The sequence below is a fragment of the Rhinolophus sinicus genome, chromosome 14 (assembly GCF_057876585.1).
Source record: "Rhinolophus sinicus isolate RSI-liver-muscle chromosome 14, RSI-T2T, whole genome shotgun sequence".
NCBI lineage: Eukaryota > Metazoa > Chordata > Mammalia > Chiroptera > Rhinolophidae > Rhinolophus > Rhinolophus sinicus.
In genome coordinates this window covers 93102211-93174299 of record NC_142514.1, presented here as the reverse complement: position 1 = coordinate 93174299, position 72089 = coordinate 93102211, and the positions used below count along the sequence as shown (strand labels likewise).

At 39.6% G+C, this 72089-nt stretch overlaps 1 long non-coding RNA gene across 1 annotated transcript; it reads right to left on the bottom strand.

Moving 5' to 3' along the window:
* Positions 1-25081: 25081 nt before the first annotated feature.
* LOC109458584 (uncharacterized) lies at positions 25082-30573 on the bottom strand. Its single transcript, XR_002139247.3, has 3 exons — positions 30268-30573; positions 26218-26346; positions 25082-25803 (listed from the first exon to the last, which is right to left on the bottom strand). It is a non-coding gene; the product is annotated as an uncharacterized LOC109458584 (long non-coding RNA).
* Positions 30574-72089: the final 41516 nt, after the last annotated feature.

Below are 72089 nucleotides of genomic sequence, written 5' to 3'. Positions count from 1 at the left end.
TCTAGTCCTTTGCAAAGACCAAAAGAATGGATGATTCAGAATCTAAAATAATTTTATAAAATATATAGAATAAAAGAAAGGAAATGATAATCCATATAGAAATATTGAAAATACTATCAAGAACTACAATGCAAGTTTGTCTGAAAACCTGAAGGAAAGTATGATTGCTAGGAAAATGTAAACAAAGTAGCCTCAAGAAGAAGTGAAAACACAGAATTAGCCTATATTCATTAAGATTATATTCAGTTGCATGTAATAAAACCCAGCTAAGGAGGCTTGACCAAAGGGGGATTAATTTGTACCTTCCTTTCTCATGAAAGCATAGTATATGGTCAGGAATTGGTGATCTAATTGCATGTAACATGGGGCTGAGGAAGTCAGTTGCTTTCACTGGAAACCCATTGGCAACTTATGGCCATCATGAAAGAAGGCTGCTCAAGCCTCTACAGTGAAGGAGTTTTGTGGGTGGGTGTGTGGCACTAGAGAGAGTGCAAATATTGCAAATTGGACAGAGTATAAAGACTTTTGTTGTTGGTAGTCTCATTTAAGGTGGGTTGATTTGTGAATAACAGCATAAATGGGTTTAGGTAAAATTTGTAAATGAGGAGTATGTTGCCTCCAAATCCAGAAAGAACTAAATAGGCTTGTTTTAATGTGGGTGTTGAAAGAGTCAATATAGGTTTTTCTTGACAGTGTCAGGGATGCAGTGACAATCGGCTTATCAAGTAATTCTCATGAATTTAACCAAGATGGTGGTGCCTTATACTGTGTGTGAGGCAGTGGTCCATGCCCTTTTTGTGTGCTCCTTTGTGAGTATTTGTATGTTTTGAATAGCCTGTCAATGAATCTCCTTGGAGGACGGTGTCACAAATGTAAGTTATATCTATCTTGGAGAAAGTTGGATGTACTTAAGATCTTGCCTGCAAAGACTGTGTGTTTTAAACTCTGCTTAAATCTCTGGCTAATCCCTGAATCATATATATGCATTATGTATATGTGGGGCACACTCTAAACAATTTCAACAGCTAAGACTAAAAGAATTAAACTGAGATTTGAACTACCACTAAGGCAACCAATTTGTCTCAGTTTGTCTAGGACTTTCCTAATTTAGAACTGAAAGTCCCATATTCCAGGAACCCCAATCAGTTCCAGGCAAACTGGGATGCTTGGTCACTCTAGCTGCTTCCCAAAAGACTGGGCTTATAGTTTTAATCCAGTGACATTAACTGTATACTAAAACAAACAAACAAACAAACAAACTTTAGAAAGAATATAATAAAATCCTGTGTTTTCACAACATACCAATCACAATGTTCAAGATGAAACCCAAAATTACTAGACAGGTGAAGAAATGGAAAAATGTGACCCATTTTCAAGAGAAAGACCATTGCTGGAGACTGACACCAATATGACCAAATTGTTGGATTCAATAGGCAAAGATTTTAAAACATATATTAACCACATTTAGTTATATTAAAAAAAATGGTCATAATAAATGAAAAAATGGGAAATCTCAGAAGGGAAATGAAAACTATAAATAAGAACTGGATCAAATATAGGGTGATGGAAGGAGAACTGACTCTGGGTGGTGAACACAACAATGTGATCCATAGATGATGTATTATAGAATTGTACCCTTGAAACCTACACAACTTTACCAACCATAGTCACACGAATAAACTTTAATAAAAAAAATTAAAAATTAAAATAATTTAAAAAAAGAACTGAAAAGAAATTATCTCCTGCATAACACAGAAAAAAAAGATTGAAAAAATAATGAACAATCTCGTGGGCCTCTGGTAATACTCAGACATTATGTAAATAAAGCCCTAAATGGAAGAGAGAGAGAAAATGAGCTCCCAGCCTCAAAATTCTCAAGTTTGATTACTGAAAGTAGATGAGTGAGTGCTACGGAACTACTATGCTATCACAAGAAAAGAATCTATTAAAAGGCCCATATTTGCCTGGTTATTCTTGGTAGTTTTACTAAAACTATGTGAGGAAAATTGATAGTTATTAAAAACTTATGGTAATTATGCCAACACATTATTTGTATATTCTCCAAATATATTATTTGCTTGAGTTAACAGTTCACTAACTTATATGTAATTTATGCTATCATTTAGTTTCAATTTGTCTCAATTAGTCCATTAAAGTGGACAACCTATGGATTGGATCACTGTCCAGGCACCTGTAGAGGGAACATAGACTAGAATGCTATAATCATACAGTACTGGTGCTGGAAAGAGCCTATTTCTGATTGAATGTGCCACCCACATATTCACTGATTGGAGTATTTGGATCCCTGAGGAGGCAAAATTTGCCTCAGCTTATTTATTTATTTATTTATTTATTTATTTATTTATTTAGTTTCAGGTGCACAAGACAAAGTAATACTTAGACGTTTATCTTTTATATCCCTCACAATGTGTGAAGCCCCCTCCCCTCATCCACTATCTCTCTGACATCGCACAGAGCCATTACATTTCCACTGTCTCTATTCCTAATGCTGTACTCTGCTTCTTGTAAGTACATACAAATACACATATATACATATATGTACATACATATACATACAAACTTGTAGTTGACATTCATTATTGTTCAGCTTCACCTTCAGGTGTACAGTGCAGTGATCAGGCATCTACATCTTCCCTGAGGTGGTCTCCCTAACGAGACAAGAGTCCATTGGATACCCTACAAAATCTTTACAACATTATTGATTACATTCCCCAAATTAACTTTCGTAACCCCGTGGCAATCTTGTGGTTACTGACTGTTTTCTAAACCCCTCACCTTCCCCCTTATCCCACCCCCCCCATCTAGCAACCCTCAGTTTTTCCTCTATGTCTCCGAAACTGTTTCTGACTAGTTCATTCATGTATTCTTTTCTTTAGATTCCACATCTAAGTGAGATCATATGGTATTTGTCTTTCTCTGTCTGACTTATTTCACTTAACTTAATGTTCTCTAGGTCCATCCATGTTGTTGCAAATGGTAAGATTTCTTTCTTCTTTATGACTGTGTAATATTCCATTTTATAAATGTACCACAGTTTCTTAATCCAGTCATCTACCGATGGGCATTTTGGTTGTTTCCATGTCTTGGCTATTGTGTATAGTGCTGCAATAACCATAGGAGTGCATAAAGTTTTTTGAATTAGAGTTTTGAATTCCTCCAGATAGATACCTAGGAGTGGAACTGCTGGATCATAAGGTAGTTCCATTTTCAGATTTTTGAGATACCTCCATACTGTTTTCCATAGTGGCTGCACCAATCTGCAATCCCACCAACAGTGCACAAGCGTTCCCTTTTCTCCACATCCTCGCCAGCACTTGTTGTTTGTTGATTTACTGATGATAGCCATTTTGACTGGGATGAGGTGGTATCTCATTGTGGTTTTTATTTGCTTTTCTCTGATGGTTAGTGAGGTTTAGCATTTCTTCATATGTCTGTTTGCCATCTGTACGTCCTTTTCAGAAAAATGTCTCTTCCTGTCCTCTGCCCATTTTTTAATTGGGTTGTTTGTTTTTTTGGAGTTGAGTTGAGTGAGTTTTTTATAAATTTGTGATATTAACCCTTTATCGGATATATCATTGGCAAATATCTTTTCCCATTCAGTAGGATCCCTTTTTGTTTTATTGATGGTTTCCTTTGCTGTGAAAAAACTTTTTAGTTTGATGTAATCCCATATGTTTAGTTTTTTCTCTTACTTCCCTTGCACGAGGGGATATATCAGTAAAATCTTACTCCTGGTAATGTCTGTAAAGTTTCTTCCTATATTTTCTTCTAGGAATTTTATGGTTTCAGATCTTACATTTAAATCTTTAAGACATTTTGAATTTATTTTTGTATATGGTATAAGGAGGTGGTCCAGCTGCAGTTTTTTTGCATGTGTCTGTCCAGGTTTCCCAGCACCATTTATTGAATAGACTGTCTTTACCTCACCGTAAATTCTTGCTTCCGTTGTCGTAGATTAAATGGCCATATAGGCATGGATTTATTTCTGGACTCTCTATTCTGTTCCATTGATCTATGTGTCTGTTTTTATGCCAGTACCATGCTGTTTTGATTACTATAGCCTTGTAGTATAATTTGATGTCAGGTATCGTTATACCTCCCACTTTGTTCTTATTTCTCAAGCTTGCTGAGGCTATCTGGGGTCTTTTATGGTCCCATATAAGTTTTAGGATAATATGTTCTATTTCTCTGAAAAACATCATTGGTAGTTTGATAGGAATTGCATGGAATATGTATATTGTCTTAGGCAGTATGGACATTTTAACTATATTAATTCTTCCTACCCATGAACATGGTATGTGTTTCCATCTATTTGTATCTTCTTTCATTTCTTTCTTCAGTATCTTATAATTTTCTGAGTACAGATCTTTTACTTCTTTGGTTAAATTTATTCCCAGGTATTTTATAGGCTTTAAAGAAGTTGTAAATGGGATTTTTTTTTAATTTCCCCTTCTGACGTTTTATTATTGGTATATACAATTGCAACTGATTTCTGAATATTAATTTAGTATCCTGCTACTTTACTAAATTTATCTATCAGCTCTAATAGTTTCTTGGTGGAGTCTTTCGGGTTCTCTATATATAGTATCATGTCATCTGCATGTAATGTCAATTTTGCTTCCTCCTTACCAATTTGGATGCCTTTTATTTCTTTTTCTTATCTGATTGCTGTGGCTAGAACTTCCAGAACTATGTTGAATAGAAGCGGAGAAAGTGGGCAACCTTGTCTTGTTCCTGATCTTAAGGGGAGTGGTTTTAGCTTTTCCCCATTGAGTATGATGTTAGCTGTGGGTTTATCATATATGGCCTTTATTATGTTGAGATATGATCCTTCTATTCCCACTTTCTTAAGGGTTTTTATCATAAATGGCTGCTGGATTTTATCAAATGCTTTTTCTGCATCTATTGATATGATCATGTGATTTTTATTTTTCATTTTGTTAATGTGGTGTATCACATTAATTGATTTGTGGATGTTGAACCACCGTTGCATACCAGGGATGAATCCCACTTGATCATGGTGTATGGTCTTTTTAATGTATTGCTGAATTCTGTTCGCTAATATTTTGTTGAGGATTTTTGCATCTTATATTCATTAGAGATGTCGGCCTGTAGTTTTCTTTTTTTGTGGTGTCTTTGTCTGATTTTGGGATCAGGGTGATAGTAGCTTTGTAAAAAGTGTTTGGGAGTCTTCCCTCCTTCTGGATTTTTTGGAAGAGCTTGAGGAGAATAGGTGATAATTTTTCTTTTTTTTTTTTTTAACGTTTTGTAAAATTCACCTGTAAAGCCATCTGGTCCAGGGCTTTTGTTTGTTGGGAGATTGTTGATTACTGATTCAATTTCCTTGTTGGTAATCACTCTATTCAGTTTTTCCGTTTCTTCTTGAGTTAGCCTTGGAAGGTTGTACACCTCTAGAAAATTGTCCATTTCTTCCAGATTGTCAAATTTGTTGGCATATAGTTGCTCATAGTAATTTCTTAAATTTTTTTGTATTTCTGCGGTGTCTGTTGTCTTCTTCTCTTTCATTTCTGATTTTATTAATTTGGGTCCTCTCTCTCTTGTTTTTAATGAGTCTGGCTAAAGGTTTGTCAATTTTGTTTATCTTCTCTGAAAACCAACTCTGGGATTCAATGATCTTTTGTATTGGTTTTCGGTTTTTATTTCATTTATTTCTGCTCTGATCTTTATTATCTCCTTCCTTGTACTCCCTTTGGGCTTATTTTGCTGTTCTTTTTCCAGATCCCTTAAGTGTGAAGATAAACTGTTGATTAGTGATTTTTTTTTATTTCTTTAGGCCTGCAGTGCTATGAATTTCCCTCTTAGGACTGCTTTCATGTCATCCCATAGATTTTGGGTCTTCGTGTTTTCATTTTCGTTTGTCTCGAGGTATCTTTTGATTTCTTCCTTGAGCTCATGGTTGACCCATTCATTATTTAGTAACATATTATTCAGCCTCCATGAATTTGTGTGTCTTCCAGTTTTTTTCCTGTAGTTCATTTCTAATTTCATAGCACTGTGGTCAGAGAAGACAATTGGTATGATTTCTTATATTTATTTAATTTTCTTATATTTATCAAGACTTGTTTTGTGGCCTAACATGTGATCTATCTTGGAAAATATTCCATATGCGCTTGAGAAGAATGTGTATTCTGCAGCTCTGGGGTGAAATGCTCTGAAAATACTGATTAAATCCAAGTGCTCCAATGTGTCCTTTAAGGCCATTTATTTCCATATTGATTTTATTTCTGAAGACCTGTCCCTTGTTGTCAGAGGTGTGTTGAAGTCCCCTACTATGATAGTGTTACTGCTGATCTCTGTCTTTATGTCTGTCAATATCTGTTTATATATTTAGGTGCTCCTACGTTGGGTGCATAGATGTTTACTAGGGTTATGTCTTCTTGTTGGATCGATCCCTTTATTATTATATAGTGCCCGTCTTTGTCTTTTAATATGTTCTTCATTTTAAAGTCTATTTTGTCAGATATAAGTATTGCAACTCCAGTTTTTTTCTCATTTCCATTTGCATGAAATATCTTACTCCAACCCTTCATTTTCAGCCTGTGTGTGTCTTTTGATTTGAGGTGAGTCTCTTGTGTACAGCATATACAAGGGCTTTGCCTTTTTATCCACTCAGTGACCCTGTGTCTCTTGATTGGAGCATTTAATCCGTTTACATTTAAAGTGAGTATTGATAGGTACATAGTTATTGCCATTTTTTAAATTTGTAGTTAGATTGTTTTCATCTTTCTTCTGTTTACAGAAGTCCTTTTAATATTTCCTGCAATGCTGGCTTGGTGGTAATAAATTCCTTTAGCTTATTCTTTTCTGGGAAGCTCTTTGTCTCTCCTTCAATTGATAGCCTTGCTGAATAAAGCAATCTAGGTTGTAGGCCTTTGTTTTCATCACTTTAAGTATCTCCTGCCACTCCCTCCCGGCCTTCAATGTTTCTGTAGAAAAGTCATTTGATAGTCTTATGGGAGTTCCCTTGTATGTAACCCTGTTTTTCTCTTGCTGCTTTTAGGATTCTCTCTTTGTCTTTAACTTTTGCCATTTTAACTATAACGTGTCTTGGTGTGGACCTGTTTGTGTTTATCCTGGTTGGAACTCTCTGCACTTCCTGGGCTTGTATGTTGGTTTCCTTCACCAGATTAGGGAAGTTTTCGGACATTATTACTTCAAATATGTTCTCAATCCCTTGCTTCCTCTCTTCCTTCTGGTATTCCTATGATGCGCATGTTGTTGTGCTTGATGTTATCCCAGAGGCCTCTTAAACCATCTTCATTGTTTTTTATTCTTTTTTCTTTTTGTGTTCTGTTTGGGTGATCTCTGCTAACTTGTTTTCTAAGTCGCTGATTCGATCCTCTGCTTCATCTAACCTGCTGGTAATTCCTTCAAGTGAGTTCTTTATTTCAGTAATTGTATTCCTTAATTCTAACTGGTTAGTCATTACAATTTCTCTATCCTTCTTTATGTTGTCACTAAGCTCCTTAAACATTCTTATCATCAGTGTTCTGAACTCTGTCTCTGATAGGTTGGTTACCTCTATTTCATTTGGTTGCAATTCTGTAGGTTTTTTTTCTGTTCTTTTATTTGGGATATGTTTCTTTGTTTCCCCATTCTGGCTGACTCTGTGTTTGCTTTGATGTATTAGGTAGATCCCCTAGGGTTCTTAGTTCTTGCTGGGTTATCTTATGTAGTGTGTGTCCTTTATATTTGACCTGCACCACTTCCTTCTTCTCCTCTGCGTGTGCTCCAAAGGTGACTCTTGTGTTTTGTATATTGTCCTGTTAAAGTTGATCTTTAATTGCTTTTAGCTTGTGAGTAGGTGGGGTTGACTCCTAGGCTGACTAGTTGTGAGACTTGGCTCTGCCCACCACAGGGTGTTCTGCTATGTGAGGGTTGACCACTTTAATGAGGTTTGGCCTCTATGGGCTCTTGTGCCTGTAGAGAATCCCCTCTGGGTGTGTCACTTGTAGGTGAAACCTGGTAGTACTCTGGTTTTGTCTGGAGTTGGCCTGTGAGTGTGTTGAATCTTGTGCCTCTTAAGCTGGGCCCTGGTGTAGGGCAATTTCAAAACAAAGCAAATCACTAAGCACAATAACAACAACAACAAAGAAAACACCAAATACATTCACATGTAAAAACAACTGATAACCCACACTCAACACAGGCAAAGGTATCATAGATATAAAAACAAAACAAAACAAAGCAGCGCCAGTCTTGGCTTAAGCCCACCAAGTAATCTCCAGGTTGTCCTCTGCTGCTTGAAAGAGTCCTCTGTGTATTGTGCAGGCAGAGCCAAGAGTGACCAGAGTGACCTTGGGACTGCAGATTTAGATGAGTGGGGCTGAGGGGTCTGGATGGTAGTTTCTACAAAGTCAGTGCAGTTTCTGCTCTTGCCTGCACATATGCGCACTGAGAGTAGCACCACCAGTCCTGTGCCCAGTTCTCCTGAGTCTTACGGCACTTCTTCCGTGTGTGTGTGTGTGTGTGTGTGTGTGTGTGTGTGTGGCGGGCAGGAGATTTCTGAGCTGCTAAAAGCCCAGAGCTGAGTCTGCTGCCTACTGCTGATCCCTGGGAGTTCCTCCGCAGTTGTAATTGCCCTGCCCTAGGCAGGCCAGAAAGGGTGGGGGCTGGAGATGGAGGGGTCTTCTCTCTCCCAGCCCAGCCATATCACACTCTTCCCGCAGGCCAGAAAAGGTGGTGGCTGGGGGTGGAGGAGTCTCTTCTCTCCTAACCCAGCAAAAATCACACTCTTCCCAGCCTCTTACCTGGGTCAGAGCTGCACACCAGTCTTCCCAGAGCCTGAGGACTAAGGCCCCTCTGTAATCTGACACTATTCCTCAGTTCAGGGGCCAGTTTAAGTCTCTGGAAGGGCGGGGGTAGGATTGGGAGAGTGGGGGGAGGGGCCCAGGTATGGAGTTTGTGTCCTTTGTCCGACCTAGGGCCCAGCTGGGGGTCTCAGCTGAGGTTACTGCCTCAAATGCTGGCTACGCTGCCTCCTTGGCAGGAGAGATCAGCTGTGGGATGCAGAGAAAGAGCCCACCTCTTGGCTTTTGTGTTCTCTGTTCTGTCCTGGGATCCCCTGCATCTCTGCAGCCACAGATACAGGCCGCGTTTCCACAGCCACAGATGCATCTGCGTCTCCACTCCACTCCTTTCCTTCTTCCCCTGCTCACCCAATTAACCCACATTCAATTAATCCTTGCATGAGTCTCTTAGCTGTTCTGTGTGATTTGCAGAGTCCTTTGATGGGTTATAGATGTCCCGTTTGTGATAAGATCTGGAGGAGAACTCAAAAAGTCGGCCTAGCTGCTGCCATTTCCATGATGTCACTCAAAGCAATTTTTTTTAAGAAGAAGAAGAGAAAAGATAAAAAATATGAACACTAAAATGGCAATTACTATATACGTATCAATAATCACTTTAAATATAAATGGATTAAATGCTCCAATCAAAAGATAAGGTGGCTGAATGGATAAGAAAACAAGAACCAAGTGTCTATGAATAGACAATTGGATATAGAAGTCATTGTACATATATACAGTGGAATATTACTCTGCCATAAAAAGGAATGAAATTTTACCATTTGCAACAACATGGATGAACCTAGAGGGTATTATGCTCAGTGAAATAAGCCAGACAGAGAAAGACGAATATATGATTTCACTCTTATATGTAGAACCTAAAAGACAAAATAAATGAACAAACAAAACAGAGAGAAACTCATAGATATAGAGAAAAAACTGATGGTTACTAAGTGGGAGAGAGGAGAGATTGGGGGGTTGGGTGAAAAAGGTGAAGAAATTAACAAGTACAAATTGGCAATTACAAAATAGTGACAGTGATATAATGTACAGTATAGGGAATACAGTGAATAATATTGTAATAACTATATATGGTGTCAAGAGGTACTAGACTTATTGGGGTGATCACTTTGTAAGTAATACAAATGTTTCATCACTATACTGTATACCTGAAACTATTATAATATAAATGTCAACTCTAATTGAAAAATAAAAAATTTAAAATATAATAAAACAGTGGTATAATTTACTGAACTGTGTTTGTCTAAGAAAATGTTAAGCTCTGCACTACTTTTTATAACTGCTAATCTTCTGTTTGGAGAAGAACAGTTACCCTATATTTCACTCTCAACTGACAAATATTTATTGAGAGGAAACAAAGCTGAATAAACTTAAATTTGCTTTGAGTTCTTAAGAATGCATTAGAGGGGTCTGACATATAAATGGCTACCATGAGATGAGTGCTGTATAGTCAGCTTTGGAACACAAATAAGGGGAGTACTTATTTAGTATTCCCTCGTAGGGTTGTACCCTCACTTATTTATCCTGTGCCCTGATGATGGATATTTTGGTTGATTTTAATCTTTTCTTTTTTCTATCAAAACTATGTTGTCATATGTAGCCTTGTACAGAGCTCATTTCATCCATGTAGGACAAATTTCCAGGAGCAGAATTGCTGGTTGAAGGTTCTGTGTTGACAGAATGAACATACCAATGGAAAATGGCCTGACCATTGTCATATAAAACTAGAGCTCTGAGCAACAACCTGCAGCAACCAGCCCAGAAAACCAAACAATAACGTTTGTCACTGTTGGCAAAAAATGGTCAGGACTTGGTTCATAACTGACAGCTTTCCTATTTTTGTCCCTGCTTACACTTTAGGACCAATCAGAGAAATTCAAATATGCACCTCAAATCCATCACATGGGATGCCCCACTCCTAGGTAGTTCGCCTCCAGCTTCTCCAGGCCAACAATTTCCAATCAGGGCACACCTGAAGCTTCCCTTTATTCCACTATGAAGTTATCCTGTTCCTCTGACTGCCTTTGAGTCTCCGCCAAATGTAAGTGATGGTGGCTGACTCCCTTGCTAGAGCAAGCTCTGAATAAACAAGTTTGCTTTTCTCATTTAGTTGGTCTTAGTTTATTTTCACAGTTATAGGGAAGGTGCCCTGAGATATGGTCTGCACTGGCTGTTGCTGTGGGTCAAGCCTTCAGCCTGGTTTGGAACCCACAGAGGCCCTTTGTGCCCTGCAGCACAGTGATGGCATGGCCTGTTAGCACTGGGTCTAAACTTTGCTCTCTCTGTGTTGAGTTCCTTGGCTGTTCATTCTCCATTTGGTACTCAGGTTTTGCTATTAGTTCCCATTTTTTGCACATCCTTAGTGTAGTCAGGCCATTCTTTTTCATCACTTTTTGCTGTCTTTTGTGTTACTCTTTTGTGTTGTATTGTCATAAGAAGGAGAATCACAGTATAGAACACAGGAATAAGCCCTATGAGCCTGTTGTGTGAGCCAACCTCACAGACTGGTGTTTTTGCAGTTCTCTACAGGCCAACATCCCTTTGGAAAAACTTTGCTTTGAGTCACCAATAAAACTGAATGGGGTTCTCTTTTTGTCTTGATTTTGTGTTCTGAGAGCTTAGCTTTGATTCAAAGAGAGAGTTCTCACTGTTTTCTACCTTCTGAGGGCACAGAGTGTAGGGGTCAGCATTTGGAGGCAGCTAACCATCAGGCAGGGGTTCTGAGACATGGGGTGCACAAGCATTATGTTCCTACTGATCATTGCCAACTCTCATGGGGTCGTCTAAGTGTAAATCTTCTCCTCTGCCTGGTAAAACTCCAACTTCTTGTATATACTCTCTTTACAATGTTAATTCTTGTGCCTATCTTTCTACATAGCATAACTTCACTAAGGATGATTTGGGCCTTCAGTGGCCACTCTGGGGAATATTTGATTTGAATATCATGATTCATTTGAGGAGAAGAAAAGGAAATAATATTTCTCAGACCCAGCGGGCAACATTTTATGGTTGGTATGCAGAGACCTCCAAATAAAATTCTGAGTCAAAAATGGCTTCACTAAAAATTCTTGGACCAAAGCTAAAAAGCAATTAGGCAAACTTAAGCAAGAACAAACTAGACTCATTTTGCTATCAGCTCCCCCTCTCCCTGATTATCCTTCTGATTCCCCTTCTTTTATGCCTCCTTCAACGCCTCCCTTCTCTTCCCCTTGTCCAGACCCTTTACCTTTTCCAAATAAATCTCCTAACACCCAAAATTCCAGTTGCCTCTAAATCTCTATTCATCCCATGAATCACATAAGCAGACAACTGCAGAATTTAAAACTTGGACCTGAGCTGAATTAAGAACTATGATGAAAGATTTCCGGAAACCCAAACAAGACTAGCAAATATTTCCAGAAGAATTTATAATTCTTTTGGGGGCATATGACCTGGATTACCTGACCTATATCAGTTTGTACACGTTGGTCAGAATCTCAGATGCTGATCCTTGGACTAGCTGGATCCAAAGGATAAAAGCTGATTGGACTAACCTGGAAATGAATCTACAGGATTCCTTTTTCTTTTCCTCAATAAACCTGAGAATCAAGAAAAGGCCAAAAATGTATCTTAAAGTCGCCTAAAACTCATACCTGAAACATTTCCATCAAAAATCTATTGGACCATAATTGAATTATACAAACAAACAAAAGAACAAGATGAAACTATAGGAGATTTTTAGGATAGATTAAAAAATACCTTTGGACTGTATTCCGGAATTAAACAAGATGCTGATGGAATGGCAGCACCTTCATCTCATTTTATCAAATGGAGTTGAGACTGAAATTGGAGATCTAATCTGTAAACAGAAATTGGATTGGGAAACAGACATTTAGCTGGACTACAACATCTGACAGAATATTTTGAAAGGGCTTTAGATAAAATATGAGACAGGATCCAAAGTAAACTTGCCTGGCAGATCACATAGCTAGTTAGCCCAACCAACAACTACTGACAAGGACAATTGCAGATCTTGTAAACTGTAAAAAAATGCCATCTTACCCTTACAAACACACACACACACACACACACACAGACACACACACACACAGACACACACACACACAGACACACACACACACACACACACACACACACACACACACACACGGAGACAAAAATCCCTCAATTCAGATAAATGAGGGTGCTCCAAGGAAGGAAAAATGGCCCAAATAGCCTTAAACACTGAAGGTGAATTATCCATAATTATAGATGACCATTTTTATCAATTGCTGGTAGTTACATTTTCTACCAGATACCTTTGGTCAATCTCTTCTTCAGAGTAAACAGACCACACAGGTGGTCGACATTTCAAATATAAGTGAAATCACATTACATCTGTTTTTCTCTGTCTGACACTCCACTTTGCACAATACCCCCAGGTCCACCCATGCTGGTACAGATGGCAAGAATACATTCCCTTCCATGGCCAAGCAATATTCCATTGTATGTATGTACCACCTCCTCTTTCTCCATTCTGCCATTGATGGTCACCAGGCTGCCATTGTAAATAATGCTGCAATTGAACCTATGGATTTACATGTGCCCTCAAACTAGTGTTTTGGTTTTCTTCAGATAAATACCTAGAAGTGGGATTACTGGGTCCTTCTTTGTCTCTTGGTATAACTTTTGTTTTAAAGTCTATTTTGTCTCGTATAAGTATTGCCACTCCATCTTTCTTTGTTTCTGTTTTTTTCTTTCCATTTTCATGAAATATCTTTTTCCATCCCTTCACTTTCTGTCTGTGTGTGCCTTTAAATCTGAAGTGAGTCTCTTGTAGGCAGCATATGTAAGGGTTTTGTTTTCTTATCCATTCAGCCACCTTATGTTTTTTTTTTTATCAAAGCATTTAATCCATTTACATTGAAAGTAATTGTTGATAGATAGGTAGCTATTACCGTTTTGTTATTTATAATTTTGATCTTTTTTTTTTTTTTAATCATGAAAAAGTCCCTCTAACATTCCTTGTAATACTGGTTTGGTAATGATAAACTCCTTTAGCTTTTTTTGTGTGTGTCTGGGAAGCTCTTTATCTGTCCTTTGATTTTAAATGATAGTCTTGCTGGAGAGAGTAATCTTGGTTGTAGGTCCTTGCTTTTCATCACATTGACTATTTTGTGCCAATCCCTCTGGCCTGCAAAGTGTCTGTTGAGAAATCACCTGACAGTCTTAAGGGAGCTCCCTTAGAAGTTACTAGTTGCCTTTCTCTTGCTACTTCTGGAATTCTCTCTTTGTTTTTAAACTTTGCCATTCTAATTATAATGTGTCTTGGTGTGGGCCTGTTTGGGTTCATCTTCTTTGGGACTCTGTGCTTTCTAAACTTGTATGTCTATTTCCTTCACCATGTTAGCAAAGTTTTCAGTTATTGTTTCTTCAAATAAGTTCTCAATCACTTGCTTTCTCTGTTCTCCTTTTGGTACCCCTATGATGCTAATATTGTTATGCTTGATGTTGTCCCAGAGGTCTCTTAAACTATCCTCATTTTTAAAAATTCCTTTTTCCCTTTGCTGGTTTGATTGGGTATGTTCTGCTACCTTGTCTTCCAGATCGCTGATTTGATCCTCTACTTCATCTTGTCTGCTGGTGATTCCTTCCAGTGCATTCTTTATTTCAGTTATTGTATTTTTCACTTCTAACTGGTTCCTTTTTTATGGTTTCTATGTCCTATTTTATGCTTGTTATCTCTTGTTGAAGTTTCCACTAAGTTCTTTGAGCATCCTAATAACAATTGTTTTCAACTCTGTCTCTGGTTGCTTGCATCTACTTTATTTAGTTCTTTTTCTGGAGTTTTCTCCTGTTCTTTCATTTGGGACGTATTTCTTCTTTTCCTCATTTTGGCTGTCTCTCTGCATTTGTTTCTATGTACTAGGTACATCTGCTATGTCCCCCAGTCTTGGCCAGCTAGCCTTATATAATAGTTTCCCCTGGGGCTCTGGTTCATTCTCCCTGGTCACCTGCTCTGGGTGCTCCAGGAGTGTCCCTTGGGTAGATTGTGTGTGCTCTCCTGTTATATTGAACCTTGATTGCTATTGGCACATAAGTGGGTGGGATTGGCCCTTAGTCTTATTGGCTGTGGGGTTTGATCACATTTACAAACACCTTACAGGCTGCTGTGTGGGGGGCTTACCCCAATGAGTGGAATTTTCCCAGTGGCTCTGTTGCATATTGAGACCACCCTTTGTGTGTGCCGCTTGTAGGGCTAATTGGGTGGTTGTCTGCTGTGGTTTGATGCCCACCTCTAAGTATGTTGTTCTGGAACCTCTTGGGAGGGGCTCTGGTGCAGGCCCAGGTCACCACTGCCTGTGACTGTCCAGGAACTACCTGGTAGGAGCTACAAAGCAATCCACAGTTGTTCGATGCCTGTGTTAAATCTGGAGGCATGTAAAAGAGGGCACACTGCAAACTGAGGATGGCTGCCACCAGTACCAGGCCTGGGGTAGCTTTGCAAAAAGCCAGGACACCCCAGACCTGCTGCCACCTGTGGGCTCCATTGAGGTTCAGCCACTGATAAAGCCTCATGTGGTATGTGAGTTGGGTGAGGCAGGGTCTCAGGGAGTCACTAGAGTGGGAAGAACTATGGTCACCAGGTTAGTGTAGACTCATTAGGTGCCTGTGCTAAGCCTGGAGCTACTGGGCAAAAGTCTCAGAGCACACTGAGGCCAGTCACCACCCATCTGGGGCCCACAGACTACAATAGTTTTCTAAGAAAGAGTGCAATGTGTGCAGGACTGGTTGCTCATGAGAAAGTGCCTCTGGTATTGGGGGAGTTGGGTAGGGCAGGTTCCCAGTGAGTCAGTAGTGTGGATTCCCAGTGAGTCAGCAGGGTGGAGCAGAGGAGCCTACCAGGCCAGTGAGATTCAGATTTGGCCTGTGGGGGAGGGCTTAACACAGGAAAGATGGTGCCTGCCTGCCTGCCAGCTGCACAGAAGAAGGACCCCACATGGGAAAATGGTGACCATCTTCCAGCCGTGCCCCAAAGGAACACATTTCAGTTTGCCCCCATATACCTCTGACACCTCCCAAGTCACTGTCCCTCCACTGGAGTCCAGGGTGAGTGTCTGGGGGTGAGAGAGTCTGTGCATGGGCCCTTTAAGAGGATGCCTGGATTTCCTACTGCCTTCCATCCCACCCAAATTGTTGGAATGCCAACTGTTTTTCACAGCCAGATGTTGTGGGGCTTCCTCTTCCCAGCACCAGTACTCTGGACTGGGGAGGCTGGTGTGGGGCTGGAGTTTCTCTCGGGTTGGGAGGCCACAATATCCCTCCCATTTCTCAATCACCACAGGGAGGTTTGGGGCCAGCCTATTTCATGTCACCACCCCTCTTGCCAGTCTCAATGTGGCTTCTTTATATCCTTAGCTATAAAACTTCTGTTCATCCAGGCTTTAGGTGGTTCTCCAGGTTGATTTTTCTATAATTTAGTTGTAATTTTAATGTGTTTATGGAAAGAAGCAGGCACAGTGTTTATCTGCTCTACCATCTTGGATCTCTCCAGAGTCCAGGTTTTAATGTTGGCAACTGATTCATTGAAACAAGCACTGAGCAGAATAAACAGTATGTGGGCAAGCAATGTTCAGCCCACAGTCCTCTAGTGTATTACCTCTGCACACAGGGCCATGGTATTTTTCAGGCTTCATTTAAAGCTTTTGGAGACCATGGAAATCTTCCCAATTGCACATTTCTTTTTCTTCCCTGTTGCAGTTCATGGACGTTTTGTGCTTATTGTTCATATCATGTAAGTTAGCACTCTCTAGGTAAACCATATTTTCTGTGGTTAGTCTTGGCTCTGCACTTGCTCTGTACCCTCTGGATCTGCTCTCCCGTCCTCCCCCCATAACAGCTCTCAGTTCACAGCACCACCCTCTCCTCAATCACTTGGGGAGACTTTGCAATGCTCTTCATCTCATCCGTGTTCTTCTTCATACCGTTAGTCACCATAAAATGGGTAACATTTCATAGCCAAAATTCTTTTTTAAATCAACCATCTCAGCATTCTCTTAAACTGGTCTTCCCTTGTCTGCTCTTGTCCCTTACACATCTATCCTCCACTCAGCCACCATAATGGTATAACTGACACATACACCTGACCAATATCTCCCCCATGTAAAGCCTCCAAAATTCCAACAGGAGCAAATTCATTATAGAATCCCTACGTTTCTCAGGCAGCCTTACCTCCTGACATCTTTCTTTTCCTAAATTACATGTTCATGGGGTGACTGCCTTGTGTACCTATGCAAAGTGTGTCATATTCTCTACCTGAAACACCATTTCCACCCCTTTGCCAATCTCACCTTTAAGGCTTCTTTGTGGGTCCTGATGGGTAAACGGTCCTGCCCTAGGCTCCCACTGCATGTTGAACACTGATTACTTGTTGTGTTACGTTGAATTTATCTATATGCTGGCTGATTTTTCCTTTGTCAGAAATCTCCTTAAGGGCAGGGCATTAAGTTTATCCATTTTTCAATTCCTGGTTCTAGCACAGGTCCTGGTATACAGCAAAGAATTGATGAATGTTTGTTGAACTAAAATGTCCAACAATGCTTGATCTGATCTCTGTGCCTCCTGCCCCTACAACTGCTGTGCTTCTGAAGGAGTCCTTCACTCACATAGGGAATGAATGTTTATGTTCCTCCAAAATTCATATATTTATGACTCAACTCCCAGTGTGACTGTATGTGGAGGGAGGGCCTTTCTGGAGGTAATTCTGGTTAAATGAGAACATAAGGGTAGAACCCTGATCCAATGGGATCAGTGTCCTCCTAAGAAGAGGCATCAGAGGGCTCCCAGTGCACCCCACCCATCTCTCTTTTCCTGCCATAGGAAGACTCAGTAGGGAGGTAGCCATCTGCAGGCCAGGAAGAGAGCCCTCACCAGGAACTGAACTCTGTCTGCCGGAACTTTGATCATGAACTTTCCAGTCTCTAGAACTGTGAGAAATAAGGTATACACTCTTCTTTTATTTGGCCAGAGAGTGAGACTACTATCTTTTTCAACTACTTGTTAACTTCTGCCTGCATTACAACAGTAGGTGGACTGGCCCCTGCAGAGGTTTTTGCTTCAGTCAGGATTCTTTGGTTACAAGTGACTGGAATTCTAACTCACACTTGCTTAAGAAAGATAGAAGATTCATCAGTTTCCTAGCTGGGTAGGGCAATGGTGAAGCCAGAGTTTATCAGACTCAGGGACCCTTAGCGTCCAGTCTCTCTCTCTCTCTCTCCCATCTTGACCTCTCATCTCTGATTCTGCATCTCTCTCCTACTCCAGACAGGCTTCATTGAGAGCCAGCGTTGGGGCCCCAGGAGATTCAGGTTCACTTCTTTAAGACCTTGCAACCAAGGAAGAAAAAGCTACAGCTAACAGAAATTTTTGGGATGGGCTCTGATAGGCCCAGCCAATGTTTAATGGGAGTACACGGAGGTACTGTGATGGCAACCCCTCTATGCCACATGCTTTGAACAAACATTTTCCAGAAGAGAGTAGTGCTAATCCAGACATCCAGGATAATTGTTGTCTACTTTCAGAGGCATTAATAAGGGTTCACATGTTGCCTGAAGTAGATTCCCTTCCCTGGGGAAGAGAAGAGGGCTGCCTGCTGGAGCTGGGGACAGTTCTATATTTGCTGCCTACAAACCAATTTGCACATTGCTTTTTGCATAATGTTGGCATTTGTTTGCTTTCATATTGGAAAAAATATTTTTAAAGTACTGTAAGTTAAAAAGAAAATCATCCTCAAATTCTCCTATTTCTTTCTGGAATAGATATGTTGATGAGTGGAGAGGCTGAATGGTAATGAGGTTCTGGGTTAAAAGTTGGCATGGTTTAGTAGAGTGAAAACTGTTCTAGTCACCTGGAATCCAGACCTTGAGACCATTTTGATAGGGGGCCCAAGGGTAATCCACTTTAGTGGCCTGGAACCCCCCTGAGCAAATACCGCTTTGTGGTAAAAATTTATTTTATGGGTCACAGAGTGTCCCATAAAGTGGAAGCCCTAAATCTAAAAACAACACTCGCTGATGTGACTTGATTATAATGAAGCAGATTGATATGTTTATACGTAAAGGTGTGAGAGGCTTTTGTTTATTTTCTCTGTTTAAGGGGTTGGTCTGTTGTTTGTGTTTAGAGAACCCAGCCTTGAACTACCTGATCTCTCTTGGTTGGTGCTTTCTTTTGATCCACAAAGGGTAGGGCCGAGTGACTTTCTGTCTGGGCCAGTGACACATGCTGCTGGTCTGTGCCATTATTGGAGACTCTCCGACACAGTGTGGCTGGTTCCCATCTAGAAGAGGCAGGATTCTGGTTCTTGGGTACCTACAGGCTGGCTGAGCAAATCCAGTGCCCCCACAAGTCCTTACAGTCTGCACAGGAATTGATGTGGGGAGTGTTGTACACCTTAATTTACTGGGCTTCTGGACCATGCTAGAAGGCATTCAAATTAACTTTTATTTCATGCTTATCTTGTAATCTTGTAAGTCTAAGTAAGGACCCACTCAGTGAAAGAAAATAACTTGCTTTTAGCTCTACCCTTGGAACTACAAAGTTCCTCTCGAGCAGACTCTACATGTGCCCAGTCAGTCCCTTGCTGTGTGACTCCAGGGGAGCCTCGTCCGTTCTCTAGGCCACAGTTTACTCGTCTGTAAGAAAAGAGGGTTGGATTGGATGATATTGGAGGTCCCTCCTAGCTCTATTATGGGGCCTAGGACGCAGGCATACTTATTTACATTTCTTTTCTTCATTTCTAATAAGCAAGCTTCTGGGAATATTTCTGACTATACTGCCAAGTCAGAGATAAAATAATTATTGAGTGAGTTTGTTATTTTATGTCATTCCTTTCTTACTATCTAATCTACTTTGCAGAATATCCTATGATCCTGGTGAAAGGGAAGAAACAGAAATTGTGAAGCTAAATTCATATTTCATTGCAGGTTAGTCCTACAGATTAGTTCATTAGTCCCTCAACTCTCCATGGAGGATAGTCATCAACATCGTCCACCTTCTAATGCTCCTTTGCCCTGGCCTCAGGAGAGCTCACCGTACAGTCCAAGTCTACAAGAAAGGGAATCTTTTCTTTAAAATCCTACACTGCTAATGATTTTTTTAAATTATAAATTTTAATTTAAATAGAAAAGTTTTAAAAATTTAAATGAAAACTCATTAACACTGACTTTTTAAAGACATTCTAACCAAGGCCTTTACTGAAAAGCATATGCTGTGGTTTGTAAGTTGTACACAATGTTATGGTTATTTACTTGGGGGTATTTGCTTCTGGCTGTTTTCTCTCCCACACCCCTGTTCCTCACTCCCTTCACCACACCCAGCCCTGGTCAGCATTACAAGTATCTTTGGGACCAAATTTTCTCATCTTAGACCCAGGATTCTTATTTCTTAATGATAATAATATCATTAAATAATATCAAGATTAGCATCAAATTCTGTCAGGTTGGTGCAAAAGTAATTGTGGCTTAAAAGCTTAAAAATAATTGCAAAAATCGTACAGTCGCATTTGCTTGGAGTGTCAATTCGGGACACTAGATTTTCTTTGCTTTAAGTAGTTTTGATAAAGCTCTTGTTATTAAAAAATAATAATAATAATCGCAAAAACCACAATTACTTTTGCACCAACCTAGTACTATATAGCTTATCAAAAGAAAAATGTCCAAACCTGTAGAAAATTTTTATAAGTTTATTTGAGCCAAATGAAGGACACGTCTGAAAGCACATCTCAACAGACTGAGAAAAATGTTCCCCAGAATCACAATTTGCAGTTTCTTTTATACATTTGGAATTAAAGAGGGACAGTAAGGGAGATTACCTGAAGGTGGTAGAAAGCAAGGTGGGGATGGGTTTACAGGACAGTTAACAAGATTATGTGCCCTCTTGAGGGTGGTTACACTTCCTCAGGGTCTAAAAAAGAGGCATTGCAAAGGTGTATTAACTTAGATGCAAAAAACAATGGACAAACTTTAAACAGGAAAACTTTTTAGATAGACAAATTTTAACATAATATAGAGGCTAGAGCCCATCCTCCTGAGACTCTTTATGGATTTTGCTTGAAAAATATATTATACATACATCCCATGATAGAGTTTATTTTCTAGCAACTGATTGGCAAATTGCAGCCTATGGGCCAAATCTGGCCTGCCACTTAGTATTGTACTGTTCTTGAGTCAACAATGGTTTTTACATTTTTAAAATGTTGTATAGCAAACATTTCTCAATTTTCCCCAAATATTCTCAATGTTTTTCAGATACTAAAGTATTTCCTATCTGGCTCTTTAAGAAAAATTTGCCAACTCTGCTCTACTTTAAAGGGACAAATAACTCATCTAGTATTTCAACAATGCCTGCTGAAAGGCATATGTAGAGCAAACCTGAAAACTTTGGTAATAAAAAAGAAAATTTTATTCAGATGATGCACGAGTACTTATGTTTATAAATGTGTCTTTGACAATATGACTAATCTCGTTCTTTCTTGTTGCTATGATTCAAAGTCCTGATGTCAGATATTGTTCCATTTCATAAACAAACAAACAAAAACAAACAAACCAAAAAAACCCAAAAAAACAAAACAAAAAGACACCCATATAGGATGATATCAAATAAAAATACAATTAAAAAGAAAGACAGCCTGGAGTATTTCACTGTTTCTAACTGCAAATAAGAACTTGTTTTTCTCTTATGCATATGTTGCTGTGTATCGTTGTAGGAAAATTCCCATGTAGTTCCAAAGCTCTTTCCTGGGCAAGGTAAACAGTGGTGCTTTTCTAACTACGAGACAGATCAAGTGTATATGCATAGGTTAACTAAGACTTGAAAATCAAAGACGCCCCATCTCTCGAATGTTATCCACAGAGCCAAGAGAAACAGATGGATCATCGGGCTTTGTAAAGGGAGTTCACAGTAGTCTCTGCTAGGATGGAATATCTTTGAAAGTTTCAAAACACAGATAAGATTAATCCGTTTGTGTTTCTTGGGAATTACTCTTTTGAAACGAGAAGTGCCAGCCAGGTTTAGGCTGTTCTGGTAGAGTCAATACCGCCACCTGCTGGCCTAATTGAGGAAGACTATTTGTGTCAACATTGTGTTTTTTATAGCAACTATGCCATAAAAATTAGTCACCTGACACGATAGTGCAAAGCTCTAGTTTTTAAAAATTCAGCGTCCTTCCTTCTCTTTGCCAGTGACTTTCACAGAAATGTGTCTTTATGTGTAATACTCTTTTGATTATGAGTGGACGTGTATTGGGATCACACATAGCTACAAATCATTTTCCATATACTTATGAAAGTTATGGGAGTTATAAGTCTTTGTGGTGCTAATAATTCCTTTTGTAAATACCCCTGTTCCCAACTCTTTTGTCTTCTCAGTTTTAAAATATGCCCATAGTGGAGACAAATTAAAGAGAATGAAACTTATATTAGCCACTTGTATCTCATGCTGGCAGCACTCAGTTTTGGAATTGAGTGCTTGTAAACAATAAGAGCTGCTGGGAAGAAATACATACCGGTATAAGCAACGTTTGTTGCAATAAGCCAAATGCTTTTAAAAGTATGTGTGTGTGTGGGGGGAAGGTTTCTTTAGAAAAATCTCCATGAAAGCATAAATTTTGTATATTTTATAATTTTCGATCAGCTAAAATATCTAAATCTGCACAAAATGATAATACCATACTTAAAGAATGTAACTTGAAGAGTCGCATAAATGCCCCAAAGACAGGGAAGTCTGTATTCCTAGGAAGGATTTTAGAATTTCAAGCTGATACCATCCCCCCACTCAAAAAAACCTTAGTTATAGATTTAGACTTCAAAATCGCTTTTGTAATATTGGAAGTTGTGGCTATATAGCTAAAAGTATGTCTGTATGAGCACACAAATCAAATATTTTGGTTAAAAACATATTTTGGTTTGTACCCATAAGGCAACACAACATATTTTCAGCAATTTTGTCTCCTTGGACTCCAAGTAAGTTTTATGAATCTTGGAGACTAGCCTAGGGTTTCTTAGTGGTTTCTTATTTCTTGTTGGCGTGCTTGGCATTAGTACTTCTTCACACATTAGTTCAAACTACTACTCACTAAAATGATGTTGTCTAGTTTTTGAACTGGGAGAGACTGTAACAACCACCTGATCCAACACCCTTTTGTCCCGGAAAAGGAGGTCCTGATGCTTAAGTCGTCTATAATATCAAAATATGTTTCTAATTGAGTTTGGACTAGGATGGAGGTTAAATAAGTACTGAGTGTTTGGACTCTACTTCCTAACTGAAGGAGCACCAAAACGTTTTTTTTCCTTTTTACTGTTGTTCACACATTAATTGGTCCACTTTGTTTCCACTGTATTTAAAAATAGTCTTTTGGATCTATAAATATATTTTAATATTTTCTGTTGATGTATAAAATATACAAAATAAAAACCCTATAGAGTCCATGTGATTTCAAAATTAGAGTCTTACTTTAAGAAATGACCTCACGATTAGACTTTGGCTCTCCTTCCAGCTGTTAGATCTGCTTAAGGATAAGGAGGACGCGTGCTTGCCGCGGAGTGAGGGAGATGAGGTAAATTATTGAAAACTATTTATGCTCTTGAATAATACCTCCTACTCTTTTTATTATCATCAATAGAAATGATCCTAATTGATGAGCCCTCCTAATCATTCGTTCGTTCGTTCATTCATTCATTCATTCATTCATTCATTCATTCATTCATTCTGTATCTGCTGTGTTTATTGAGAGCCTACTACGACAACAGCTGTGTTAAATAATATGTGGAAAGAGGAGAGATTAAAGAAAAAAGGTGTTTTTATATTTTTTCTAATTGTCATTTTTCTTCTTGTGGGTATTTTTAATCCTCCTTTTAAGCATACTAGATTCTGAAGTTTCCTTGCTTTTTTCTTCATTTTAGCACCTTTCCCCAGAGCCCCTGTCTGCTCAGAAGCAACATGGTGTTTTATAAGGATTCCTGAGACATCGAGTTTAGATGCATATTTAGAAAAAGCAAACTTAGAAAAAGGAGGCATCCTATACTTTCCATATTAAATTCATATGGATTAGCCCATGTATGACTGGCTTCATTTTTACTTCAAAATTTAAATATATGTAGTAAGTCTTTCTTCCTTCCCAAAGATGTGCTTTAATAATTTGGTAGATTACAGTAGACAAGTGATTTTTCCCTGTTTAGCTGGAATCGTTGCTGTAACTCACCTGAATTGTTAGTCTGTGCTTTGGTGTTCATCATGTAAATTTAGATGAGAAGTATCAACATGATAAAACTGTACAGCATGAAGATGTTGCTAATATTATAAAGTAAACCACAAAGTAAACTAATGTCAATGATTCTTAAGAACATTTTCTTAAACAATTCAGAAATTTATTATTTCACACAGTAAGAAATCCAGAGGTAAGAGATTCACATGCAGCGTTCAGTGTCATCATGAAGAATTCTTCCTCACTGCCATCTGTAGCACTGTGGTAGATGGGACAATGCCTCCCCCAACCCCAGAGATGTCTATGCCCTGATTCCTAGAAACTGTGAATTTGGTGAGAAGCAGTTCATTACAGAAAGTATCCTTATTTTTTCATTGTGAATTTTGTCTGCATGTTTTTAAGCAAATGAATTCATTGCTGTGTGTTATTTGCCATGGCCCACTGTAAACACAATTTTATGTTGCAGCATACAAGCTGTACATGCTATTGCCTACAAACCAAACTAGCAAATCATGTAACATGTAGCAATCACATTAATTATTTAGAGACCAGGAAAGGCTGTTTTAAGCATTTTATATCCTAACATTACACACACACACACACACACACACACACACACACACACACACATGGACATTACTTATATAGACACATTTCACTGTGTTGGAGCTATGTTTTAGGAAATTCACTGGGGTTTTGAATTGCCGTAAAGTGTAGTGTAACATTTTTTTCCACTTACAAACAATGGGAAATTGGCTCATAGTGTATTTGCAGAGAACATCTGATTTTCAGGAACAAATTAATGACACTAAGTGGGCAATGCTGGGGAATCTTAACCAGCCCATTATCCGCATGTGTACCACCACCACCACCATAATGTCAGCCATGTTTCTTGCCTAGGCTATTGCAGTATCCTAACTGGTCTTTCTGCTTTCACTCCTGCTTTTCCATCCTTTTCTCCATAAAGCAACCAGAGTGACTTTTAAAACATACATAAGATTCATGATTTTAATAATTTTTAAATGTACAGTTCAGTGGCATTAAGTGCATTCACATTACTATGCAACCATTAACACTATCTATTTCCAGAATTTCATGTCAAAGCTTCTGCTCATAATCCCATCCCTCCATAATGCCTGTCTTGGCAATGTGCCTAGTTAGCCGTAAAGTGTAGTGTAACATTACAGTAGGGAGCGTGCCGTGGGAAGGCACTGGATACAGTATGGCTGTGAGGATCCAATTTGTCATCTTTAAAATATACCACATAGATAAAGCATATTTCCAAATTACTGGTTATCTAAGACATAGATTTATGACTAAGACAGACTGACTATAAATGACAAGAGCCCAGTGTCATTGATAGTCCAGCTCTAAAAATATTAGTAATGGAAACCACTTTAGACCCATCAGAATGGCAGCAATTAGAAGGATGGGTGACTCAAGCGTTGACAAGGATATGGGGAGACAGTGAGTGGCAAATGGGAGTGCAAACTGGTACAGTCATCCTGGAAAACCATCAATTTCTTCGTGAAATTAAGTGTGCATCTACCCTCTGACCCAGCCATCCCACTCTTGAAGTTGTGCAATGGGCTGCTTTCACAACTGTGTGCTGTGGCCCTGATTCAAGACCACAAAATGAGCTGCTGAACTATCTGGGAAGAGGGCCTCCTGCTTGCCAGGCATTCCAAAGATCTAGGTCCATCGCAGCAACAGTGCCTGAAAAAGAGAAGAAACAAAGACAATGTACGAGTACTTCCAGGATTGAAAAGGAAAGTTGGCATGCCATTGAGGGGATCCTTGAGTTATGGTGGACTCCATGAAGGGTCTGCAGCTGTATGGCTCTAGGAAGGAGGACCTTGGAAGAGAATGCTGGAAGGGAGTCTGGAAGGCCTGAGGATTCAGAGCCACAGCCTTGGGAAACTGGATGATGGGACCCATGTGGATTTAGCACAGAGGGAGTGTAGAAACCTGCAGAGCGTCTCTCTCTTGAAGGACCCTTCTGGCTGCAGCCTGGGTCAGCAATGCTGACAAATGAGAGGCCAGCACTGGAGGGTGGGAGGGGGTGGGGATCAGTGAGAACAGGCTCACAATGGAAGCAGCTGGCTGGTTGATGACAGGTCTTTCTCTTACTTGGAAGAAGACTGTGGTGGAGTCTTCCAGGATCCCTAGATGATCCAGGAGAGGATAAGAAAGTGCATGCTTGTGATCCTGGAATTCCGTCCAATCTCTAGGTGGAGGCTTGAACTAGTTCTATTGAATCTGGAAAAGTAAAGTAAATGAGGCAGAACCTGCAGTACTCCAATTTTGGAGCAGTTCCTATGTGCTCCCTTCATTTAAATTCCAATTTTCTTACTAGATTCTGACGTTCTCAAAAGTAGGGTTCAATTTTTATTCTGCTTTGTATCTCCATGACTTAGCACAGAATCTGGGACCTAGCAGTTCTCAGTAAATGTTAGCTGGAGAGGGGAAAATGCAGACTGCAGACCTTGTGGAGGCCAGAAAAAGGCAGAGGAGAGCAAAAGGAGTTCCAAAAAATAAGGGGGAATTCCTGAAAGCTCTCCTCACCCCCTTTCTCTTTCTCTTTAACAGAAGGGTGTACAGCCTACCCCAGATAATTTTCTCAGACACCTGGTGATGGTAGAGTCACTATTTCCAAAAATCCCTCCTGAAGAAACAAAACGTGGGGGAAGGGTAGTGATCAATTATTCTTTAATATACCCACTATGCTTACTTTTTGACAAACCTTGGAACAGCATCCATTCCAAATAGCCCTTTTAACTCCGGATTCATGCTGACTTATTTTGATCCATCCACCAATCAATTAAGTTCTGATTAGATCTTGAATAATGATTGGAAATGGAAAAACAAATTACCCACATTTCAAGAGCTGTTACACACAGTAGGAATTTAATTTACGTTTCTTGATTGGTTTATTTTCTCAGAATATAATGCTTTCTTGTAAAACTTTGTACCTGGTGGTCCATAAAGAAAAGAAGGGTAATATGTCTCTAAAATTTGAAGACTATTGAAAATGTAACCATTTAACAGATTTTTTTTTTTGATTTTTTTTTTAGTATTTAATTTCCACAAATCTTGACCTTTCGTAACAGAGAGCCTAGTTTTAATCTCTCTATGGTATTTGGCAGATTCCTATTGAACTAAAATCTTTAGCCACAGTAAGTATTAGTCCCTGGAATAGAGACTTGTGGAATGGCTTAGCCAAATCCATTTAGGTAGACTTATGAATTTTACAATAAACAAATGCAGATACACTTTTTTCTAGACAGGCTCTGTTAAGTTTAGTGGCTAATGGTATTGGTACTGGCCAAGTAGACCAAGGTTTTAACATTTTCTTAAATATTTTACACTATCCTTGGCATGAGGTACATTTCAGTGCTTTCCCACTATATTAATTAATATATGCCTATGAGCATGAAAACAATTATAGATTAGATGTGAGATAGGATTCAGAACACTAATTTATAGTTTTATACACACTAAGTGGGCAAGAACTTCCATAGTTCACTTATATCCGGTTTATCTCTACATCTAAGCACATGGGAGAATGGCATTTCCTTGTCCTGGCAGGTAGTCATGGCCAGGTGACTTGCTTTGGTCAACAGAATCTGGTGCTTGATCTTCTAGCATTTCTTTCACCTGCCACAGCTCTCATGGAAGCATGTCTTAATTTGTCCCTGCATCAGTCTGAGTCACTGACTAACTGGGATGAGCCGAGCCGGTCTTCTGACATGCACTGGTTGTACGGCTCTTTACTAAGAAGCACGCTGAAACATTTAGGTTGTCTATTACTGCAGCATAACCTAGCCAGTCCTGACTGGTATAGTAAACTACACATTTATACACATAAAAGTACATATATGGGTGAATGTGCACATAGGTGGACAGTAAGGAGGAATAATGGATCACTGAACTCTGTTTCCTTTCCTTCCTGGGCATAAAGATAGGCAACATTGTTCAGTTTCTCTTGCAGGTAGTTCTTTTCAGTGAAATGTGGAAAGTGATGTCAGCCATTTCTAGCCCTGGCCCTTAGAGCCTCTCCCATACACTTGTCTACAGGTTCTCTCCTTTTTTCTGCCATCCAGATGCAGAGCATCCAGGGAGGTCTCTGAGGCCGTAGGAGACAGTAGCACCAGTAGATGGAAGCAGCATGGGTCCCTGAGTGACTACAGAGAGCAGAGCCCTTACACTGCCCCATGATCCATAGTGGGCTGTGATTTGAGTAAAAAACAACAACATTTTTATTTGTTTAAGCCAGTGAGAATTTGGAGTTGAAATTAGCAATAGTTGGATACTTTAGTTTGAAATGAGCCATATTTGTATAGTTCCTTAAAATAAAAGATACCTATTTCCACCTCAAACTTAATATTATGCTTCATGGGGAAATATAAATATTCTAATTAAAGTTAGAACAAGACAAGGATATCCACAATTACTATTATTATTTAGCATTCTGGTGGTACTAACCAATGCAATTAGATAAGAGAAAGAAATCATGGGTTTTAACTATACCAGATAAATTGTGGGAGGCCCTGGCCTGTGAAGAGTCCCTCATGACTCAAGAGATCCAGTATTTGATAAAGGGAATGTGAAATCCATGAAGAATAAATGGATCATATAATAAATTGTGTTAGGACAATAAGATTCTAGATCTGCAATAGCTTTAAATGTAAAACAAATGAAGCAATGAGAATACTAAACAGAGCATGAGAAAGTAAAAAAATAATCTTGGCATGGAAAAGGTTTTTCTAATTATGGTATAACACTTAGAGGTCATAAAACAAAGATTGTTAAATTTGAATATATAAAAATATTTTTTGAAAGTTCAAAAGTTAAAGGACAAAGTAGGAAAACTATGTAGGAACTGTTTCACAAGCAAACAGCTAATTTTCCTAATATTTAAAATACCCCTTTTAAATCAATAGAAAAAGTTTCAATAATTTAATAGAAAAATGGGAAAAGGATTTAAATAGGCAGGTCTTGGGCAAGTCAATATAAACCAATGACTCTTTTATCAAGCTTTGTACTATGGAAAACTTCAAACTTGTACTGAAGTACATAGTTAATACAGTGAACTTCCCCTGCCTGTAGCCATCACCCAGCTTCAACATTTATGCACTGGTGGCCAACTGACTTATTTTGTCATATCTCTCCATCTACTTCCCCCAGAAATTCCATTTTCCACCAATCAGATGAACAACGATTTTTAAAAATTGACATACTTTGTTGGAGAAAAAGTTAAAGAAACATTAAGTCATACATTGCTGGAAGGAATGTAAATCAATTACAACATCTGTGGAGCAATTTGTTCCTATCTATTAAAACTGTAAACATTTTGACCCAGTGATTCCCCTTCAAGGATTTTTTTATGCAGGTCTACGTGCACATGTGCAAAACTACATACCTACAAAGTTATTATTATAACCCTTGATTGGAAAGAACTTAAATGCTAACACTTTGTAGATATGGAAAAAAAGGGAAGAAACTGTACTGAGATGGAGTGATCTCCAAGGTATATTAGGAAATGAATATGCTAAGTCCAGAGCAGTGCAGCAGTGGGAGCTCCCATCTGTAGAACAAAAGGAAACAACTAAAAGGCTGGTAGCAATGAGTGGTCAAGAGCCTCTCTAGAAGGAAACTGGGTAGGTAGGGGGCAAGGACGGAAGGAAAGAAATTCAAATTTCCTCTACATATGCCTGAATTATGTATCATTTCCAAGTATTCACACATAAAATTAAGTTAAAAATTAAAAAAAAAAAAACAGTCTGGCAACCACCACACTATACGTTTAAGCAAAGCACACTATATCTCCGGTCAGCCAATGAATGGACTGATGATGACTTCTCTTTGAAATTATAAAAGTGACTCATTAAAAAAATAATCTTTCAAATGAAAAAGAAATTAGTTAGTGACGACCCCCTGGTTTACAATTATAAAGGACCGTAGTTCTGTGGAGAAAATATGCTTGAACTAAGGAAACCAATAAAAAATTAGATGTATTGACTTGTGTTCTGAGAAATAAATATCTTGTGAAATGCACTGTGCACCTGCATACACATGCACACGGACACACACACAAATACACATGCACACACACACACATATGCGCACGTGTACATACGCTTACACATGTGCATACACGCATGTCCCCTCCACTCCTACCTTGGCAACTTGGTTCTCTTCCCAAATAGAGTGAAATAACACACGGATGGATATGAAAGAAACGCTGGCTTGTAACATGCAGTTTTAAGTCCCGCAGCTGTCTTGGCACTTCAGAGGAGGCTCTGTTTGATCAAACACCATGTGTGCTGAACTGCATTTTATTTTACAGCTTTCCAAAGAGCTGTCCAAAATGCTCCCCACACCCTTTCCACAGCGGAACGCCAGCCATCTCAGTGTGTGTTTCTCTTACCCAGCTGGCCTGGCTGGAAGGCGTGTGCTAGGTGCCAAGAGGCCCTCTGTCCCTCAGGAAAGACGCTGGAGGCATTTCTTGTCTCATTCCATCACTGAGGACTGCTGTGCACCCCCCTCCCAGCTCTCCGTGGAGAGTAGCCTGGCACCAGCGATGAGATGCCTCTGCAAGTAGGTGGTTGGCTTGGCACCATTTAACATGGGCTTTATACCGACATTTGTAAAATTTTACAACACTCATAAGAAATAATGAATCTACACACTTCAGCAGTGCAAAATTTCGTGCATGGACCCATCTGAGAGCCCTGGAATGACACTGAAACTGACTTAGCACTTGTGAAGTGATACCTGCATGTCTCAGTGCTAATTGACCAACACATTTTTACTGAGCCCTTCCCTTGTGCAAGGCTGGGCGCTGGGTGTTAGAGATGCAATGGTAAATAAGGAAGGCTAAGTCTATGCCCTTCTGAGGCTGATAATCTAGTGATACAAGACGTGTATTTAGTGTTCAACAGTCAGCTGAGCCTCAGAGTGGATTCTGTCCCACGCAGAGCAGCCACTTGATCAGTGGACCTGCGCCGCTCGGATGGCCCCTTCAGATCCACAGTACTGACAGCTGACAGCCCTCGGCTGAGCCCCTCCTACGCCCCTCCACCCTGCCCACACCCCTGCCTTCAGCAGAAGGGAACGGCTTATATCCAAGGTGTCAATCTCCCCAGGCGGCATCTACATCTGATCATCGATTGTCCACGACAGGTACAAAGCAAAGACACGGTCCTCTGGTAGCTGGGACTGGGTGTTTCTTGGCTTTGTTCTGCAAATGACTGAATTCCTTTACTAAGAAAGCAGAGAACATAGTGACTTTGCTTATTTCTTAATCTTACTTTTCCTTCTGAGTGGATTGACTATTTCCCTGAAATCTGTGAACCAATTAGAAATATGTTTTTGGAGTAATTTTTCAAACTTGGGTTTCTTTTTCTAACCATAGTTGATATTTAGACGAGGTCAGTATTTTAAAGTTGGTCTTCTTAACTAGAACCTTTTCTTGCTTTTAGAAGCTTCCACATGAAATTAAGCTGTAAATTTATTTTAAATGAATGCTTGAAGAACAAGCAAATATGAGGGTCACAAGTGGAACTTGAATTTATACTACTCCACTTTCAAATGTATCTAAGAGGTAACCAAAGGATGTCATTCCCATGTTCCCATGTTCTATAACAGGTTGCTATTTGTTGCAAATGACAGAAAACTCTGGCGGAACTGTCTCTAACAGAAAGCAGTGGTTCTCAGCTGGGCTGATTTGGCCCTCAGAGGACAGTGGGCTGTCTGGAGACATTTTGGTTGTCATGACTGAAGGTATACTATGGCAACTAGTGGTTAGAGGCCAGGGATGCTGCCTGCCATCCTGCAATGCACAGGACAGGCCCCACCACGAAGAATTATCTATCTAGTAGTCCAAATGTCAACAGAGCTAAGGTTGAGTGTCCCTGATGTAAATGACAGTGGCTTCACAGCATGTTCTTCAGTGGGAGAAAGAGAGACATTCTTGTTTCCCACAGGTCCCAGCAAACAGGCGCCCCAGCCTCCTCGCTGTCTCAGGGGTGCATGTGCCCCATTCTGATGCATATGCCCCACAATGGGGCATATGCATGGATTCTACTCAGTCAGGGCCCGTGACTAGAGCTTGGCAGAGGGTGGGGAACGGATCCTAGAAGAAGACTGAGGTACTGTTTCAGCAGTGGGGGGGAGGGGGAGAAAGAGAGAGGCCTACTCTATTGAACTAAAGAGCAGAGCTTTGATGGAGTTATTCAGTAAAGTGTATTTGGATGGTTTCTTTACGTAATCCATGAAATACTGCCAAAGGAAGTGAAAGCCATGCTTCCCTATCGGTGTGAGATTGCTGTAGCCCCACAAGAATATGGCCCCTCTGACGAGCAGCCTGATACACAAGGAGACCTGGGACCTAAAGCAACCCTTGGCCCATATAGCCATTCTAATGGGAACCAGGACAGATTCACGAGGGCAATCCTGCCTGAAGAATGAAAGTAAGTTCCGTATTTGTGTGTGTATTGCTTGTGTGTGTGTGTGTGTGTGTGTTTATGTGTGTGCGCACGCACGTGTGCTGAGGGTGATGATGGTAGAAAGTGCTTTTGCTTCACCCAAGACCCCCAAACCTTTAGAATAGTGGTTGCAATCTGCTCTTTCTCTCTCTTTGTTTTTCCTAACCTCCCATCCCCATTAAGAATTATTCCCTACAGTGGGAAATAATAGCAATAACTAACATTGCGGAGTGCTTGTTATATGCCCAATACGGTGAACCTTAAATGCAAATTGTCAGAAGCGCCCTGTGGAGAATATATTATTTTTATTCCCTTAGAAGATGAGGCAACTGAGGCCTAGAGAGGTTAGGCAGCTTGTCCAAGATCAGTATGTGGCTCATGGCATTGGTGTGGAGGCAGGGAAGACACCGAGGATCGCAACTCTAAATCGGATTAGAGCATATTGGTCACAAATATAGCCCTGCTCTGTGGGGTTCTGTCTAAACTTGTCCTGCTGCAGTTAGAGACCTGTCAGTGGGAGTGACACCTGCCACTTTGGGCAAAAGCTTTAGCAGCCAGCACACAGCTCTCTGGGGTCCCCTTCCCTCTGTGATGATGACAGTGATGCTTCAGATAGAAAAGCTGCTCCATCCTTCTGGGTCCCAGAGGGCCTTGTGAGCACAGCTGGAGTGGACCTGAAATGGTCACGCCCTGTCAGCAAGTGAAATATTGCTGATGCAGTAAGTCCCTGAGATTCTGGGGTTCTTTGGCACCCTAGCAGAATGTGGTGTATTCTGAACGATTCAAGGGCCCTCGGAACTTTTAGTCTTACAAGCTTTGGATCACTAGAGGTCATGGCTGAGAGGGAAGCATGTCAAACAGATTATTTTGGTAACTATTCCACTGGCCTATGGTTACTCATTGTGCAGCTGAGATATGCTGGATGGAGGATTTACAAGGGTGACGCTGTGGTGGAATAGGGTCCCACATTTCTGCACTGCCAGGGGATAGGATGAGAGTGAGGGGGCGAGCAGCAGGTGTTGGGAGGTACAGTGTAAGAGGTACTCAGAGGTGGGCAGATCCAGTTTATAATCTGTTATCTATGTAGACTTTGGTCGTCTTATAACGTAGGATTTTTATATTAGTAAAGATGCAGTAAAAATGAAGTGTCAAGATTTCTAGGATCCTTTATATGACATAAAATTAGGTCCAAATGGTTTCACTGGACAAATCTTCCAAGCATTTAAGGATGAAACAATAATGATGTTACACAAAATTTTCCAGAACCTAGAAAAAAAGGAACATTTTCTCTTTTTTCCTCAAAAAAAAAAAAAAAAAAAAAAAGAAAAGAAAAGAAAAGCATCAGCTAATTTAACTGATTGGAATACTGTATTATAAGGTGATGAGTTCCAATACACATTTGATCTAATTACCCTTATTTATTTTAAAGCATAGTCATCTACAAACCATGAAGAATACATTCATGTAGTCAGTTAAATATTGAGCAACAAATGAACACTGTACCAAGAATAATGCTGTCTGTGCCTTCAAGATATTTAATATGCTTATATATTAAATTTTATTATCGAATTCCTCCACTAGAAGCTAAGCCTATAAAGGGCAAGAACTCATCCTTTTATGCCTGGTGCTCAGCAGAGAGCCTGGCATGAATCAATAGTCAGTATTAGCACTTTTGTTTTTTATTATGAGGCCAGTCTACCCTGAATATCAAAACCTAAAAACGACATTAGCATCAAGGAAACTTACAAGATGCTAAATTTTCTAATAAAATATTAGCAAACTAAATCTAGTGATGTACAAAAAGGGTAATTCATCATGTTTGAGTGTGGTTTATTCCAGGAATTCAAAGTGGTTTAACATTTGAGACTCAACCAATATAATTCATTAGATTACTAGAAAAAAAAGGAGGTGAAGGAAGAAAAATGACAAAATTCAACACTCTTCCATGATAAAAACTCCCATCAAACTAGGCAAAGAGAGTAATTGCCTTAATCTGATAAAGAATATTTACAAAAACCCACAGCAGCAAATATACTCAACGGTGAAACACTGAGACGTGGGAAAAGCAGAGGCTAATTAGCCTTAAACAAGATGAAGTCAGGCGTGGGCCGGAGTACCTGCAAAAGCTTTTTGGTTGGGGCGTGTGTGCGCCAATCTCAACTTCATAAACTTCGTAACTCTTTCTCTTCAGCAAGACCCCAAAGCTTGTTTTCTCACTTACGTATTAATTCAAACACTGTTTAAAATGTTGAAATCTAAGAAAACAAAACCAAACAAGCCCCAAAGAAGTCAGATAGGTGACGAGGACGCCCTCAGACTGTGCCGCTGTGCAGTGGTCACAGGAAAAGGTCCCTTTGGGCCCGATATTTGGAGTCTGGGCTCTCACACTTCAGCGCTACTTGGGGTTCCTGAGCTGCCTTGAATGTTGACGAGGCTTCATAGAGTGTAAAACTCATCTAGACCAGTCGTTTTCCTTGAGAAGTGGCCAGACACACTTCTTTTAAAGAAAAGAACTCTCACAGAATCTCCCAGTTTAAATGAATTACCTTTGTTGTAATACTTAAGTATGTAGCCACATAACTGTGTATGAACTCCCTCTACTTATAAATTCGATAAGTACATTATAGAATTTTATATTATAATATAAATTTATATTTTCAATTATCTGTATCTTATTCAATCCTTTCAATGTGAATATGGTACTGATAAGGTTTGTCTCTTTTTCCATTTTTAATTCGGTGTAACCATTTTATCATCTTTTGCAAAATGATTCTATTCTCCCATCATTTCTCTCTATTCAAATGACTAGAAAATTTTCCTGTAACTCTGCTATGTTGTCTGGGCTTCACTTGGCTCAAAGCATTATTTAGATCAGTGTTGGACAAACTATAGCATGTGAGCCAAACCTAGCCTACAGCCTGCTTTTGTGAATAAAATTTTATTGGAGCCCAGCTATGCCCATTTATTTATGTATTGTCTGTGTCTGCTTTCATACTATATTGACCAACTTGAGTAAATGCAACAAAAATTGAAAACCCTACAAAGCCTGAAATACTTACTCTCGGGCCCTTTACAGAAACAATTTGCCTACCCCTCAATTTTATGACCAATTTGTTTTTTTTTATTAGCTCATTTAAACTAAGGTAATACTTTTTGGCGCTAATGCCTTCATAAAGCCCAATACAGAAGTGGGTATTGTATCAAGAGGCAGCGCTCAGTTATGGGAGGCATTTGATGATTTGAAATATGTTTACAGATTATGGATTATTGTTTCTGGAGTAATTTAGGACACTTCACACTACCAGATGCTAGGTGCTTAGCACTGACATAAAATTAGGGCCAAAAATTTATTGGCTATGGCAAGATACTTTACGATTTATCTAATTTGCACATTAATGTATATAAAGCTGTTTTCTTGGTCTGTGAGAAAAATGAACATTATTCAACAAAATTTTATTGGAAATCTACCAGGAATGCAAAAATGAATCAGATACAGTTCTTGACTCAAAGTTTTGTGGAGCTAGAATTTGGGGGTCCACTTTAAGACCTGAAATCCAAGGTGTCTCTAATCCCCCATGTGTCACCTTTTTGGTGGAAATCTTGTTAAATTCTTGGCCAGTGCAAAAGGCGGCCAGATTATTGTTTTATCTTCCACACTCCTGCATTTCTACTGAAAACTACTGCAGTGGGGGAAAGTGGTCAAGAAAACAGGGCATGTAAAAAAGGTGTTGTCTTCTGTAATTTGTAAAGAGGTATTTTGAGTATAGTCTCTGAAACTAGAGAAGGTATGCATCCATCTCTACATCCAACAATTATTTGCTGAGAGTATTCCGTGTGCCAACTATTCTGCTAGACATTAAGGAGACAGTTGTGAACAGGACACACACGCTTCCTGCCTTCAGGTCACTTCTGGTCTAGCAGGGCTGATGGCTTTATGCAAGTGTGGTAGATATACCAGAACATCATGAGGTTCTGCAATGTGGGGAACCTAGGTTAACTCTGGGGACAGGGAAAGCATCTTGAAAGAAATTGTATTTGAGCTGAGATCTTAAGTGTATGTAGGATGAGATAAGCCAAGAGGATAGGCCGAAAATTCCAGGCAAAATACAGGGCCTATGCCCAGTTATTGGAAACTTTTGAGGAATGAAAAAAATGAAGATGTCTATGGATATGTTGATCATATATCACTGAAGTATCTGCAAACTCTGCCTTTCAGCTTTTTTTTGGCTTGAGATCCATGTTAAAATATTTAAACATCGTCTCTGTGATAGTTCATTGCTCATTGAGGTATATCGACATTCAACTCCACACCATTTATTTTAGCCAACACAAGAGGAAGTTACACTTTGCCACCCACCTAGTTTCCACATAATCTCTGAAGTAATAAAGCAGACGGACCAGTCTGTATTTGCCAAACTGTCTTGTGCTTTGAGCTTGTAATATATTGGCCTATTTCTCCTCCCAAAAGAAGGAAACTTTGCTCTCATATTTCTTTCTCTGAGCAAGATAAATGCATGCACATATTTCATAGGAGTTTAAAAATGCATAATTTCCAGTTCAAGAATGCTCCTTAATGATACTTTCTCTCTTTTCTTCATTCAGGTCAATCAAATGCAGATGCCCTCAAATGAGAGGGGAAAGGGTATCTTATTCTGCAAAAGATTTGTTTGAGAGGAAATGTGGTCTGAGTGAGATCTGTTTGGGCAGACCCTATTTAACATCTGTGTGCATCTTTACTCATGACAAATCACATACAACCTCTTGTCTGGAGCTGGCACAAGAAGGTGGGTATCTGCTGGGTATTCACAAATGAGTTCATTTAAAAGCACCTCTTTAAGTGAAGTCTGCATTAAAGGTCCCCTCTTGCCTGATAAAACGGTCCTGAGCCAGTTTGCTGTCCATCATTTGTGCATTCATACCCTTGCTGGGTGCATTTGGGAGCTGGGTGCAGACAGTATGCTCTCAGCTCCCACGCTGCTGCTCTGCAAATCGGCTGACGCCCTTCAGGCAAGTCATTTTACACATTTGGGCCTTAGTTTCTCATCCAAAAATGAGGTGTTTGCACCAGATGATCACTCAAGTCCCTCTTTTGCTGTAACATTCTGTGAATGAATGTATTGAACATGTTTAAATCTCTAGGCAGATGGAAATGGAGGTTAGAAGTTTACTTAGTACAGAATTTTATGGGGAAAATAGCGTACTAACAAAGACCCTTGTATTGCTTCCTACTGTCATTTGTGCCAGTCAACTGTTTGGTAGTAATATTGATCTGATTTGGTTTCATTTTAAGGAAAATTGAGATTGAGGGAAGGTTGTGAATTTGGGGGCAGTGTCTAAAGATTATATCCCGTGATTCTTCTCCACCCCTTAGATCTTATCTAGAAGACCACTGTTCCAGACCCCCTGGGGCTTCTTTACGAGTATCATGCTATTCTCATTAAACACAAGAACATGCACAATTAAGTAAAAGTGTGCATGTGGGGAAACTTCAGCACATTTCACCGGGGGATGGACATACAAAACCAGCTTTGAACCTGCAAACCCAGCCAGCCAACAGGCCATGGGTGAGAACGTGTTAGTGAGGGGTTGACGACAGTGCTGAAGCCATTAATTCATTTATCCTCAGATACATTCAGGTGATTGTTCCAAGTTTCCGGGTGGTTAGAATATGGGCCTCTTCCCTGGCATGTGTGGGCAGTGCCAGGCAACAAGCATCTGCTCAACCCCACTCCCAGTCTTCTGTTTTAAATATTTCTCTTTCCCCCTTTCCATCTTATCTCTCTTACTTCCTACTTTTCCTTCCTTCTGGACTTCTTCCTTTGTTCCACGGAAATAAACATGGCCAAATTAGAAAGAAGTAGTGAAAAAAAGATACACTATTTTAATATATAACAGTCACTGACATATCCAGCACAATACAAAATGCAGAAAAAAGGAGTTGGCAAATTTTAGTTAATTTGTAAACTTTATTACTCTCCCCAGTTGTGTACCTGTAGGGTGTATGGATATCTTCTCACTGCGTTCCATACTAAGTATGAAGCTTTGGTCTCACAGTGACCATAGGGGAGGGCATAAAAACGAGTCGTCAGTTTTTTGTTTGGGGTAGAAATCTTTCCTGTTTGTGCTAGGACCATCTGTCCCTTGCTATACGCACATGCCACACATACACATGTACACCACATACATGTACATGTGCACACACGGACACACACACATACCCAATACAAACCACATACACCCACAACCCAATATACACACCACACACATCCTCTGCACACCCAGTGTACACACACACCAGGCATGTGTGCACACACCACACATGTAACACACGCACACTTACATGCACTTGCGTGAACACAGCCACAGCTGGATGGGGAAAATCAGGCATCTCTGGACAGACAGCCAAGAACAGGATGAGAAGCTGAAGATTGGTGAGGCGAGGGCAGCATGAATGCACATGAGTTTAACGAGTGGGAGGCTCTTTTCAAATAGTTTTCACAATGGTCTTTTCCATATTCTAAAGTTTGACAGCTTTTGCAATGATGAAAAAAGGGAATATTTGCCAGACATTGTTTATTTAAGCATTTGCTTGGTTTCAGTATCTCATGATTTTAAAACCTAGCAAAATAAAAACCCCCAACCCATATACACTGTCGCTAATGGCTGCTCTCATGTGGTTGGACACAGGCTTATGTTTCAGGGTTTGTAGCGATCGAGGAAGGAGGTTTTCTTCCCTCCCCGGCTGAGAAGGCCTTTTTGTTCAGCACCAACTTGTCTACTGGCCACACCGATAGAGAATGAAGAAGCTCAAGTGAGAAAACCAACATTCTCAACGGCAGGCGAATAAACAGTTCACTGAAATGCCCTCCAGAGGCTCCTCCTCCACTGCCCGCCCTCCCTGCCCAGACTGGGTAGTATGTTTAAAGAATTACCATGGAAATGATAGTTTACGAGCATGAGTCACTTCTATTTTTTTCGGGGTGCGCTCCTTCTACCCATCTCTTTTAGCACATTTCCACTGGGTGTGGTTTGGCTGCCAAGTGCAATGTGGCAGCAAGTTTCTTGAAAACATTTAGCAAAAAGCCAGATTCCCCAGCCCTGGCTTACCTGCGGACCACATAGACGGCGGTAATTGCAAACAGCTGCCCACCCACCACGTAACAGTGAGAAAGGTCATTTAAAAAAATGTTAAAAATAGCAAACCCTTGGAGCAGCCAGCTCATTTGTTGACTCAAAAGTGTTTGCCACCAAGAAGAGTGTGCTGAACATATACCACAGTTAATGTTTCAAAGAAGGTTCACTCAGGGATAGCTCTATGGTGATCTTCACTAATTAATAATACTACTAATAAAAAGAATAAGAATACAAGTCTTGAAAATTAAGTTCGTGAACTTGTTGCAACAATGTTGCTAAACTTTTGTGATATAAGAAGGATTATAAATTATGAATTTGTACCAACTAGACCAACAGTTAACCAAGTTTACTATTGGAAGTGCTGAAAAGTCTGCATGAAAAAAGTTAAATGATCTGAAATTTTTGGCAACAATTCATGGCTCTTGCCTCACGACAATGCACCAGCTCACAGGGCACTGTCTGTGAGGGAGTTTTTAGCCAGTAAACAAATGCCTGTATTGGAACACCCTCCCTACTCACCTGATCTGCCCCCCAATGACTTCTTTCTTTACCCAAAGATAAAGGAAATATTGAAAGGCAGACGTTTTGATGACATTCAGGACATCAAGGGTAATACGATGACAGCTCTGCAGGCCATGCCAGAAAAAGACTTCCAAAATTGCTTTGAAGGGTGTACTAGGCACTGGCATTGGTGCATAGCTTCCCAAGGGGAGTACTTTGAAGGTGACCGTAGTGATACTCAGCAATGAGGTATGTAGCACTTTTTCTAGGATGAGTTTGTGAACTTAATTGTCATACCTCGTACAATAATAATCACTCATATTTATTTAGCATTTGGTACTGCTCTAAGCATCATACAAGTACTAACTCAGCGAATCCTCATGGCTCTATGATGTAAGTACTCTCCTGTGTCATAGAACCCCTGCATCTCTCTTTCTGAGAGATGTTAGGCCTTTGCCTCTTTGAGGGAGGACCCTATTCTTTTTTGTGTAGCAAGTCATTTGGTGAGACTAGAATTCTACTATAAAGAGTGTTCCTCAACTAGTCTTACGAGGTGCTCTGAAAATAGAAAGGAAGTAAGATAAGAGGGAGAGATGGAAAGTGGGAAGGAAGGAGGAAAAGAAAGAAGGGGAAAAATAGGAGGGAGGGAAGGAGGGAGAGAAAAAGGAAGGAGGAAGGAAAGGAAGAGGGGAAGGGAGGAAGAAAGAGAAGGCACCACAGTCAAATCCAGGTTTAAGGACCATTAAACAGGTTTGTTACTGGGGGACTTCTCAGAGGAGGTCAGCATATGCAGTGTTTCCCAAACTTGACCCCAGATCCATTATTATCAGAGCTGGTCTTGTTAATCCTACATTAGAGTTGTTCCTGAGGATTTTAAACAATGTCCCCATGAGGAAGACCTCTTTTAAATGCACGTAACCATGGGGATTCTTAATACCTTTGAAGTTCCTTAAGTATTTTCCTTCAAATGGTAGGTATATGAGACAATTATGGAAGATTGTCCATTCCTTCTTGCAATCCTTACTGAGCACTTCTATACACTGGGAGACTTGGAGAAGACGTACTTTAATAAAGTTACTGGGTGTGTGGAGGTGCTGAAAATTGGACAGAGTTATGAAAAAGAAATATAAGGCCATTCCTGGATCTTAGTGGATTTTTGTAAACATGTGCAAACTAACCAACAATTTAATAAGCTATAAATCTTTCTCAACCTAAAAAGGGTTGCCATCACCAAGACGTAAAAATTCATATAAAACATTGTAAACAATCAAAGCTAAAATATCATTGCCAAATTGATGATGATGACAAAAAACAAATGTAAATACGCCATTTCCTTTCCCAGCCACTGTCTGAGGTAGGACAGGAGGCAAACTCAGGACACATGACTCCTCGCAAAGTTATTTACAATGAAAACCACTTAGGATAGAACCTGTAGTATGTTAAAGAAACATTAGAAAATCATTTCAGGAAAGATGTAGGAGACAGCTTTTCTTACTACATTTTCTCAATGCCAAACATTGTCTTTTGATGTTGATATACGCTAAGCAAAGCCTAATGGGTACAAGGCGTCCAGGCCCATTTTATTTCTCTTTGTTGACAAACATCATTGTACTCACATTAATTTGGCTGAGTTATTTGAGATAACTGCATTTGATGTCAATGTAACTTTCTGCCTTAGCACATTCGTTGGGGATGGAACTTAGGAATCAAGGCAGGAAGATGTCATGGGGACTCAGTTACATGTCCCACAGCACTCCTTGTAACAAAACAAAAAGCAGCTTCATGCAACTAAGTCCTAACGAAATTATTGTGAATTGTGGGGGAAATGAATGGATGTGAACTCACTTATAAAGTTATTGATTTAAAGAAGGTATATTCATGGGGAGAACAAGGCATTTATCCATGCCCACTCCCACCCTGTCATACGGGGCGGCCTGAGGCCTCTCAGCTCCCGCTCCCCACATAAGAACGCAGGATGTGGCTAGGCCAAAAAGGAACACCCACGGAGCCATAGGTAGGGGAGTCATACCACTATGGTCTCACTGGAGGCTGGATTCACACGACGTGAGACCCGCTGTCTGCTTTTCTGCCAACCGACCGACTTCCTCTCCCCAGCGCAGCCACGGCAGTTATATCAGTGGCCAACTGGCTAACTGTCTACAGCTGACAGCCAACTAGCCACAGCCAACGGCCATCTACTACCCGAGCCAGCACCTTTCCACGTGAGGCCGAGAGCCTGGAAACTGCTCTCTGAGGCTTTGTCCCCACACACCCCCTGCCTGCCCCAGTCAGGTAATGTAAAAAATAAACGTGTATTTAAATGTTTACAGCTTAACGTGCTTTTCTGTAGTCTTTTCTTGCTCAACCTCATTAAAAACACGGAAGAAGAATGAATGATTGTTACATAGTGGTCAAGTTATGCAAACATGTAATCACTCTACTGTGATTACATACAAGCCAAGTAGAGAAGTGACAACTATAGTGGGAAGACCCCTTGTCCTAACTTCCCAGCTGTGGAGATTTGAGCTAGTCACCTAGCCTTGATACTTCCATAAATAATTAAATAATGTAAAAAATATGTAAACAAAATAATTTATTAAAAAGTAGGCCATATCTACATCACAGGATGGTTGTAAAGATCAAATAGATAATTAATTAGTTAGTTAATATCCTGCTCTGTTCCAAAAAATAAAAAGAAGAATGTAAAGCAACTGACTATGTGGGAAGTGCCTTAAAACTCTCCCTATAGATAGTAAAACATTATTACCAATCCAGTCAGTGAAAGGGCACAATTCTAAACAAGATTAGAATTTAATCCCTTGAGGTTAGATACTGGAAAAGATAACACAATTATATGCAGCCTGCAGTCCTGCTGAGTTTCTCAACGCTTTCTCCTGGATTGTAGCAGTTTACACTAGAATATTTTGCATATCAAGTGCCAGGAGGGCTTTAGGGTCTAACGTGGGGAACAGCCACAGAACTCCCAACATATTATTCTCATAGTGCTCTGTGCTTTTTGCAACGATAGCTTATCGGTAGGCCTTCAACAATGCTCCTTGAATGAAGGACTGACTGAGTGAATCTGCCTTCTCCTGCTTCTCAATCAGCTGTGCTGGATTAAGAGAGGCAGGCTCCAGGCTCCACCAAAGAAAAGCTAACTATGGTCAAAGGGAGGGAGGGGAAGGCCCAAGAAAGTACCCAGGCAAGTAGAAAGAGCTCCCTGTCCCTGCATGTGCTTCTCCTGGCCAAACGCCCTTTCTGCACTCTGGATAATGTACATATGTTCTGGCCATGCTCTGTTGAACTCAAATTATAGTATCTTGTTCCCCTTTCCAAACACAAAGCCAGTATGAATGGCTTTTCCCAATAGTTTTAGTCAGTGGAAAGACTGAGCAATGTAATCCTGTTGTGGCCAGTGAAACTTCAGATCATGCAAATCAAATTGATAAAGCCTAGATTTTGTCTACATGGCAAAAATACATGGGGTTATGCATATCCTACACACATGTCAATGTCTACATATGTGTACGATTGAGTTGTGTTAAGGAATCAATAAGGACATAGGTGATGGAGTAAATGAGGGTTCTAATACACACACACACACACACACACACACACACACAGACACTGTCAAAAAAGTGGTGACAGGATGTCCCGGATAAAGCATTAAAATATAATGTATGCATTGTCTTTGATTTAGGAAATAATTAATATAGAATGTGAAGGAGATGAATTGGGGAAGGGAGCATCATGATAATATTTCTCTTTAGGTAAAAAAAAAAAAACCCTCTTATTTCACTAATTTTTTTTCATCATCAACAGTATCAAGTGATTATGCATAAATAGATATGCCTATCTAATTTTGGTAGAAAAAATGTCCCTGTGGGGATAGAGCCAGGAGTGCAGTTTCCAGGCTCTCAGCCTCACGTGGAAATGTGCTGGCTCAGGTAGTAAATGGCCATCAACTGTGATTGGATGGCCATCAGCTGTGGCTAGTTGGCCGTCAGCTGTAACCAGTGAGCCATTGGCCACTGGTATGTCTACCGTGGCTATACTAGCAGAAAAATGGGGGCTAGCAAGAAGATGGGGGCTGAGCTAGCAAGAGCGGATTGCAGTTAGCACAGCAGATTGCACCTAACAAGTGGGGTTGGTTGGCAGAGAAGTGGACAGCAGGTTGCAGATAGTGTGGCTCCTGCTTCCTATGTCTCCAACCCAGCCACCAGCAAGAATATAGTGGTATGACTCCCCTATCTATGGCTCTGTGGGTGTTCCTTTTTGGCCTCGCCATGTCCTGCATTCTTATGTGGGGAACGGGACTAGAGACCCTGCCTGTCACTGCGTGACAGCCCCCAAATTGAAGAAGCTGATAGTAAATTTATTAAATAAGGAATTAATTCTTTGTATACTGCAGTTTCCCAAACCAAGATAGAAACGTCACTAAGGAAAGTAACCCAGTTGAATGAGTAAAGTGGTCATTACCTAATTATTACTGATCCTTTGAGAAGGGAAATTTAATCTTTAGATGATTATTTAAATTTGACAGCTAATTCCTTGCTGAAGTCACAGGCTCACTGCCTGCTCTAATCTATTAGTTTTTCTTTTAGAAATAAAATGACTAATTCTCTGAAGGAGTACGGTGTATTGAAATTTACCAGGCAAAAAGGACCCAAGAGTTACTGTCTTTGAGCAGAGCCCAGAATATTGTTTTATGCTAAAATGAGAAGTTTAAGATGTCTTTACTTATGTGAATTAAGAAATAAGGACTGTGTTGAATATCATAAAATAAATAAAAGACATTCTTGGATCATAACGTTTTTGGAATGTTTGTTGCAAGCAATTGTCAACTGCCAGAAAAATGAAGATTGAATGGTCTAGGAAGTGAGCCAGCACTGGGTTGATGAAGGACAAAGTTAGCCACCCTCATTTGATTCTGGCCCACTTCTCTCTAACATCTTCCCTCCCCCACCCCATTCTGGTGCCTTTAGAGAGAGGCGTATTTTAACATGTGGCCCGTCTCCTGTTTAGTTCCTGGCTTCCTAAATTTCATTTTTTTCTTTTTCCTTCACAAAAACCATTATCCCAATTGCCTCAGTCTTTACTGACTAGTTAGGGATAAATAATTGAGGCTGTATATAAACTTTTCTCTCATGCATCCTACTCAAACATCTATCCACACGACAGGGCAGCAACATCTCATTACATAGAGTGAAATGTTGGGAAAATAGGTATTGGTTGTCAAGGCAGCTTTGTCTAGGAAGTGACGAGCAGCCCAAGTTTGAATTACTCTTGGCAAACTTTGTGTGGCTGTTCTGTTCCAGAAATAGGGAGATGATGATCATGAATCTTGGAAAAATTGGTTTGGGGCAAATGATATGATATGTGATACACTTTCTTGCTATGGGGAATGGCATGCTCAGAAGAGGAGAAAGGTAATCCAAATGATCTTTGGTTAAGAATGTGTTAGCCTCTGAAAGTCTGCTAAGGTATGTGTTCAGGGACTGAAATTCGCATGCATGCAGCAGATGTTTCAATGCCTGTGTTCATCTCAGGAATGTGAGATTGAAAACAAAAGTATTCAGAAATTACCTTTGAGATTTTATGGTAGGAGTTTTTGCTATGCTGTGACATTGTATGTCACATCTAAAAATGGATAAATATGAAACCTACAGAAAAAGAATCCTTAACTTCTTTGTCCAGAAAAGAAGGATTTCTTTCTTACCAATTTATTTTTTATCATCGTTATAATTTCTTTTAGTTTTGGCAGTTGGCATTGTGAACTCCTGGGTAAAGAGGTGTCTGTTTAATATTATAAAATTTCTCAAGCAGTAATTTCACATCCATCTAGTCCATAGTTTGGTTCATGTCATATATTTCCAACCAGGACACTAACTTAGGCCAGTTGTTTTGGGTTAGTTTTCCATAATATGTTAGATTGTCTAGATTCCACCAAAATCCTTTCCAGACATGGGTTGTTGCTGCCTCATCATCAGCTGCTGGATGCTGTTAACTTTTAGCTCATGTAGGACACTAATTGACAAGAAATACTATATATATATATATATATATATATACACATACATACATATTTTTATAAATTTTATTGGGGAACAGTGTGTTTCTCTGGGGCCCATCAGCTCTAAGTCATTGTCCTTCAATCTACTAGTTGTGGAGGGCACAGCTTACCAGCCCATGTGGGAATCAAACCAGCAACTCTGTCGTTTAGAGCTTGTGCTCTAACCAACTGAGCCACCCGGCCACCTCTTTTTTTTTTTTTTTTTAACATATATTTGATGAATAACTTTTTTTCACCCATTAATCCCAGGTTGTTGTTGTTTTCAAATAAAAGGCTAATTTTTTACATGTATTTATGTCACAACCAGTTCTCTATCATCACTCTTGTTTGTTCATTATGACATGTACAGTATGGTTTCTGTTCATTACTGATTCTCAAAGAACTCAACTGTGCAAATATCAGGTCATAGGCCTCTCAGCCAGATAGACTATGTGCTAATCTTCCTGTTATCTGGAAAGGGCAAGCACAAATTTCATCTTCTCAAATATGTAGGTCATGGAGGCAATTTTGAAAAAAAAATTCAGATAGAAAAAAGGTAAATGTTATCTCTACTTTTGTGTATATTTGAACACTTTCATGATAAAAAGTTTAAGTTTCTTGACAGGCTTATTCATATATAATTGATCTTTTTTATTTGCTATTCTGTATTTGTAAATTCACTTACTTGCTAAAATTTATTTGTAACCCCAAAATCCACACTTGCAGGGCTTTTATGGTCATTCATGCACTTGCACAGAGCAGCAAAAAAATTTGAGCCACCTGATGCATATGGTCCCAGGTGAGGATGGTCAAGGTGGTGCTCTGCCTCCTCAGTTCAGTTCTCACACTGGGAACAAGTGTCCTTTCCCCGGTCCATTTAGTGCTCCATTTGTGCAGTTCTGAGCTTTTTTTTTTTGGTGACTACACTGTTTAAAATGGCCCCCCAGCAGACTGCTGAAGTGCTGTCTAGTCTTCCTAAGCGCAGACGGCTATGATGGGCCTCAAAAGAAAATACGTATGTTAAATGAACTCATTCAGGCACGAGTTATAGTGTTGTCAACTATGAGTTCAATGTTAATGAATCAACAATTAACATTATATATTAAAGAAGGTGTCTTTAAACAGAAACACACATAAAATAAAGTTTGTCTTGATCCATTGATAAAAATGTATGACCAGAGGCTAGAAGGAATCCAACCCTGCATTTCCCCTGGGGACATTGGTTCGGTATGGACTAATTCAGTGTACTGCCAATAAAGAGAATCAACTGTATTTATATATAAATGTATTCATCTCCATTTAGCTAGTAATAACGAAGCGCTGTTTGTGTTCTTCAGCACTGAAAGCCACTCTGAAAGCTGGCTCAAGAAGTGCGGCTGTGTATGCATAGATTGCAAATTAGGCTACTAATGGTCCTGTCTCCTATTTACCACTACTTGTTCCATTGTAGATATTACCTGATTCCGTTCTCCAGATTGTACTGTTATCCATGATGCCCTTCAACTTTTTATTATTATTATTATTATTATTATTATTATTATTATTTTCTTTTAGTTTTGGCAATTGGCTTGTGAACTCCCCAGGAAAGAGGTTCTGTTTAAAATTTCTGTATGAAAGTAAAAGCTGGCAAATGTTTCCCCATACCTTTCTTTCTCAAGGCTGCAGGGTCATTGGTTGGCCACCCTCTACAAGACCCCTTCTTCACTTGTGAGGTCTTATTTATCTCCCAGACCTGACATAGCACCTGGCACCCAGCAGGTGCCCTACTAGATGAATGGAATACCAATTAAAGGTAGACTCATAACATGTATTGATTTAAAAATCTTACAAAATAAGTAGTGGCTAATGTTTAATGTAACAGCTGGGGAACAGTGTCTTCAGGACAGAAAATGTCTTAGATGTTTAGAGATTTACTGTTGGTTACAGAACCTATAAAATGCACAGAAAATTTACCATAAATGTCTATAAAACACACATATTTCTTGTGCTAATCATAGAGTTTATGTATTTTATTGGCTTGGCAACTGACAACAATAACTGTAAATAAACAACTGAGGTAAACTTTTTTAGTTAGACACAGAATAGGAAAATATTGCCCAAGGGACACAAAAGCAAATTTAAGTGATGATGTCCTGGCTTGGGAATTATTTCACAATTAAGGTAACTTCTATCAAGAAGGCAATATTTTTCAGTTGTCCTCTTTACTGTTTACATTATAGTTTTTATTTTTGTTGAGTAATAGAAGCAATTAATTCTAAGCATTATAGTTTATTCTGCATTTTGGCTTCGTGCTTCTCAAGAGCTGATTTTTTTTTTTATCCAGAGATCCAGAGAGTTGAACAGAATATAAATGTCATTTTAATAATAGGAACTGAAAATTTAATAATATGGTATTAAACTGTAAGTCTAAGTGACTAATACCAGTCTTATCTCATTTTATTTCCTACAGAACTCTGGCCTATTAATGGAATTATTATTCAAAGAGATGTTGTATTGTAAGATATTTTTAAGTAAAGAAGCCTTCAACAGAAACACAAAGGATAACATAAAGATAAATGTTGAGATTCCTATGTGGATTATTGGAGATACTGATATGAATACTTCTATGGATTAAATTCTCTTTGCCTGAAATATCCAGAAAAAAATGGAGAAGTAAAGGTAATTTTCACCTGGAGCATTTTCTTAATTCTTCATGTAAATTAGGTTATGTTGGTAAGTGTGTGAATAAATACAGAATTACCTAAGGCCATTATATATATAGGCATACCTCATTTTATTGTGTTTTGCTTTACTGCATTCACAGATATTGTGTTTTTTGGAAATTGAAAATTTGGGGCAATGCTGTGTCAAGCTAGTCTGTTGGTGCCATTTTTCCAACAGCATTTGCTCACTTCATGTGTCTGTGTCATATTTTGGTAGTTCTCACAATATTTCAAAATTATTCATTATTATTATATATATTATAGTAGTCTGTGATCAGTGATCTTTGATATTACTATTGTAATTGTTTTGAGGTGCCAAGAACTGTGCCCATATAAGACCACAAACTTAATAACAACCCTACAATGGTCTCTAAATGTTCAAGTGAAAAGAGGAGTTGCATGTCTCTCATGTTAAATCGAAGGCTAGCAATGATTAAGCTTAGTGAGGAAAGCAGGTTGAAAGCCAAGACAGGCTGAAAGCTAGGCCTCTTGTGCCAATTAGCCAAGTTGTGAATGCAAAGGAAAAGTTCTTAAAGGAAATTAAAAGTGCCACTCCAGTGAGCACATGAATAATAATACAGCAAAACAGCCTTACTGCTGATATGGAGAAAGTTTAATAGTCTGGATAGAAAATCAAACGAGCCCCAACATTTTCTTAAGCTAAAGCCTATTCCAGAGAAAGGCCTTAACTCTCTTCAGTACTATGAAGGCTGAAAGAGGTAAGGCAACTGCAGAAGAAAAGTTTGAAGCTAGCAGAGGTTGGTTCATGAGGTTTAAGGAAAAAAGCCATCTCCATAACATAAAAGTGCAAGGTGAAGCAGCAAGTTATCCAGGGGATCTAGCTAAGATAATTAGTGAAGGTGGCTCCACTAATTGACAGATTTTCAATGCAAATGAAAGAGCCTTATATTGGAGTAAGAAACCACCCAGGACTTTCATAGCTTGAGAGGAGAAGTCAGTGCCTGGCTTCAAACTTCAAAGGACAGGCTGGCTCTCTTGTTAGGGGCTAATGCAGTTGGTGACTTTAAATTGAAGCCATTGCTCATTTACCATTCCAAAAATACTTGAGCCCTTAATTATACTAAATCTACTCTGCCTGTGCTCTATAAATGGAACAACAAAGCCTGGATGACAGCACATCTGTTTACAACATGGTGTACTGAATATTTTAAGCCCACTGTTGAGATCTACTTCTCAGAGAAAAGATTCCTTTCAACATATGACTGCTCAGTGACAATACATTTAGTCACCCAAGAGCTTTGATGGAGATGTACAATGAGATTAATGTTGTTTTCATTCCTGATAACACAGCATCCATTCTGCAGCCCGCGAATCAAGGAGTAATTTTTGACTTTCAAGTCTCATTATTTAAGAAATACATTTTGTAACACTATAGCTGCCATAAATAGGGATTCCTCTGATGGACCTGAGCAACATACATTGAAAACCTCTGGAAAGGATTCACCATTCCAGATGCCATGAAGAACATTCATGATTCATAGGAAGAGGTCAAAACATGAACGTTAACAGAAGTTTAGACAAGAAGTTGATTCCAACCCCCCATGAATGACCTTGAGGGGTTCAAGATGTCAGTGGAGGAAGTAACTGCAGTTGTGGTGGAAATAGCAAGAGAACTAGAATTAGAAGTGAAGCCTGAAGTATGACTTAGCTGCTGTGATCTCGTGATAAAACTTTAACAAGTGAGGAGTTGCTTCTTATGGCTAAGCAAAGCAGGTGGTTTCTTGAGATGGAATCTACTCCTGGTGAAGATGCTGCAAAGATTGTTGAAAACAATAAAGGATAGAGAATATTATATAAACTTAATTGATAAAGTAGTGGCAGGGTTTGAAAGGATTCATTCCAATTTGGAAATAAATTCTGTGGGTAAAATGCTCTCAGACAGCATTGCATGGTACAGAGAAATCATTTGTGAAAGGAAGAATTAATTGATGTGGCAAACTTCATTGCTGTCTTACTTTAGTTGTCACAGCCACCCCAACTTTCAGCAACTACCACCCTGACCAGTCAGCCGCCATAAACACTGAGACAAAACCTTCCACTAGCAAAAAGATAATGACTCGATGATGGCTCAGATGACTGTTAGCACTTTTGAGCAATAAAGTATATTTTAATTATGATATGGACATTGTTATTTTAGACAAAATGCTATTGCACACTTAATAGAGTACAGTAAAGTCTAAATATAACTTTTACATGCACTGGGAAACCAAAAAATTCATGTGACTTGTTTTATTGTGATATTCACTTTATTGCGGTGGTCTGGAAACAAACCCACAATATCTCTGAGGTGTGTATGTATGTACATATATCTCTATTAGCTCTATCTCTAGCTCTGTCTCTATCCATTTCCATCTCCTTATCCATATCTATATCTATTTCTATATCTATCTCTGTATATGTATATGTATACAAGTATATGTATATCCAAGAAGACATTTGAAAATCCAAAAAGTATTTGTGTAAAGTGAAAAATAACATGAAACACAAGCTCTTCCTGCCAAACAGAAGTAAGACAGACATTAGAAAGTCTCCTGAATGAGAGTAGCTACTGAGGGTTTGACATTGTAACTATGCTAACTAAGTGTTATTCTAATATTGCCAAAGAGAAGTTATACAATAGCTTAAATTAATTCTTTTAAAAATAATAATGATAATTTCTCTGTTTTACTTTGGCACATTGATGGAAATAAGACTAACTTATGGCAATGAAAAATACCACTAGGCATTTTATAGTCTGACTCAGAATTTTCACTGAAACAAAGAAAACCAAAATGTATTAAGTGAGAGAGATATTTGATAAATTAAAATGAACAAATATAGTTATTATACCTAACTACAGTATATTTAAATATTTTCCTGCTAAAAGCTTTTTTCCTTTAGCTTTTCCAGTCATTTTTACATTTTTCCCTTTCTTCTGGGCATGCTGCCTTGTGCCAATTGGGTCACTCACTATTCAGTACACTTTCATTGACAACCACACCACAAACTTCCACCCTGACCAATCTGGGATGCAAAGAAAATCAAAAGTTTTGTTTTGGTTGTTTGCATTTTGGAAATTAAACGGAAACAACCCCTAGTCATCCTAGTCCACTGGCCCAAACGAGTTATTATTATTATTATTATTATTATTATTATTATTTTTTTTTTTTTGAGTTCTTTCAGCAATAGAAATGGAGGAATAAGAAACAGGATACTCTTTAAAAAAATCTTTTTTCCATAGACATTCCTTATATAACAGGCTATGGGCATGGTGACTATTTCTTGGCTGGGTGGCAGATTTCAAGCCAGTGGTTGCTTACGTCCACCCGTTGGTTCCAGAACCTTGCCTGCTCACAGGTGATGGGATTTTGTGTGACTAAGCCTATGGAAGACCAAGGGGAAGTACATACAGTGTTTTTATTATAGGACTGTCCTTCTTAAAACAGCCTGAGGAGCCTGTGGTTTGAATTACAGAGTGTCTCATGAGAACTTCTGGCATCTGGTTTGACAAACATCTTTTTAAAAATGTATTCTTTTGTGAGCTTGTGACCCCAAATGATATGGTGAAACTAATGCTGGCAACTCACAGTTGCTTAAATTGCAATAGTTATGCAACTAAGAGAAGAGAATAAATAGGATTGGACACTGGATGGAATTTAATAAAATGTAATATATAACTGGAAGCCCTATCTACTATCTGTCTACCTATAGTGGGCTGAAATGGTGACCCCCCCCCCACCAAAAAAAAAAAAGATATGTGCATGTCCTAACACACAGAACCTGTAAATGTGACCTTATTTGAAAAAAAAAAAAAAAAAAGGGTCTTTGCAGATGTAATTATAAATTAAGGGTCTCGAGATGTGAAAATTATTTTGGATTATCTGGGTAATTTCTAAATCCAATGGCAAGAGTTTTTGTAAGACACACGCAAAGGAGAGACAAACAGAAAAGGAGAAAGCCATATGACCACAGAGGCAGAGATTGGAGTAATGCAGTCACAAGCCAAGGAACACTGGGAACCACCAGAAGCTGGAAGAGACGAGGAACAGATTCTCCCCTAGAACCTCTGGAGAGAGAATGGCCCTGTTTTCGAAACCTTGATTTTGGGCTTCTAGCCTCCAGAACTTTGAGAGAATATACTTCTATTGTTTTAAGCCATCCAGGTTATGATGATTTGTTATGGGAGCCACAGAAAACTAATTATCTATCTATCTATCTATCTATCTATCTATCTATCTATCTATCCATCCATTTTAATATTTTCAATGTTTATCCTCCCACTGTATTTGTATTTTTGCCAACCCTTCTTATTTATTTAGTTATACATATTTAATTATTTCATGAACTCTAAAATTAGTTTACCTATTAACTGAAAAAATCAAATTCTAACCATTCACAATTTGAGGCAATATTTGATTTCTGTACTCCTCTTTAATATATACATATACACATATATTAAAATATTCACATATATATTAAAATAAACTTCATTCTTTGTCTATGTCGTATCAGGGTGTTCTTTGATGTTGTCTGCTTTAGATCTCAAACCTCAAAGAAAAGTATACATCTTACATTGCTTTATAGCAACCCTGATGACAATGTCTCTTATTGATGACCATTTTCAGGCATATCTTTTTGACTGAAATTAAAAATAACTCAGAAAGTGTGTTAAGAAAGTAAAAAAATCAGAAAACCAAGGTCATCCCACTTAGCCTGTTTCTATTCTATTAGTCCTTATTTCAATTGATGACAAGGGGATACATGAAATCCCTCAAGCCAGCAACCTAGGAGTTTCTTATCTGACCTGTTACCAGATGCTCTACACTCCCTCAAATATCCCCCCACCCATCTCCTTCTACCTCATTACACCAAGATGTTTCAGGCTTAGTCGTCATTTCGTCCATCAGTTACTCTAAACTCTCCCCTCTTGGCTCCCTGCTATTTCCATTCTTTCTTCTGCCAATACACACACACCCACACACCCAAGCACACCCACACGCATACACAAATATACACCCCACATGTGACCACACACCTGCATACACACACATCTATTTCATGTGATTCTGGGGCCCCCTCAGTTACTCAGACCAGCCATTGCAGGCTGGATAATGTCCCTATGGCTCTTTTGAAAGCGGCCTCAAACTTACCGTGTTTCCCCAAAAATAAGACCTAGCCAGACCATCAGCTCTAATGCATCTTTTGGAGCAAAAATTAATATAAGACCTAGTCTTATTATATTATATAAGACCTGGTACCTTATCTTATCTTATCTTATCTTATCTTATCTTATCTTATCTTATCTTATCTTATCTTATCTTCGGTCTTATAGTAAAATAAGACTGGGTCTTATATTAATCTTTTTCTACAAAAGATGCATTAGAGCTGATGGTCTGTCTAGGTCTTATTTTCAGACAAACACGGTAGTTGGGGCTCATCAGAGACCTTCTGGGAGATACCCACGGATGTGTGGTAGCAGCAGTGAACTCTTTTCTCTGGGCACACTGTCTGAAAGAATGATAAAGACCTGGAACTCCATTAACATTTTACCACTGCAAAGGGAGAGCCCAACCAAAGTTAAACTAATTCAGGAAAGGGAGCCAAAAGACAAAGGTAGAGGGAGGACTTAGGGGGAGGGGAAGAATTGTCTTAATCGCTGGACTCACAGTGCAGCTGGCTCCTCACCTTGGTCTTTATATTTGTGAACCACTATAATCCCTTTTTTGCTTAGCCTAATTTAAGCTAGAATTCTGTAATTTGCAGCTAAAATTGTCCCCATGAATCTAGTCATTGCCCTGATTAACATATTTCCTTTTGTTCCCAGAATAAGACCTAAGCTCCTTGGCAAGTCCTACCAGTCTTTCACATCTGTCTTACTTCTCTAACATCAGCATTGACCTCCAGCCTCTTTTACCTTACAATCTAGCCATACTCAAGTACTTGCAGATTTCTGATTGCATAAGGATGTTTCACCCTCAGACCTCTGCACAGTTATTCAGTCATTTATTCCAAAAATATTTACAGAACACCTATTTTCTAAGCACTGGAGATATAGCCATGAACAAAACAGACAAAAAATGCTGTCTTCATGGGACATATGTTCTACAAGAGGTGAGGGAGGAGGATAGAATATAATTAAAATTAATAAGTAAGACAAAGTATGCGCAAAAACTTAATCATAAAGCTACTATGTGACCCAGCAATTCCACTCTTAGGTATATACCTAAGAGAAATCACAACATGTGCCTAAAAAGAGGTGTGCATGAATGTTTATAGCAGCATTATTAATAGTCAAAAGATAGAAACTGCAGCCCTCGTACTACAGCCTATATTGCAAGAAGGGCAGAAGCAGTGGTCTCTTGAGAAAGGGCATCTCCCTCCCCTCTCCCAAGTGCAGCAGACATGAGTAGAGGTGGCTGGGAAGCTTAAAACAACATAACACTGCTGACAGCTATTACTGGAAGCGGGGCAGAGCCGTGGATTGTGAACTTGACTCCATAACTTTGCCCATCCCAGCAGAGCCTGATAAAGAAAGCTGTGAAACCCCAGACAGATTGGCAGTGTCCATAGTTGTTGCTGGAAGGTGGACGGAGCTGTGAGATCATAAACTTACCTCCCTTGCCCCACCCAATCTGACAGATCCAGGTAGAGAAAACTAGATGTCTTAAACAATACAGTGGGGCTGTCCAATTATGGAATTGCCCCACCCATCCTGGCAGAGCCTGGTAGAGGTAGTAGAGACACCTCCAAAAATGCAGCAGGGCCAGTGACCATCAGTAAAAAGGGGGTAGTGCTGAAAGCTTGCAAAACGTGTTCTCTACCACCAGTCACATTCCCCCACCACTATGGTGGTTCCGTGTAACCAAGGTGTACTGTCATAGAGGGGACAATTACCATTCTAGTAGGTATGCAACATTTTCCTTAACTGAAGTGATTGCTGTGACCCTTGAGGTGCAAATAATGGAAGTAAGAGGAAACAGAAAGATGCACTACAACACCATCCACTGGAAAACAAAAGGAGGTACCCTGCCTATAAAACTATTTCATTATTAAGAGAAAAACAGTATCAAAACAAGAAAACTGAACAACCAAGGTAACACAGGAGCACAGAAAGAAAATGAAAAGTCTCAAGAAACCAAACTCAAAGTCATGGAAGACTATGACTTAAATGACAGAGAACTTAATATTGCAGTTATGAATAAGCTCATTGAGATACCAGAGGACTCAGAAAGACAGTTCAATGAGCTCAGGAAGAAAACTAATGAATAAAAGGAGTACTTTACCAAAGAGATTGAAACCATAAAAAAGAACCAAACAGAAATTCAAGACCTGAAGAACTCAATAAATGAGATGAAGAATGCATTACAGAGCATTGGAAACAGACCAGACAAGATGGAAGAAAGAATTAGTGAGCTCAAAGACAAAAACCTAGAAATGGCCCAGGAGGAGGAAGAGAGGGAACTAAGAGTTAAAAAAAAAAAAAAAAAAAAAAAAGAGAGAGAAAGAAAAGAAGGAAGAGAGAGAGAGAGAGAGAGAGAGAGAGAGAGAGAGAGAGAGAGAGAGAGAGAGAGAAAGAACTCTATGCGAAATATCAGACTCCATTAGAAAGAGCAACATACGGGTAACAGGTATACCAGAAGGAGAAGAGGGGGAGATGGCAACAGAGAGCCTACTCAAATGAATAATTGATGAGAACTGCCCAAGCTTATGGCAAGAACTGGACTTTAGAATAGAGGAAGCTAACAGAACACCTAATTATACCAATGCAAAAAGACCTTCTGTAAAATACATTTTATTCAAACTGTCAAAAGTTCATGACAAAGAAAGAATTCTCAAGGCAGACAGGGAAAAAAATACTGTAACCCACAAAGGAAACCCCATTAAATTACTATCGATTTTTCAACAGAAACCTTAAAGGCCAAGAGAGAGTGGAATGAAATATTCAAAATATTGAAAAAATAAAACCACCAGCCAAAAATAATATATCCAGAAAAGTTATCTTTTAGATATGAAGGAGAAGTAAAGGCTTTTCCAGACAAAGAAAAGCAGAGGGAATTTACCACTATAAGACCTATATCACAAGAAATGATGAAAGGAGTTTCTTTACCTGAAACAAAAGGACAAAAGTATACAAAACTTTGAGTAAGATGACAAACAGACAGAAGCAGGAAATTGCAACTCTATTTCAGAATAGAGTATTAAACATTTAATTATAGCACAAAGTTTAAAGAGGGAAAAGTATTTTAAAAAGACAATAACTTCTGCAATTTGGAGACAAAAACACAGCATAAAAAAGGATAATTTGTGACGACAAAAACATAAAAGGGAAGGAGGAAAAGGACTTAACTTGCACAGATGAATGAAGATAAGCTGCAATCAGAAGAAAAAGGACTATGGCATGCCTGAAACATATTTTTACATAAACCTAAAGGTAACCACAAAACAAAAATCTAGAGTTGAGACACAAAACATAAAAACAGAGGAAACAGAGAAAAATATTATAGAAAGCTACCATACTAAAATAGCAGACAGAAACACAAAGGAAAAGAAAGGAGATACAGAGCAACCAGAAAACAAAAGAAAAAACAATGGCTGTAGTAACTCCTCATATATCAACAGTCACCCTAAATGTAAATGGACTGAACTCACTAATCAAAAGACAGAGTAATGGGATGGATTAAGAAACAAGATCTAACTGTATGTTGTCTTCAAAAGACCCATCCATGCCACAAAGACAAACATAGGCTCAAACTGAAGGGGTGGAAGTTGATACTCCAAGCAAATGGCATCCACAGAAAATCTGGTGTAGTTGTACTTATATTAGGCAAAATAGACTTCAAGTCAAAAAGAGTAACAAGAGACAAAGATGGACATTTTATAATGATAAAGGGGACAATCCATCAAGAAGAATAACACTTATCAATGTATATACACTGATCCTGGGAGCACCAAAATATATAAAACAATTACTAACAGAGCTAAAGGGAGAAATTGACAAAATACAATTATAGCAGGGGACCTGAACACCCTGTTGACAACAATGGAAAAATCATCCACACAGAAAGTCAATAAGGAAATATTGGCCTTAAATGACCCATTAGAGCAAATCAATATTTATAGAACTTTCCATCCCCAAATGACAGAATATACCTTCTTCTCAAGTGTACATGGAAAGTTCTCAAGGATAAACCATACGTTGGGGCACATAACTAGTCTCAATAAATTTAAGAAGATTGAAAGCATACCAAGTGTACTTTATAGCCACAACATTGTGAAACTGGAAATTAACTACAAGGAGAAAGCTGGCAAACCACAAATATGTGGAGATTAAACAACATGCTACTGAAAAACTATTGGGTCAAAGAAGAAATAAAAGAGATCAAAGATACATGATACACAAGACACAAATAAAAATGAAAATATGGCATACCAAAATTTGGAGAATGCAGGAAAATTGGTACTAAGAGGGAAGTTTATAGCATTATAGGCCTACCTCGAGAAGCAAGAAAAGATCTCAAAAAATATACATTACAGCTTAAAGAACTAGAAAAAGAAGAACAAACAAAGCTCAAAGTCAGTCAAAGGAAGGAAATAATAAAAAATAGAGCAGAAATAAATGAAATAGAGAACAAAGAAAAAATTAATCAAATGAAGACCTGGTTCTCTGAAAAGATTAATAAAATTGACAAACCTCTGGCTATACTCACTAAGGAAAAACGAGAACAAGTGAATAAAATGAGAAATGAAAGAGGAGAAATTACAATGGACACCACAGAAATACAAAGAATTATACAAGATTATTATGAAAGGCTATATGCCACCGAATTTGATAACCTAGAAGAACTGGACAAGTTCTTAGGAATATGTAATCTTCCTAGACTCAACCATGAAGAACTGGGAAACCTAAATAGACTGATCACTGGTAAGAAAACTAAAGCAGTAATAAAAAAAAATCTCTCCCCAAAACAAAAGTCTAATCCCAGATGGCTTCACTGGTGAATTCTACCTAACATTCAAAGAATATTTAACACTTATCCTCCACAAATTCTTGCAAAGAATTGGAGAGAATAACTCATTTTATGAGACCAACATATATATCTCTAATACCCAAACCAAGCTAGGACAACCCATACAAAAAGAGAATTACAGACCAATATCTCTGATGAGCATGATGCAATAATCCTAAACAAAATAACAAATCAAATACAACAAAAATTAAAAAGACAGTACATCAATATTAAGTGGGGTTAATTCCAGGGATACAAGGTTGGTTCAATGTCTACAATCAATGTGATACACTATATTAACAAAATAAAAGATAAAAATCATATGTTAATATCAATAGATGCAGAAAAAACATTTGACAAGATACAACGTCCATTTATAATTAAAACACTTCATAAAATGACTATAGAAGAAAAGTACCTCAACATAATAAAGGCCATATATGACAAATCTTCAATTAATAGCATACTCAATAATGAAAAACTGAAAGCTTTTCCTTTAAGATCAGGGATGAGACAAGGATGTCCACTCTTACTGTTATTCAACATAGTAATGTAAGTCCTCACCAGAGCAATCAGGCCAAAGAAAGATATAAAGGCATCCAAATTGGGAATGAAGAAATAAAGTGGTCAGTTTTTGCAGATGACATGATTCTACATATAGAAAACCCTAAAGACTTCACCAAAATACTATTATAAATAATAAACCAATACAGTAATATTGCAGAATACAAAATCAATATACAAAAATCCATTGTGTTCCTATATACTAACAAAGAAATATCAGAAAGAGAAATGAAGAAAACAATCTCATTTGTAACTGCAACAAAAAAGGATAAAATACTTAGGAATAAACTTAACAAAGGAAATACACTGAAAATTAAAAGACACTGTTGTAACAAATTGAGGAAGACACAAAGAAATTGAAAGATTCTGTGTTCATGGATTGGAAGAATTAACATTATTAAAATGGCCTTGTTACCTAAAGCAATAAACAGAACTAATGCAATCCTCATGAAAATCCCAATGCATTTTTCACAGAAATAGAACCAAAAAAAAAAAAAAAAAATCATTAAATTTGTATGGAACCACAAAAGACCCTGAATAGCCCAAACAATCCTGAGTACAAAGAAGAAAGCTAAAGTTATCACATACCCTGACTTCAAATTATACTTCAAAGCTGCAGTAATAAAAATAGTATGGTACTGGCAGAAAAATAGACACACTGAAAAGCAGAACAGAATTGTGAACCCAAAAATAAACCCACACATATATGGGCAACTAATTTTCTACAAAGAAGCCAAAAACATGAAATGGAGAAAGAAAATTCTCTTTAATAAATTGGTGTTGGGAAAACTGGAAAGCCACATGCAAAAGAATAAAACTAGACTGCTATCTGACTATAAAAAAAAATTAACTCAAAATGGATTAAGTACTTGAACATAAGACCTGAAACAGTAGGATACATAGAAGAAAATATAGGCACTAAACTTATGGACCTTGGTCTCAGAGTGGTCTTTATGAATTTGACCCAAAGGCAAGGGAAGTATAAGCAAAAATAAATGGGAGACTACATCAAACTCAAAAGCTTCTGCACAGCAAAAGAACAATCAACAAAAGAAAAAGGCAACCAACCAAATGGGAGAGGACATGTGCAAACAATACCTTTTGATAAAGGGCTGATATCTAAAATGTGTAAAGAACCATACAATTCAACAGCAATAATAAAAAAAAAAATCTGACTAAAAAATGGGCAAAGGTTCTGAATAGACAATTTTCCAAGGAAAACAGACAGAGGGCCAACAGATAACAGGAAAAAAGTGCTCAACATTACTCTCTATTAGGGAATTGCAAATCCAAACCATAATGAGATACCACCTCACCCCTGTCAGAATGACTATGACCAATAAGACAAGTAATAACAAGTGTTGGAGAGGCTGTGGAGAGAAAGGAAACCTCATACACTGTTGGTGGGAATGCAGACTGGTGCAGCCGTTATGGAAGGCAGTGTGGAGGTTCCTCAAAATTAAGAACAGAGCTACCATATGACCTAGGAATCCTTCTTTTGGGTATTGGCCCCAAACATTTGAAAACATGAATTTGTAAAGATATATGTAACCCATATGTTCATTGCAGCATTATTTATAATAGCCAAGATATGGAAACAACCCAAATGTCCTTCAATGGATGATTGGATAAAGAAGAAGTGGTACTTACACACAATGGAATACTATTTGGCCATAAAAAGATGAATTATTGCCATTTGTAATAAGATAGATGGACCTTGAGAGTATTATGCTAAGTGAAATAAGTAATGGGACAGGACGAGAACCATAAGATTTCACTCATATGTGGGATATAAAACAGAAAGAACAAATAAAACAACAAATAAATGAACAAATAAAACAACGAAAAACAAATTCATAGGTACAGATAACAATGGTGGTTACCAGCGGGGAAAGGAGGTGGGGGAAGGGCAAAGAGAATAAAGGGGGTCAAATGCATGGTGATGGAAGGAGACTAGGCTTCAGGTGGTGGGACAAGATGGAATATACTGATGTCACATTATAAAGTTCTACACCTGCCACATACATAATGCTATTAAACAATGTTACCCCAATCACTTAATTAAAAAATATTTAAAAAGAGAAAAGAAGTCAAAGACGATTCCATGCGCTGGCCCTTGCATCTGAAATGTCTTTCCCCATCATAAGGTCATCTTCTGGCTTGTCTGTCTGCTTCGATTGATTGCGAGTACACGGACGCAGGGCGGTGTGTTTCTCTTCACTGTACGAGTATTACTGCTCAGCACAGAGGTTGGACAGAGTAGGAGGATCTCTAGAGCGTGTTGTAGATCAAATGTCAAATCCAAATGTATTGAGTTGCCCCGAGGCCATTCTTGACACAGTGACATAGCTCAGAGAAACACGCATGCATTTCTAAAAGCATGGGAGCTATGCTAGGCCTTGGCTGAAGGTCTCAGCAGGGCCGGTTTCCTCCCTTCTGATTTCTAAAGTCTCTGGCTGCTTCTCTCTCTCCTTCTCAGTTCCCTGCATCCTGCTCATCCTCTCCCCACTCTCTCTTCCTCTGCAATCTCTGACCTCTTCCTCAGTGCTGTCTCGCCCCTCCTCCCTACCCATCCCCCTCTCACCTTTGCGTAGTGCCTGAATTAGGCCTGCTTTCTGCATCTGACATTCTCCTCTGTATCTCTTAACCTGATCAGTGGAAGGGATCTGGAAATCTAACTTGCCTGGGCAAAGTGTCCTTTCTATTTAAAAGATGAGGAGGGAAACTGTGGTATAATAATGAATTTCCTTTTGTTCATGTCACATATGAATGAATACTATTGTATGGTTCTTAATTTGGGATATGGAAAAATGTATTTCAAGTCCCTGTGTGTTTGCACCTGCTGTTTCCTTATGCTTGGAAATCTTTTCTCTTTCCTTCTCCCCAAACAACTACTAATTTGTCAAGATCCCTTTCCTGGGGTCCACTCCTCAATGAAGTGTTTCCCTGAGGCAGAGCCAGAGGCAATGTAATACCAAAGGAAAACCCCATTAACTTGCAGCAAGACAGGCCTGGGTTTGAATCTCAATCTCATGTCATATGAGCTGAGACACCTTGAACAAGTTACTTAAACTCATGCAGACTTGCTCTCACCATTTGTAGCATTGTGAGGTTTCAGTGGTGTGCGGCAGTGCCTGGCTCTGCAGCATAGGAAAGCACCTGAGAAGGGGCTGGTGGGGCTGAAATGTGGTTCCCTGCAGCCTATAGAGAGATGGAGCCTGGGCAGGCGGCCCGCAGACGAGAGGAGCCTCCTGAGTTTACCTGAGCATGTCACAGCACTGGCCTCATTTTCTAGATAAGCGGTGATGTGAAAAAGAAAGGAAAATACTGAAGGAATGTTTTAAAGTACTTGGCACATAGTAGGTACTCAATAAGTGTAGGTGCTATTGCCTCTTGTTCCCTCCCACTTCTGAGTAAGCCTCTATTACAGCATCTGATACCCCAGCCCTGCCCACAGTACTGGAGATAATTTAGGGGCGTGATATGTATCATCAGATTTATTTGTATTTCTGTCTCCACCTCTAGACTCTAAGTTCTTCAAACCCGGTGACTGCATTAGACTTATCTCTGCAGCCCCTGTGCTTAGCATAATGCCTCATATGGAGTACATGCTCAGTAAATATTTGTTAAATAAATGGATCAACGGATGACAATTTCATGGAAGAATCACTCACTAAAATTTCCAGCCACAGACTTACGAAAGTCGGGATGAAAACACATCATGTTTCTTGCCCAACCTCACCACACTCTTTAGGGGTGGTCACAGCACTGCCTGTTTTCATAGATCTGCGCAGGGCACTGCCTGTTTCTGCTCTCTTGGTGTGGGGAAGAGAAAGGTGCCCACACGTGACTGACAAAGGGAGCCAGGAGGGGCACTGTTTGCCTTGGTCAGGCCCACGCACGTTGCAGTGCTCCTGAGTTATTCCAGTCTTGTGTGCGGGGCTGGAGTTTCAGGTGCCACCCGATGTCTGTGAAGTGTCCCTAATGTCCTAACCTCACTCTCTAGAATCCCCCTGATATTCTCAGTGAGGATAAAACTCATCTTCCATGAAGTGTCCTCCAAAAGCTCTACGAGGAAGCAAGTTCCATTAAGTGGGCACCACTCCCACGTGAGAGGCCAGCTTTGTATGACCTTGGATGACCTTGGGGTGCCCCTAAAGAGAAGCAGCTTTCGCTTTCCCACAGTGCGTGTGGCAGGATGCTTGCAAGCTTTCAGGCTCACTTAGCTGTGACAGTTACTGTGTTCTTAGGGTTCATCCTGGGGTAGGAGTCGGACCAGTTCTTATTCCTGGAGGCTGATCCTTAAAATGCAAAATTGGGCCAATCTGTTGAGGCCCAAGTGTTCCAGAAAAGATATATGAAATAGATACACAGAACCTGAATTTAGTTCCTAGTTAAGAGATTCCATGGAAAAAAGTTATTGACTTAGTGGGTTTCTTAATTGTCATGTATACATCAGGGGATGGGGCAACACTTGGCAGCAGGAAAGCTTGCTTTCTTCCTGCTTATACCTTCTCTGTACCCCTTCCTCTAGCTTATGGGTACCCCCTTTAGACATAAAGGAGGGGTTATTATTTAGCACCTCACTCTTCAGAGTGGCGGCCAAGACCTGCGGCATCCACGTCACCTGGGAGCTGGTTAGAAGTACAGCATCTCAGGCCTCACCCAGACCTACAGAATCAGAACCTGCATTTTGACAAGAGCCCCCAGGTGACTCAAATGCATGTTCAAGTTCGAATGCATTGATATAGTGATTACGATGAGATTTTTGTAATATATGCCAAATAAAAAATGCCAAATAACATTATGTCCAATAAAATATGCCAAACAATCCTGGCTCTGCTTCTGATCCCAAGTCCTGCCACATATTAACTGTGGAACCAGAGCAAGTGACTCTGAGTCTCTTGGAGCCTCAGAATCATCATTTGTAAAATGCATACAGAAGAAAGACCTACGCTATCAGGTTGTTGATGGGATACAATGAGCTAATGGATGTGAAGCTTTTAGCCCCTCGTGTTTGGTGATGGTGCTTATGGAGGGGATTATCATTCCTCTTTGTCCTCCTTCGCCATCCTGGCACCTAGGACCAGGCCTGTGTGATCGGCAAGAGGCATCTAAGAGCTCTGGCCTGACTCGTGTGTGCTCAGGATGGGTGGCGCTAAGCAGGCCTGACTGATTTTGTGTTTTGGGTGCTGCACTCATATATGTTGATGGCAGTGGGAGCAATTGAGCAGCATCCTATTTTTATTTCATTAGGTATTTTTATTAATGCTATGATTGCTATGCTATTGGAGGGATTCATGAGTTTTCAACTTGTAAATGCCACAGATTTCTAAAACAGTTTTTAAAAGTTATGGTTATAAGTTTCAGGCCTTCTGAATCAGTGTCCGCTGGAGCTATATAGTTTGCATCCCGCCTCTGGTGCCTGGGTATTAGACCAAGGTGCCACAAAGACTATAGCTAGTGGGGGGCAGAGCGGACATGGCAGGGCAGCAGGGTTCAGCTGACAGTGTCTGCTGGGGCAAAGCAGGTGTTGGGAAGACACGGATCTGGCAGCAGAACTGGGCACCCATGGGGTGAGGGGACACACGCAGGGAGGAGTGGGAGGGTCTTTAGCCCAGAGACATGCTTTGCTCATCTATGAATCCCCTGTGGTTCATTTTATAGTTTGAAGTCTGTTTTAATGAGTCTGTTTGCCTTGAAGAAGATTTTCCATCTTTTCTGTTAAAATCTTCAAAGTCTTTAGCATATGACTTTGACCTAATGGTAAATGAATTGATTTGGACACTTATCAGTAAAGATGTATTTTCCCTTTGCGTAGTCCTAACCTGGTCCCCTCCTGCCCACTTATTTCACTTATATTGAGAAAACTCAATAAAAATACGTGTTGGACGGACGCTTGTTTCATCATTGTTGGTTTAACAGTCAGGGCAGGTGTGGGGAAGGGAACAAAGTCAAAGAATGTGAATGTGACAAGGATATTTAAGAAAGAAGGCAGGAAGTCAAGGAGCATAGGTGGATGGACAGGGATGATTTCTACTCCCCCCTCTTCCCTCGTCCCCCCATAACACTCTTCCTGTTTGGCTTGGAAGAATTCTAAGATCATTTCCTGAATTGTCATTGTGGCAGCCACCAAATTTGCTTGGGCAAAGCCAACTGTCCCAAATCTTGAATAATTGTCAGAAAGGTCAAAATGAAACCTTGCTGCATTTTTGAATATCACAGTAGGCTCTGTTCCACCCAGTCAGATCACATTAGCACTGCCCTATAGAAACACCACTCAGCCAAATGACAAGTTCTGTCTCCAGAGAGCCCCGTGAGCTAACTGCCAGGAAGAATGTTCCCCTGCCTTCTCAGCAGTTTGGTCTATCATAAACGGGTTATTGCATAAGTGGGCTTCTGGGAAGTCACTTCACTGTCTGCAGACACTCTCGGGGAGCGTGAAGCCATTTTCCAGATAATTCAGTCCATAAGAAGCCATCACTTTTTCCTCAATGATGGGACTATTTTAATGTTCAAAGCTCTCTTTGGCTAAAATTGTAATGTAGGTGCCTCAGTTCTCCCTTTCTCTGGCCATGCATCAAAAGACACTTACAGCTTCTTATGCATGGGTGTAGCACTGATAGTATGCAATTCACTAGAAAATCTCTTAGGGCTTAACCTGGTCTACATGTGGCTACTAGAAGAATGCCACTGGTCTAAGTTAGAAAATAATTATCCAGAGTTGGATCTCAAATTAATGTCCAATTTTATACTTGTTTTAGAGGAGTTGATGACTGAGATAGGGAGGATTTGGAGAAATGGTGAGCAGAGAAAAATAATAATAGATACTAACATTTATTGAGTACATGCCATGTGTTAAGTGTGAAATACTTAACATTTTGGCAACTTAAAGTTGATAGCATGGAAGTTTGAGAATCTGAATTCCCTGCCCAGAATTTCTTAACTGGAAAATGATTCCAATCTAGATTCCAGTCTAAATCCAGTGGATACTAGAGCTTCTGGTTTATGTGTCTTACTAATAAGTGATGGGCAACGTGTTTATTACTAGTAAATGTGATGCTGGAAACAGTGACGACAGAAAGAGTACAGGTCCTGACTATGATCCTTTTCCTATTAGAAAGAAGGATGGTGAGAAACTGGCACGTCTTCTACGCTGTTTTTGGCCTCCAGAATTCCTGCTCCTCTTGGTTCCCCACTTCTCTTTGTCAATTTCCAGAACACAGACTCCTCCAGGACCCTCACTGAAAATTCACGAACTTTTACAAGATTCAGTAACTACCTGTGGCTTTGCTTTTCCTCCCCCTCCACTTCCCCCTTGCCCTCCCCGTTGCCCTCCTCTCTCCTCCTCCTCTTCCTTCTTCTTCTCCTTCTTCTTCTTCTTCTCCTTCTCCTCCTTCTCCTCCTTCTCCTCCTTCTCCTTCTTCTTCTTCTTCCTCTTCTTCCTCTTCTTCTTCTTCTTCTTCTTCTTCTTCTTCTTCTTCTTCTTCTTCTTCTTCTTCTTCTTCTTCTTCCTCTTCTTCTTCTTCTTCAAAAAATATTCATGAGTAGCTGGGTCCTGGAGAGCTTTAAAAGCTCCCTAGGGACCGGCCTGGAGGCTCAGGCAGTTGGTGCTCCGCTCCTAATACCAAAGGCTGCCTGTTCGATTCCCACATGGGCCAGTGGGCTCTCAACCACAAGGTTGCCAGTTCAATTCCTTGACTCCCACAAGGGATGGTGGGCTCCACCCCCTGCAACTAGGATTGAACACAGCACCTTGAGCTGAGCTGCCGCTGAGCTCCTGGATGGCTCAGTTGGTTGGCATGCATCCTCTCAACCACAAGGTTGCCGGTTCGACTCCCACAAGGGATGGTGGGCTGCGCCCCCTGCAACTAACAATGGCAACTGGACCTGGAGCTGAGCTGCACCCTCCACAACTAAGACTGAAAGGACAACTTGAAGCTGAACGGCACCCTCCACAACTAAGATAGAAAGGACAACAATCTGACTTGGAAAAAAAAAAAAAGTCCTGGAAGTACACGCTGTTCCCCAATAAAATCCTGTTCCCTTCCCCAATAAAATCTTAAAACAAACAAACAAACAAAAAAAAAAAACAAAAAAAAAAACCTCCCTAATTTGCCAGCAGACTGAAGAAGGGAAACTCAAGTCAGTGGAGACAAAGGGGCAAAGTCACGGGTTTGGTGGCAGCAGGAGAGAAATAGTGTGTGACCAGGGCTTAAGTCATCTGTGCTGGCTCTGGATGACAGTATACTCTTGCTCAAGGACTTTAATTGGCTGATAGAGTGATTGCTTTGGCCAAGGGTCCAATTAATACCCAATATTTGAGGATTGGTTTTCCAATTCCAGTTGGATGAATTTCTTAGCAAAAAAAGGTAACCACTGTAAATTCAATTCACTTCCTTAACTCTGCACCCACTCTATAATGTAAGGATATCACTCTGTCTGGTTAATTCCATGAGCAGTTGGGGAATATGGATTTTCAAATTGAAAAAAAAAATCATAACTGAGTGTGAGTTTTATACAGTTACCTTGATACTCTATTTTGTGGAAAATATACTAAGTTCCCATATAATAGAAGGCAGGATTGCAAAAGAGAAATACTGCTTAGCCTATAGGTTCATGCATGCTGAGAACGCTCTCATCAATAGCTTGCTGTGACTGAATATGGATCCATTGGAGTTTCCATTCAATTAGATGGTGAAGCAGTGGTCGTATCCAGAGGTGGTACTGCCTGTTCTGGAATAACGAGCCCACCTGGACTGGGAGCTTCGGGTTCAGGTCGTGGCTCTAAGGTGCATACACTTGATTAAGTTGCTTACAAAAGCAGGGATGATAACACTGTCCTTTCAGTTTTGTTGCAGGGATTACATTAAAGAATATGCGAGTATTTAAGAGCATAAGGACATTCAATTAATGTTCGCTCCCTCCCCTTAATACCAGGGATGGCTGCAGCTGCTCAGTCTGACACTTTGTGAACCTTGACACTTTATACTTTCTTGGAGAACTACATACAATATAATACTTGCCTTCCAAATGGCAGGCACATAATAGCAAATTCCTAGTCAAAGAAGCTTATGAGATGCAGTCACTCCCCCTCCCTATTTAGCATCCTAGCAGAAGAGACATCTTAGAGCCTGCATTTCAATGTTTTTACTCACCCCAAAAATACTGCAGGCTGCTCACTCATTACTGCTTCCCTTTACAAGCCTTTGTCTTGCCTTATTTGTTTCTTTTTCTCTTGTTTACCAGGTGGAGTAAAGTCTATTTGTCAAAACATCCTCCCCCTCTATTACCTTGACCTGATTTTGAAAGCAGCATACCATTTTATTCAGGCTGCTGGCAAGAGCACTAAACCAGATGTTTAGGTGACTGGGGTTTCTGGAAGACATTCTTCTTTTCTCCAACGTGACACGTGATGCGTGATGTAGGAACCCCTGGCAGGGGGCCACCGGCCTCTATGGCAGCTCACATGCTCACTCACGTCATTGACCTCACGCTTCCCATCTTTGTCCAGAGGGCCAGCTACTTCAGGAACTGTCTGCTAATCATTCTTTTGTGCATTACCCAGACTACCTGGCTTCCCTTGGTTCTGTCTGCGGGTGGGTAATTCAGTAGCTGAGGGCAGAAGCTCCTGATTACAGGGAATCCACAAAGCACTGGAGTTTGTCAAATGGTACCGTCCAGGTCTGTGTCATTTGTTTTTGTAAAGAAAAGAAACTCATTCAAGACTTTGCTTTTATTCTTGACTTCTTAAGTAATCAGTGTAGGCAGAGCTCAGGATGTTCTTCAGGAGTTATTACCAAAACTGGCCTTGCCCAGGACAGGCAATGTCCGACTGCAAATTGTTGTCAGTCAGTGTCCAGCGCCAGGCATCCCGTACAGGTGGCGAGACTGCTTCCTTCTTCTCCTGTTGTTGAATCTTGGCTGGAGGAAACTGCAGCTCCTGCCAGCTAAAAGGTGCATTTTCCTCTGCCTTCCAGATGTCTTTGGAAAATCAAGCCATGTAGAATGAATGAAAAGCACTTATTCATGCGTTTAATCAATGATTATTTATTGAGCATCTATTATGTGCCAGGCACTGTGGTGGGAACTGAGGAAAGAAACGTGAACAAAACACAATCTTTGCACTCAAGCAGATTGAGATGGAGGTGGGGTGAGACAGGGACAACTGTGACATCACTTGTAATGTAGTGTCAGGATAAGCACTGGGGACCATAAGAATCTCCCTGGAAGTTGGGGGAACTTTCCAAGAGGGAGCAGCGTCGGCATAGACCTGAATGGTGAGAAGCAGCCGGTCGTTTATGGGGTGGGTGGGTGGAGATATGCGTAGTGCTTGGAAGACTACAGGTGAAAATTTCAGGCACAGCAGTGAAGGTGAGCCCTAAGGGATGGTGGTGTCTCAGGAGCCTGGGAGATGCTTGGGGCTTCCATGGAGGCCAACTCAGTGCTGGCCAGGGACCCTGCCTGGTCAGGACCTGTACAGTCAGCTTTGGCCATTGGCTTCACTGTCGCCATTTCCAGCATCAGTGGAGTTGCATTTCCCTAAACTTCAGTGTCTGAAGCAGTGAAACATTCTAGACTAGTCTTTTTGATGGTGTAGATCAGGCCCTGTCCCACCATTCAGAAAACGTGGTAAGGGGAGACCCAGAATCTCCCTGGTAGGAGCAGAGCCATGGAAACAGGAGAGCTCCCAGCAGACGGGACATCTCAGGGGTCACAGCAGAACTTCTAAGAAATACCTCCTGACTTTATTACCGTGGTCTGGGAATCCAGGTCTCACAGATACGGTGAGGCAATCTTTTAGCCAAAACTCTTTATGTGCGGGTACAAGGGCATGGGCTAGCCTACCTGATTCTTCTCGACTTCCTTTCTTAGCCAGACACCTTTCACCTGCAACCAATTTTCAGTGAATGCTAGGATGATTAGCTATTTCATTTGCTTGGGGCTGAAGAAGTTCTCCAGATGCCAGACTTTCAGTGCAAAAACCAAGAAAGTTCTGGGTAAACTGGAATTAGTCACCCTAAGAATGTTGACCTTGTGCCAAGAACTTCTGTGTTAATATGCTCACATTTATTCCTTAAAGCAATGATTTGAGATAGATACTATCATTTCAATTAAAAAAATGTAAATAAGAGATGATGTGAATTTAGCAAGGCCACTTATCTAGTAAATGATAGAGCCTGGATTTAAGCTAAGTTGCCTAGTTTAAAGCCAGTGTATTAGTTATCAATTCCTGTATAATAAAATACCCCAAAATTTGCTGGCTTAAACCAATAATAAAGGGCTGTTAATTCAGTTTCTGAGAATGAGGGTGGGTGGTCTGGGTCAAGATCTTCATGAGGTTGCAATTCAGATGTCAGCTGGGGCTGCATAATCTGAAAGCTTGACTGGAGCTGAGAATCTGAGTCCAAGATGGCGCCCTCCCATGGCTGTTGGCAGGAGATCTCCGTTCCTCTCCATGTAGCTCTGTCTACAGCACTGCATGAGTGTCCTCACAACATGGTGGCTGGTTTCTCTCACAGTAAGTGATCCAAAAGCGAGGAAGGAAGAAGCCACAATGTCTTTTATTATCTAGCCTTAGGAATTATGTATTGTCATTTCTGGAATATTCTATTATTCTCTATGCTCAGTATGGCAGGGGACTACACAGAAGGTGAATACCAGAGGCAAGGATCACTGGAGGTAACCTAGAAGCTGGCTACCATAGTCAGTATGTGTTTCACAATTGTACAGTTACCATAGATTCCAGCTAAGGTGGGCATTTGAATGGAGTCTATAGAATGAGACATTGAAAATGTGTACATATGAGCACACACACATATGAATATCCATTATATACGCAAGTCTCATTAATTGTATACTCAAATGAGTGCCCTTTCAAGATAATCATTATTTTGGTAGGCTATATATTTAATCTAATAATGTTTCCACAACACCACATATTTTTGTTTTATACATTAATTATAGATGACTATTTATTCCTGATTTTCTAAATTTTATAATATCAACATATGTATGACTTTTATAATAAGAAGAAAGTTGTTTTAAAAAACACATTTATGTATACATGTTAACACATATATGATGGGTACTGCTTGGAATTCTTCTTGGGACCCCATAGAAAAGGAGTTTGTCTGTTTAAATGTTTCAGAAAGCAAAATATATACTGTTACTAATGGATACAACTATACATAGAATTATATATTCTACTGTATGTACAAATACACATTTTGCAGTAAATTTTAGCCAGTCCTAGCACAGTACTGCTGGGTGGTCTATGTTAATTTAAAGAGGTTGGAAAGTCATACTCTCTAAACCTTAGTCATTTCATTTGTAAACTAGAGGAAGATAGTGACCTTGTGCTTTCAAATCCTTAGAGCTGTTATAAAAAAAAAACAACTGTATTTGAAAATGCTTGAAAACTGTAAAGTCCTAGACCAGAGGAAGGTGCTACTGTCACCCTCGTTATAGCTGTTATCTCTGGAAGTGGACCAAGACCTCCTACAGGGCAGTGCTGAGGTTCCCAAAATCATGCACCACTGCTGCTCTGCAG